Below are 58,958 nucleotides of genomic sequence, written 5' to 3' on the forward strand. Positions count from 1 at the left end.
GATTTGAAAGCTTCAATCATGGCTGAAGATCTGAATAAACCATTGTTGGATCCTGAAAATTTCAACCGGGAGGGTATCGATTTGGTAGGTTATGCATTTCTTACACTACAACAACCACCACATTTTGGAATCATTTCTTGCAATAGCATTTTATGACACTTCCAATATAACAGGAACGCTTACCATTGGGAGAAGTTTTCGAACAACTGAGGACATCGCCACAAGGTCTTTCAACCGAAGATGCTGAAGTCAGATTGCAGATTTTTGGGTTTAACAAGCTTGAAGAGAAGACGGTAAGCACCGCAGTTCCTAAACATGCTTTCTTTAGATTCATCACTTAAGTTGTTCCTAGCATAATTAAATGCTCTTCTATTAATTTCAATGCAGGAGAACAAATTTTTGAAGTTCCTTAGTTTTATGTGGAACCCCTTGTCATGGGTCATGGAAGCTGCAGCTGTAATGGCACTGGTCCTCGCTAATGGTGGAGTAAGTAGACTCTTAAACTGAGTATTCATTTTCGATTCAGGGCAATGTAAATTCCGATTTATAACCTTGTACTGTAATGAAATGTTATTTCCAGGGTGAGGGTCCTGATTGGCAGGACTTTGTAGGTATTATTATCCTGCTAATCCTCAACTCAACGATTAGTTTCATAGAGGAGAATAATGCAGGGAATGCTGCATCAGCTCTAATGGATCGCTTAGCTCCAAAGACAAGGGTATGCTGGTTTACTTGATGCCTTTGGCTCAGAGAATATCGTCTTCAGGCAGAGGATAGCTTATTAGCTCACGTCTTTTATGCAGGTTCTTAGAGATGGGCGCTGGACAGAGCAAGATGCATCTATTTTAGTACCAGGTGACATAATTAGCATTAAGCTCGGGGACATAATTCCGGCTGATGCTCGTCTGCTTGAAGGAGATCCCCTGAAAGTTGACCAGGCAAGTGCTTGAAAAGCCAGCTTTTGTTGATAAATGGATATCTGATTGATATGCTTGTAATTTTTTGATATAAATTTATTATGAATCCGTAAATGAAGTAGTATTTTTGAATTTGTTTCTGGCAGTCAGCTCTTACAGGAGAGTCTCTAGCTGTCACCAAGAAGACAGGTGATGAAGTATTTTCTGGTTCAACGTGTAAGCATGGAGAGATTGAAGCTGTTGTGATCGCGACTGGAGTTAACTCCTTTTTCGGAAGGGCAGCACATTTGGTGGACTCCACTGAAGTTGTTGGACATTTCCAGCAGGTAATTAAATAGCCTAACATGCACCTCATGATGGTTCAAAAGTTGAAGTCGTGATGTTACACCAGTAACGTGATTTTTCTGCAGGTACTTACTGCCATTGGGAATTTCTGCATTTGCTCTATTGCTGTGGGAATGATTCTTGAAATCATTGTCATGTTCCCAGTACAGCACCGCTCTTACAGGGATGGAATCAACAACCTTCTTGTTCTCTTAATTGGAGGAATTCCAATCGCTATGCCAACGGTGTTATCTGTCACTCTTGCCATTGGTTCCCATCGACTTTCTCAACAGGTGCATCTCTTAATAGCTTCAAGTCCATGATATTGTGGAACCTTCAAGAAATTTTATGCTTCTAAAGAAATCTATCAACTTATATAGCATAATCTGAAATCTTCACACTGACATTGTTTGCATACCTTTTGTCTTTTATTTTGCAACTTAGGGTGCCATTACGAAAAGGATGACAGCAATTGAAGAGATGGCAGGAATGGATGTCCTCTGCAGTGACAAAACCGGAACTCTCACTCTGAATCGCCTCACTGTTGATAGAAACCTAGTCGAGGTATGAAAGCTGACTCCGTGATAATTACTTAATTCTAACCATGGAGGCAAATTTTAATATTAAGTGTCCTTGATATGGCATGTTTGGTATAGATACATAAAAAACATATTATTTGCAGGTTTTCAACAAAGATCTAGATAAAGACGCGGTTATCATGTTTGCAGCCAGAGCAGCTAGACTGGAGAACCAGGACGCTATTGATGCAGCCATCGTCAATATGCTTGCTGATCCAAAGGAGGTAGGGATATAGGATTACACTTGAACCCCGGTGTTTTGTTTGTTTTCTGTTCTATGCTGCTGGTTACTTATGCATAAAATTACCCCTTCATCTATAGGCACGAGCAGGCATTACCGAAGTGCATTTTCTGCCCTTCAATCCGGTGGACAAGCGTACTGCTATTACATACATTGATATGGAAGGTAAATGGTATCGGGCTAGCAAAGGAGCTCCGGAACAGGTACTGATGTGTTCAGAGAACAAGAACCCTAAACTTAACTTGTTTCTCAAGTATTCTGCCCTTTAATATATAGACTTCTAATGTTGTAGTTAGGAAAGTACTGAAAACACAATTAGGTTTACAATTTATAAGTTATAGCTGTAGCAGTGCAGAAAAAGTGAATTCTATGTTTTTTGTTTTAATTGTCATCCTCAAATCAGATTCTAGATCTATGCCCGGAGAAAGACAAGATTGCTGGAAGGATGCATTCGATTATTGACAAATTCGCTGAAAGGGGATTGCGGTCTCTTGGAGTTGCTTATCAGGTATGCCAGACAACCTATGTTCTAAATTTGGGTAACAACAGTTTTTTCAAGCACCGGTTGAAATTTCTGACATTTTACAACTCCCAAATTGTGCTACTGCCAGGAAGTTCCCGAAAAAACTAAGGATAGCCCTGGAGGTCCATGGATATTTGCTGGGTTGTTGCCCTTGTTTGATCCTCCAAGGCATGACAGTGCTGAGACCATCCGTAGAGCGCTTAACCTCGGAGTCTGTGTGAAGATGATTACAGGTACATTTTTATGCATCATCTTGGCCTCACATACAATTGTGATTGTCGTCTTTTTGATTGAAATCGAAAACCCTTGAGCATAAATGTCAAAGATAGATACTGATTCTTGAGTTGTTCTCACATTAGGTGATCAGTTGGCAATTGCAAAGGAAACAGGGCGGCGACTTGGTATGGGAACAAACATGTACCCCTCCTCTTCGTTATTAGGCCGTCATGTAGAAGAACATGAAGCTCTTCCGGTGGAAGATTTGATTGAGAAGGCTGATGGCTTTGCTGGTGTCTTCCCTGGTAATTAACTGAACTCCTATCTCACGAATTAAGTACATTCTCTCTGAATCACTCAATTAGCTTATCCTTGCTGTGCAACTTTCAGAACACAAGTACGAAATTGTAAAGATTTTACAAGAAAAGAAGCACGTCGTTGGGATGACTGGAGACGGAGTAAACGATGCTCCTGCTTTAAAGAAAGCAGACATTGGTATAGCAGTGGCAGATTCCACAGATGCTGCAAGAAGTGCTTCTGATATAGTCTTAACTGAGCCTGGATTGAGTGTGATAGTCAGTGCTGTCCTCACCAGTCGCGCTATATTCCAAAGAATGAAGAATTACACGGTTGAGTAGCAATCTTTTTCTTCTTTGTTTGTTTGCCCTTGTTCTTTGTTTCTGCATTATTTCGATAGTAAACTGATTAGTTTGTGTGAATACGCAGATATATGCTGTCTCCATAACCATTAGGATTGTGGTATGTTTTCTATTTATGTCTCAATCTTCAATTAATTTTTTAGACTTGAAGCTAAGTCTTTCAAGATTGGTTACGTTTCAACTTTCCATAATGTTTTCAACTTCATCCTTCTGCAGCTTGGTTTCGTGCTTCTTGCATTGATCTGGGAATATGACTTCCCACCTTTCATGGTTCTGATAATAGCCATACTGAATGACGGTAATATATTGAACTGTGTTAGCGTTAATATTGATTCCTTTTATTCCCATAGGATCAAGCAACATTCACAGACAATTATGGAAAATGAGTACTAGACAGTGTATTTAAATTTTAAATGCAGGAACCATCATGACAATTTCGCAGGATCGCGTAAAGCCCTCCCCAAAGCCTGATAGTTGGAAGCTGAAAGAGATATTTGCTACTGGCATTGTCATTGGCACATACCTTGCTCTAGTTACGGTATTATTCTACTGGGTTGTTATTGACACTGACTTCTTTGAGGTATGAAACACAGAAATGCTGCTTCCTGACTTTGTTTTCTAAGATCCTCTGAAAAAATAAACAGCAGAAGATACATTAACTCGGTTTACCTCTACGATGCTTACTGATTTTATATCGCTTACAGAGCACCTTCAATCTAAGAGATTTATCGAGCAGTAGCGAGGAAGTTTCATCTGCTGTATATCTGCAAGTCAGTATCATCAGCCAGGCTCTCATATTTGTGACAAGAAGCCAGGGGTGGTCATTTCTTGAGAGGCCCGGAACTATGTTGATGTGCGCTTTTGTGTTGGCTCAACTGGTATGCCTATTTCAATTGCCTATAAGAAAATTTCCGCACAATATGAGTTACATTTCAGGAATTGAAAATTTGTTTCTATCAAATATCAGGTGGCAACTCTGATTGCTGTATATGCAAAAATCAGCTTTGCATATATCAGCGGCATTGGATGGGGATGGGCCGGTGTCATCTGGTTGTACAGTCTGATTTTCTACATTCCTTTGGACATCATTAAATTCATAATTCGCTATGCATTGACCGGAGATGCCTGGAATCTGTTATTCGAAAGAAAGGTTTGTGCAATGTTCTAAGTTGCATTGAAATTTTCTAGCATTCGGCTTTAAATGCTAACTTCTGATTTCTATGTTGCTTTTGATCTTCAACAGACAGCTTTTACTAGTAAGAAAGACTATGGGAAGGAAGATCGGGCAGCTAAATGGATACTTTCTCAGAAAAGCTTACAAGGGTTGCAAGACTTTGAGATCAACAGGTCCGGCAAGCGTTCTTCTTTGATTGCAGAACAGGCCAGGCGGCGTGCTGAAATTGCCAGGCTCGGGGAGATACACACTCTGAAAGGACATGTAGAATCTGTACTGAGGCTCAAGAATTTGGACCTGAGTGTCATGCAATCAGCCCATACAGTCTGAAGAAAATACACGGATATCTGCAAAACGTATCAATGCGTCATCGATACACAGAAGGCAAATTCAGCAGCATTTGCTCACATGATTGATGCTGGGTATTTGCAAAAGAGATCGACATTTGGGTTTTTGGTGATGGTCAATTATATGGGTGCCAAAAGGCCAGAAAATCCATTAGCTTTTGTAGCAATTTTTATGTGTAATAAAATTAGGAAACTGCATACTAATAAACCACCTGACATGCAGGGGAATTTTCTGTTTACTGGATCTGCTGTATTATTACGTATGGTTTGTTCTTTGTATAAGAGTAATATACACATCGAATTTTTGTAGTTATTCAAAAGAAGATTGTTGCTACTGTGCCAAAGATTGAACTTGACGATGAATTGGAATATGAATGGCATATTTGAGGTGATATTTTAGGCAAGAAGAGGTTCTAGTTTAATCGATTTTTCTCTGGATAGGATGTCCGTTCTTTTACTAAAAGACGGACTGTCAATATGATGTTGATAAGCCATTGATAACATTAGTAATTAACATGTCGGTAGCAAAATGTATCAACATGTTATTGATACATTTTTTACAATATTATAGCCCATTGCTAAGCTTCTTATGAGCTCCCAAACAGCGTTCAGATATTCTGGTATTAGGTATCTCATTCCAAAGTAATTGTTGCTTGGCTCATCCTCCAATCTCTTCAAAAATGCATGTCAAAGAAGAAAATAACTAAGTACTAGAAGATAAGAAATTTAAATTATATACGAGAGGAGGATGCAGAATGACTATTTTGAAGTGCTAATAATAATTTCTTAAACAGAATGTAAAATCAAAGGCTTGAATAGTGAAGACTTACATGTTCAATGTAACAACTGTCGTAGTGAAGGCACACCCCGAAATGCTTAAACATGAAGTTTTCGTAATCATAAGGCAACCGGGGCAGAAGATCATTACAGTAGAGTTTTCCCATAGATATAAATTGCCTTCCAATTGTCTACCACAACTTTTCTAATGACTTGGTCATTCTTATATGCTAACTTGGAAGCCATAATGCAAAGGTCCATAAGAGTCGGATTCCCGATTTCACGCTTGTTTCTTCAGAAATGGGAGCAGCTATGTCTTTTGCTAAGTTTTCACCCTTGCAGAGGTCTACCCTCCCATCTAAGTGACCAAATATACTTATGAAAGTCTCTGTGTCCCTTTGTGGCGCCATCGCTTTTCCTGTTTCCCCAATCACCATTAAAGCATATGTGTAGGTGGGCACAAATTATGAATAGAAAGATATGTACAAAAATTCCAAGAGCATTAATTCTGCATATATGACTATACTTTTCTCCCTTGCATACAAAAATTTCCAGTCGCCATGAAGTGAATCCCAAAGCGTCCTGTCAACGCGTTGAGATAATCTAAATTCTACGACATTTTCTTTAACTTCAATCCCTTTTATCGACATGGTTGATTGTTATAAAGTGCGAATCAATCATTTAGAACTAAGACTTTAAACCTAAAATTGAAGCTCTAAAGGATTGTATGCCCTAACTAAATAACCAATCATGTTAATAAATAAGGGGACATTGAAGAAAACGGAAAAGAAATGAGGTTTTCTCAACAAGTTACGTATTTATGAAAGATAGAGCAAGTGTAGCCATTGGGCTGCCCAACACGTGAATAGTCAGATAACATGTTAAAATGTGAACATTCAACCTCAACCTCAAGTTATTGCTCTGTTCTAAACTTGGCATTTGGTTTAGTTCCGAAATTGCCATTATTTTTATTTTTATTTCTAATGTAAATATGGCCTGCAGTGTGGGTTTGAACCCTACATGGGCTTTGGTGTGGATTTGCACGTTTGGCCTTGTGGTGTTGTAAAAATGTCTTTACTTGTTTAGACAATACTAGACTTGACACAATTAGTTATAGCTCATTTACACGGGCTGATTTCTCTTTGGGGTTAACAGTTTTATTAGTGAGGCAAGTCATTTTCATCAAATATATATAGTGGGTTGAATGCCAAAATATGCAAGTACACTTAGTTGTATTGTTGTTGAAAATAAATGTATTCATTTTTTAATATTGCTTTATTCATTTTAAAAAGAGAATAAACAAGATCTCTTTATTCATCTTGTAATGTGTGTTTGTAACTAATCACAAGTACGAGAATTGTAATGTTGGACACGTAAAGAGAGAGATCAATGAGGTTGTTCATATATTTGATACTTTTTGGAAAGAAAATAAAAAGATGACAAAAGGATGGCAAAGGCTCTTACGTGTCAAGCTGCAGTGTGCACAATCGCATACAGCAGTAAGGTGCACGATGCAGTCACCAAAAGTGCTGTGCTGTGCTTCTTTGTACGTGTGTATTTTGCAGGTAGGGTTTAATCATGGTGTCACATTTCTTCTAGATATTAGAGCAGAAATTTCCCTAAATCCCCCAATTACCCTTTCATAGAGAAACGAGAACTATACGTGTCCGCACAAACGAATATTCAAACTCTAACACATTTTCCAACGTTCGCAAAGTATATGCCACCAGAAAGTAAGGGAGGCAGATTCTCTGCCTCTTCCGCTTTTCATACTCTTCTTTGTTTTTCTGTTTATGTGGTCACGATTAAATCATATCAATATTTTATATTACTATTATTTTTGTTTTATTATTTTTATAAAAAAAAATATAAAATGCTGACGTGACTTACTGTGATCACATAAAACAAAAAAGTTCAAAAAAGGACGGAAAGTGATAGGGAAGATAATCTGCCTACGAAAGTAAGAGAGGCATGGATGGGTTCCAGTCGGAAAAGAGCAAATTATTTCAAGTTGCAAAAGACCCAAAACCTTATTCCCTAAGGATAAAGCCAAGAATGATGGGTCCATGGTCTGGCAACATCGACATTTATTCTTCCGTGCATGAATCATCATTACTTATCTTTTATCAGTTGATTCCAAACCAACACCGTTCTCACAAAAGTTGGTTTTTACAAGTCCAGCCGGTTGGTTTTAAGAACTAAAATTCTCTTAATTTACGTCTTTAAAGTTAACAAATGTCCATCATTGGCCCTTCTTACCTTCCGTCAAAAAAACTTGTTCGTTTGAGAGTGTGGGGGTCTCACATCTCCAGTTAGCTTCCCCACCGGAGCAAGCTCCATCGGCAGCAAAGAAAAGTGAGACAAAAACAGACTTCTGTTACTTGTGTCCTTATTTTCGTTTGATTTGTTCAGTTACATGGCCAAAAATAAAGAAGGGCGCATACTGTATCGGGAGAGAAAACGAGGGACTAAATTGAATTTGAGTATACAGATGGATATAAGCATGCGTACAAGTTGTGTCTTTTTTATTCCATCAATCTACCTATATTCAAATTTGGTTCGCGGACAACGATGGAGAATTTGACAGCATGATCCAACTGGATTTTGTGCCAAGGAATTTGACTACGCAAAACAGCATGAAAATGCACATTATTTGTACACTTAAGAAAGCCATATCCTTTTCCATCTTATCATATGACCAGAATCCATACTATCATTTGCAAGATAAAGTGAACTTGCTTGGCACGCGATTGTACCGAACCCACTGTGCCCATCTCACGTGAGAAGAGAGAATGGCACAATGGGTAACCCTGTGTCAAGTAAGTTTTTTCTGCTTAAAAAGAGGACATCTGAATAACGCGGTTCTTTCCGAGCCTCACGGAATTGATGTAATTTGTGGGGGAATGTGCAGAGAGACCAGGAGCCACAAGTCCTATGATCCTTAGCAAAATGGAGAACCAACCCTCTCTGTACTCGGGTCCACATGTGTAGCCCATTGTAAAGCCTCTTATTAGCTCCCAAACAGCATTGAGATATACTGGTATCAGATATCTCATTCCAAAGTAGTTACGGTTTGGCTCCTCCTCCACTCTCTTCAAATATGCACACATCAAAGACGAAGAAAATCATTCAGTAAAAGAAAAGGATGAAACATAAAACTACGTCCCCAATGAATCGAGTTTAGAGTTTGAAAGATTGAGAAAATTAATTAACCAAACAGAAACTTGCTATTGTGCCGATTTTAATAAGCATGCCGCAATGTGTAAACAAGGAACTGCAGGGCAAAATGCTTTATATTGCCTATGTATGATTCGGCCTGCTAGTTTACTGGACGTTAAGTTAACAGGAACGAATTCAAGGACAATTAACAGTAATGCAAAAACCAAAACAGAAAAAGTGTACGCGAAGGATTGAGTACATACTTGTTCATTGTATAGGCTGTCATAGTAAAGGCACACCCCAAAGTGCTTAAACAAGAAAGTTTTGTCATCGTAAGGCAACCGGGGCACAAGATCGTTGCAGTAGACAACCCTGAAGTACTTTGGCACCGGATTATTTAAATGGGCTTCCATGTACCTCCCCAGTTTCCTATTACCAACCCTGGGCTGCCCAAATGTGTACACACCAAGCAACCTCTGCATCACCTCCATCTCCTCATGCAACACCAGCACTGATGGGAACAGTATGGCAAGCGCACCGCCTAGGCTATGTCCGGTAACCACGAATTTTGCATTTTTGTGCTCCTTTAGTAAGCTTTTGAGCTTTCTTCTTACAGCATAGTATGCAGACTTCTTCACCATGTCCGGTGGAACTACCTTGTCATACGGATCACGTCCACCTTGTTCCATGATGTCTGAGGGCAATGCTTGGGTACCTTGGGAAGATCTTTTGCTACCATCAACACCATTTTCAGGAGTGAATTTGTTGGGTATCGCTATAAGTTGATTGTAGAAGGTTGCAGCATTCGTTCTATCGCCCAAGCCTAAGGCTTCTAAGAATCCCATGTGCACTTTCCCCAACTTGGGAATTTCATACCAAGAGTAGTCAAAATCGGTACTCCAATCATCAGCATCAAAAGGTTCTGTGCCTCTGAAGCTGATCAATATCAAGTTTGCATCTTTAGGCTTGTCACAAAGTATGAACACTTGGGTGGACATCTGCTTTTGGAAATCTATCATTCATCATCCGATAAAGGAGAAGAAATATTAAATTGACCTATTAAACTTATAACTTACAAATACGAAAGTATTGATGACCAAATCCAAAAGTCATTCAAGAATCAAAATATACTCCTTACCATTCCAGCAATTGTAGAAATCCACAAAATGCATCTGCTTTCGTTGTCAAAATTAAACTAGTTAGTATATATTACGATTAACTAGCCACGATTGTACCAAAGACAGAGCTGGACTGGACAAGAATAGCTTGCCTTCCAATGATCAACCACGATATATCTAACGACTTGGGCATTCTCGTACGCTAACTTGGCAGCCATCATACAGAGATCCATGAGACCCCGGTTCTCCGGTTCAGCTTTTATACCGCTTCCTTCAGAAAGAGAAGCAACTACATTTTCTGCTAAATTTTCACCACTGTAGAGGTCTATCCTCCCATCTAAATGTCCAGTTGTGCTTATGAAAGTCTCTGTGCCCCTCTGTGGCACCACCACCGTTCCTGCTTCCCCAATCACGAATAATAATAGTTACTAATTACACATCGAGGATTAATATGGAGAAACAATCTGCAGTACATTCTTCCAATTAAGAAGACGAAAAATGGAAAAATTGTAAACTTCCGTTTACCATGAAGACAATGCTAGCAAGTTAAAACAAACACATCTATTAGTGAAAATGGCCTCGAATGTTTTCACCAAGTAATTTTGCAAAAACGTAAAGAGATATTGGCACGCCTAAATAATCATCGCGAATTCCACTCTTTTGAAGAAAAACATATAAAGGAGGACCGTGTGATGTATAGTTTAGGAAAGAAACTTCACAAGAGCTAGGACACCTCTCACATGTAAGGGAACCAACAGAGTTCAGGTGGGACCAAAATACACAAGGATATCATTCAAATCACGTAATTAGAGTGTCTCTACCCAAAATTTTCTCCTAATTTAGAGTGCAAATAACAATTCGTCAGAAATCCAAACATCATTAAAACACACACAATTGACATATAATACTAACAAATGGGTTACGAATATTTAATATAAAGGACACAGTGTTTTTACCACGAAGCGGTGCAGTGAGCAAGCCAAAGACGCCGCCATTGAGAGACAAGAGGTTGAGGATGAAGTCCACAACGTAGCCAGTCCACTCCATCGGCTTCCCAAAAAACCCAATTATTTTCCGAGCAATTATCGACACCACAATGACCCATCTGTGAACCTCTGCAACTCCACCCACCGCCTCTTCGTCTGAGCTTTCCAGAAACCGGGCCCCACTATCCACGTCCGCCAACACCGAGTACCTGAACAAGTCCCTCACCCCTCCCTTCTCCGGCCGTACGATCAGGTACCTGAACTCATCATCACCGCCGTCGTGATCATCAACTCCGAAACGGCTCCGGTTATTCTCTTGGTACTTGGCTTTTTCCATTCGAATTTGGAATTAAAGTGCTTTTTTTTTTTTTTATGGAAAAGATTGAAACTTTTAAGATGGGTTGGATTGGAAGAGGGAAATAATAAATGGGATATTTATAATTTTAACATATCTGGATTTGGGAAAGAGAAAGCAAGAGAAAGATCGGAATAAGGATAGATGTTTACGTGTGCATAGCATAGCAAGTAGCTGCAGAATCGTCCAAGTGTTTTTGGTTTGGAATTGGCAGCTTTTTGTTTGCTTCTCCCAAAGTGTATACATGTATATATATTATATACGTACACTTTTTATCTTCTTCTTCCTCCTTTTGTCGTTAAACTGGAAATAGGGTCGTATTATTCATCGTCATTGTGTCTCTGGTGTTCTGGAAAGAGCTCCAAGTTGCCTACATCTATTCAATAATAAAATGAAATAACGTTACCTACATCCATTCAATAAATTAAAAAAAAAAAAAAAAAAAAAAGAGGTTACCTACATCTACATGCCCTAAATACAAAAGCAAAAAGAAATTGTATTTGATCCCACATTTATTTCTTTACATTTAAACTTAAAATTGCAATGTAAATTTACTGCACTATGATACAATTACTGTTAAGTACATTATTTTTTAACAAACGATATTATTAACACTAAAGAATAAGAAAGTAGGCTAAGCCTCACAATTAGCTAGCAATAATATAGTTCAAATTCACATTTGGTGAGAAGCGAGAATACTACTAGATCATAGTACTAAGTGGTAAAGTTTATAAACAGACCCAACACCATCATTAACCAAAAATTAGATTACAATCAAATTTTAATGCAATTATTTTGGTTGATTTTCATGATGGTCTAATTTCTCCAGAAGTTTAGTGGATTCAATCTGGGTTTATTTTGAGAGAGATTGTGTGTTGAATTGGGTTTTTCTTGTTGTTGGTGGTGCATTGAAAGCCTATGCAATGGCCAATAGGGGGAGCTGGCGGTTCTTCTCCCCATCATCTCTCTACATAAAATTCACTGTGTTTTTGTTATATTTCTCTTGTTCGACCGAGAGCTTGTTTGTGTGGCAGGGAGGGTCGACGGATCTTGTGAGGTTTCATTTAGAATTTTGTTTCTATTAATTATATTAATCGATTGGTTTATTGGGTGTAAAGAGAATTTTAGATAGTAAGAGTATTTACAAGTGAGGAATTTCAGGTGTGTCCTAAACGTCACCACATGATGTTATTATTCTAATCAAATTATAATATGTATATTTACTTTTTATTAGTATATTTAAAAGTGAGACATATAAACCCTATAGTTCAATCATATTATATACCATGTGAAATGATAATACCACGTGTGAATTTTCTCAGTACACTCACAAACTTCTCCAAATATTTCATTTCGTTTACATACTATCTTTTTCCGGCCAACACCAAATATATATTTTCTTAAAGAATGGGAATAACCTAGGCTTCAATGCAAAAAGAATCTACTATTTGATGTTCATGATTAAGTGCATCAACATAGAAAAACTAGGACAATGAGTGTCCGAACACATCATCTCCAGGATATTTCTCACCAAAATACCAGATTTTTTTTCAATTTTGATTCCACACAACCTCTCAAACTCATTCAGTGTGAGAGCTGTTATCTACTGAAAGTTACACGTTATATTTTCTCTTTCAGATCCTACACTTATTTGTTCAAATCCTACACATGCGATACACACAAGACAATTGGTTGGGGCTCGATTATATGGCCATCAGACCCCCTCCCTTTTCTGACTTTTAAACCGAAAAAACAACCGGTATGGAAGAGGTATAACCGTATGAGGGGATGATGTGTAAGTAAGTAGAAGTAGCTTTTCTTCTTGTTGTTGTTGGATAAGGTATGGCATGTTCCCTTTTTGTTAATTGTTGTCTCTACGTAACCTTCTTAACCGGAAAAAGGAACACTATCGTTTCTTTGGGAAAAAAAAAAAGGGCAAATGGAAAAAGAGAGAGAAACACTTTATATTCCCAACAACTGACCATGTGAGTTTTGCTTCCAAGCAAAAGTGATGTGCAGGCATTTGGATTGTGACTGTACCCAATTCTGATCGATTTAATTTCATGCCAGATGGGAAAAAGACTAGGGTTTTGAGAATCTGTGATATCTTTTCGGAAAGAGAATTATGCTACGGGTCAAGTTTATTGCTTTGTTATGATATGCGATGGATTTTGGCCATCGAGAGCTTTTTAAACTTCCGAAATAGTATTTAAAACTTCGTAATAAAAATTGAACATTTCGATTTTTGTTCGATTAACATTTAATTAGTGTTGTTTTAATTATTAAAAGTCCTTTGAGTTGTTTCAAGCGGTTGTAATATTTATTTAAGTCATCATTATGCATGAAATATTGTATACATTCAATCATTAACCAATTCAACCCTTTAAGATTTCTTTTAATTTGCTGGTGGATTGCAAACTCGTTCTTCAGGGAATTACGTTGATAACCTTTTTGATTACTTCATGCCAAAGTCATGGGTTAAAAACTTTACAGGTGTCATGTGTTGCTCTTGTTGATCAGGCCATCGGGTTATAATTTTGTCTCCCACACGGTACATTGTCGGGTGTTGTGCAACATCGACCTTTGCTCTTTCTTCCCAAATCTCTTCATAAAGTTGATTCCAAAACTACACCTTGTTGAAAGAAAAAGAAGAGATGCAAATTATTTGACTTTACAAAAGGGTATTCTTACAAAACTAGCCGTTGGGTTGGGCCAAGCCCACTTTCTCAATCATCCAAATTGGGTCAATCAAAATAAGTAGGAGTGGGGAAAATGCCACTTGTATTTTTTTTTTCTTTATAACAAACGATATTATGTACATTAGGAAGATGGGGTAGGTTTAGGGGGGTGTATTCAATTGGGAATTTGAGAGATTTTAATGAATTTATAAATTCATGGATTTTTATGTAGTTTAGCTGATTTGTAGAGATTCTATGTAAAATTTTGATTCAATTCCCTCGAAATCTCATGGGAATATGTGAGATTTGTAGATTCTTAAAATACACTGCAAAATCTCTCCAAATGCCTCTAATTCCTTCAATTTTTCAAATTCTTTAAATTCTAATTCTAATTGAATACACCTGAAATATTATGAATTTCTTTAAAAATCTAATTGAATACACTCGGATTTCTAAGGATTTTAATAAAACATCTTAAAATCCTGATTGAATACCTCTAAATTCATTAAAAGAGTTAAAATTCTTCAAAATCCCGATTGAATACATCCCCCTTAGCCTCATAAAGGGCAAACATTAATGTGGTTCAATTCTTCTTTGATGAAAATCGAACATAAAACCTCTCACTTACAAGTGAATATGAATACTACTAGACGTAGTATTGTTTAAACCGTCTTAATCAAATCCAAACATTGTTTCTCAATGAGAGATTCATTCAACAAATTTCGAAGGACAACGTAGATATAACTAGCATACAGACATGGCGACACTTATGCAAATATAACATGAGTAATTAATAATTTTTACTTCCAACAATAACACGCAAATACAGAAAAAGGATCTCAATAGTCTATGATTAATAGTTTATACTTCGACTTACATTCAAAGTAAAATCGATCCAAACTAGATCGGTGTTAATAGTTAATTTGGTTCAATTTTGGTTTGAGTTGATAGTATGAGTATATATATATGAAGCGGGAAACCAGATTCCGACCGCGCAATGAAGAACTTTCAAGATTTCGAATAGTCATCCCGAGTTCAAGTTGATATGTTTCGCCTTTTCCTCGGAGAAAGACAATCGAACAATTCTCAATTTAGGAGGCTTGGGTCAAACTAAAGCCCAATAAACATCAACCCAAAGGAGAAAAAAGAACCCTAAAGCCCAAGAAACCCTCAGCATGGTTCCAAAATCCAAAGTAGAGAGCTGCTGAGTCAAGAAAAATGCCACCGACAACCGACACGACTAAAAGATGAAAGAAAAACCAGAAGAGAAGAGGGGGCCAACAACATCGACGTCGACGTCCATGTGGATGTGGGTCTCCAAGCGAACATGGTGTTTTCTCATTTTCCACGGCACAAAGCCGTGTCCTCCACCCATTAGCCAGCTGCTGCCGATCGATGGTGATTAAACATTACTTATAAGATGATCCACCACTTTCAACTTTCAACTTCCAATAAAAAAATCAAAACCCTAGCTAGGGTTTCTTTTTCTCCTTTCTTTAAAAATTCCATCTTTTTCGTAGGCATTTTGAAAATTAATTTGTATTATGTCGTATATTAGCAGTAATCGGTGGAATTAGATTAGAACTAGTATTCTCTTCCCTTCTCTTTTCATCTCCTCTCATCCCATCATCTCACATTTTCTATTTTGTCTTTTTCTTTTCTATAAAAATTAATATAAGATGTTGATATGGTTTAATGTGACTGTTCAAATAGTAGAGGAGGGAAGAGGAGGAAAGAAAAAAAAAAAAAAAGGAGTTTTAACGAAAAACCCACGGTACTGTTCACTTTAACGAAAAATCATATTTTTACACTAAAAAGTCAAACCTGATACTATTCACTTTACCCCTTATTTTATCCTTATCATTAAAACTCAAAGTTTTCAAATAATTTTCATTAGTTTTTCTTAAAATAAAAAAAAAAAAAAAAAAAAAAAAAGAAGATAATCTACTGCATTAGATTAATGGTATGCTTGTCATTCAACAGAAATGCAAAGAATTGACAAATGCCCCACCTGTGTAAACACTTGTCAGCCATTTTCATTCTTTATTGTTGTCCATATTTCCACTAATTTATGTCCAAAATACTGTTTGCACTTTGCCACGATCATGATTAGTGGAATTAATTAAAAACTAGGGATTTGGATCCTCTCTTGAGCCCAAAGAGAGGATCTTCTTGACTAAGAATTGTGAGTCGTTTAATGAAAATTCACCGGCTACAAACATGAGAATCCCTTTAAAGTTATAATAATTATAGTTGTTGAATGCATATCCAATGGCTCATACTTCTTGATCAGGAGGATTCTCTTCTTGGGCTCAGGAGAGGATCCAAATCCAAAAACTATATGTTATTCCATGTTTGGTAATGATGTTTGGCTGGGAAAAAAGATAAAGAAAATTAGAGAGTATTAGTGTACGAAATTTTCCAATTAGAATTTTGGTCTTTGAACTAAAAAATACGAATATTAATTCTTGGATTTGTTAAAAAATGAAGACATAGTCTTTTTGGGTAATACTGTTAGAATATTCATCAGAAATAAATAAAGAGTTTAAGGAGAAAAATAAGGGACATTCTAGCATCGGTTATCCAAGATAATCATTGTTCCACATAATGTCAAGTTCAGGGACCATATTTAGGAATTTTCAGTACAAGGACAAAAGTTTCAATTCAATTAAAGTTCATATACCAATGCTCATTTTCTCGTTGGGGATGAAATGAAATGAAACAAAAATCAACTAAGTTATGGTGTTCCTAATTGAAATCAAGTTTTTGAGCACATGTCAAGTGTTCGATGCTCAAAAAGTTGAGAATGAGTTTCAAGTCAATTTTTGGTGCACAAATTTTGCGCTTGGACTATTAGGTAACATGTCACAAGTTTTATATTCGAGTTCAATGTTTGCGAGGAATAAGAATGAAAATCACTGAAAAATAATTTTAGGGCAACGTCCATTTCTTTTTTAGACTTATTCCAATCAACCAACCAAACACCAACTTAGTCCAACTAACATGGTATTAATTTCTTTTACTCACAAATTACAAATTAATATTCACAAGTTCAATTAATATGGCAAATAATTTTCATTGAATAATAGAGACATAAAACCGAGTATGATAAATATGGTTTATGTTGATTTCACACTCCAAAAACGACATTGACCCTATATGTTTTTAATAGAAGAAAGAAAATTATATTGCAACAAACCAACCTAAAAGTTGCATTTGTTTAAAGGGAACGTCATCATTTATGCGTTATCCACATGCGTATGTTAGGCTGGATTTCGTTCATACATTAACATATATGCTGTGTAGAGTGTGTATGGTTTGCCTTACCAAAACATATATATATATATTTAGAAATCAAGTTGTTCAAAGATGTCACGATGTTCTAGCCAATTGATTATGTAATAAGACTTGAGTAATGCTACACTTACTATCTATTTATATCATCATTTGTCTTAACTTTCTATAGATATAGGATTTGCTAACACATGTGTGTCTTATCTCTATTAAATGGTAGTACAAATAAACGGTAAAGATAACATATCTGTTTTCTCTCTCATATATTTTAAATATATTTAGCTATCATGATTTGCATCATTAAAGTAAAGAAAAAATAAGAAATGAAAGATTCGTTGAGATTTGACTTATTGTGTTTATTCATTTTACCTACCACCCAAATCCAAAATAGTGATTAAAAGAAAATCTAAAACTTAAGAACAGTAAATGTTTGGAAATAAAAAAGTTGGAACAAAATATTTTCATGATGGATGATATGATACTATATTTCATAGTTCATTTGATGTTACAAGCTGCTGGCAATAATCATTTTTGGATTCCCTTGTTTTGGTATGCCGAGAATTTCTTTCAAGATCTTAGCAATACAAACTTCGATACATCTACAAAGAAAAAAATTTAGAACGAATCGTGAGGATCGACTATTAAGATGTTCAAGTCTAGATTTATTTGGGCTCTTACTTTTAGGCCCCTTTTTTTAACCAAAATAAATAAATGATATTAATAAATACAATCCAATATTAACAAATGAAATGAGTTGAGAACCTGAGATATGCCATTGCAACTTTTATATTCATTTTTGTTAGGGCATACACGTTCTCGTTCGGTTCGTTTTCCTCCTAAAACAAGTGTGGATGGACGTTGGGAGACCGTAAAGGAGATAACGGAGGTTGAAATTGTCTGATCAAGGAATGTGAGACCTTGAGGGAGTAGAGGGTGTCTATGATTAAGGTTGTAAATCTAAAAGAATAATTAGTTATATATGGTTTAAAGATCATATAACTAGCCTGGTTTGGTTCATAAGTGGCAACTGAAATGACTCAATCTTAATACTAGATTTTTTTCATTTTTTGAATTTGGTCCGCTTCTGCTCACCGATTTACATCCACGCTTCTAATATCTACACACATCTTCTCAAGTTTATTTTTGATAATTTAGACTACCAAGTAGTTTGATTTTTAAATATTCTTCACCCTTCATTTTCTGAAGTAATACAGACTACTGAAGAGAAATTGCACCCTCTCATTTTAAAAACTCAACTTAAAATGGATTTTGGTTGATTTGATGGACTGTATTATTTTGGGAACATAATGAAACTACAAGCCAAAATGCAAGAAAGGAAAATTACAAAAGGAAAGTAAAAGTGCAAGTGAAATTACAGAAGTTTATAAGTTGGATTTGGCGAAGTGTCAAGCATATTTTTCCTCATTTAGTATTACTTGGACTCGTATGCCTGCAGGATCATTTACGTGGATTCAAAATACAAGAACAAAAAAAGTGAAGTAAAAACAGAGACTACAGCTGCTTCGTGGTCCAAAATGTCACCATTCAATTCCCACCGTTTCCTCCGTTGCTTTCGCTGCTGACAGCTGATTCGGTCATTTAGATTTAGTCCTCCGATGATTGTGTTGGTTGCCATCTAATCAAATACTAAATCTAATTTTTCACCAACATTGGTAACAACTAACATGGTAAGGTATGCTATTAGAAGTAGGATTCTCTCCATTTTTTCCTTCCTTTCCTTCTCCTTCTATTTGAACAGTCACGGTGAAGTCACTTTAACATCTCATATTAATTTTTTTTATAGAAAGAGAAAGACAAAATAGATAATGTGAGAGAAGGGGATGGAAGATGATGGAAAGAGGAGGGGAGAGAATTCTTATCCATGCTATTATCGTGTCATTCCGTGCTAATAATACAAAAATATATACATGACCTTGTATCAGGTCTGGTGTTGAGATTTTAGAGGCCATGTGCCAGGCTCAAATGAAGATCCTTATTAGTACCGGCGCTTGACAACTCTGCCAAGAAAGCATTGTGATATATATGTTGGAAATTATATATTATAATTAATATTATAATATTTAATTTTTGTATGAATGAAAACTAAGAGTCATGTGTTATAGTTGAATTCAAATTCATGAGTTATATCTATTTGCTGGAACTTTAGGTAATAGTCATAATGTTTCAAAAATGGTGGCTTGAGTTCTAAATAAAGTCAAGCATCCCACATGTCTAACAAAACTAAAAGAGAACAATTTTCTCCAATGTCTTAGTAAATATTCGAGTCGTATTTTGAGAGTACATAATAAATAAAATTCGCTGGAGTCTGAAGATTGAAGTGCTTTGACTTCGGATTGTTGAATCTTGGAAGACGGATGCCTACCGAACTACAAGCACAAGAGTAGGGGTGAAATTCTGTCTTTAGGACATTACATTTATGCAATCTCCAAGTTTGTCAGTTTTTTCTAACTTTCTCTCTAATTGTTTATATTAATGTCATAATTGATGTTGTGAATTTCTTTATGATTATTATTAATGGAATTCTTGTATTATTTTCATATTTTCTAATATTACTTCAACAATTATGTATACATGTATATGCATATATATAAAGGTTTTTAGAATTTGGGAGCCCCAAAAAATCGGGGGCCCTATGCGGTCACACACTTTGCACCCCTCAAGGCCAGCCCTGCCTTGTATCATTGACATAAAATGTTATTGTATTAGTATAACCGTACTAAATAAGTTGCTCTTGTATCATAGACGAGCAAAATTAGGGGTGCACATTTTATTGGGTATACCGACCAACGAACAAGCCAACTGATATAAATTGGGTCGAATTGGATTGGGTTGGGTTGGGTTGGGTTCTAAACATTAAAACTTGTTTTCGAGTAAAAACATGACTCACTGGAATCACTATAATTTTTAAACTTACTAGTATATTGAATAGAGATATTCACAAAATTTAGTAACTTTTAAATGCACTTGTATATTACTACTTGCTTTGACTAGTGAAATTTATTATTAACATACAATGATTCTAAACACTGAATTCACATGATTTGGGCCTAATTGACGTAATTGTTGATTATTTGTCATTCAAACTCATATTAGAGCATCTCCAATCATGCTAAAAAGACTATAAGGTTATTATAGAAGTTCTCTAAAAAAATACTCCAATCATACTCTCTAGTTTAGGGAATCATTTTTTATTGTTTAAGATTTAGGAGCTCCTAGGACAATTCAGAATTCCTATCTTTGGATAGCGAGTGTAATTGAAGATAAACTTTTTTTTCAAATCCTCTCTGAAATTTAGCTACAAGCTTATTTAGGAAGCTCTTTAGAGATGCTCTTATGCATAAGAAAGAAACCAATTAAGCTCAACCAGCGAAACACATCAAACCCAAAACCGCCAAACAATGGCTTGCCCATTTTATCATGTAGCAACGAGTTTGAAGAATTCCAATCCGAACCTATTGAGTTGGCGGATGGGTTGAAGTTCAACCCGACCAATCCAACTGTTAACCATCCCTTAGGAGAATTTCAAAAGATACAAACAGAAACAAAAAAAAGAAAAAAAGAAAAAGAAATGGTTTCCCTTACGAGAATCTCGTGACTCTTCATTGAAAAATGGAAAGGTGACAATCTCAGTAAAAACTTGAAACTTGAAAGTAAATCCAGCATGGGTTGTACTTTTTTTTAATGGGTTTTTGTTTTGGTCACGTTTTTGAAGTATTGGGTGGCCACGCAGTCTTGAAATGAAGGCCACTACTGATGAAACCGTGTGATGCTTGCTGGTGAATGCTCTGACTTTAAAACCTGATTTGGTAAATAAATTAGGAGAGAGAAAGAGAGAGTGTGTGCGAAGATGATAGAGCATAATTATACAGAAGAGACGGAGCTACATACACACCAACCAAGAGTGTATTGAATATTTTTCCCCTCACACCTAAAAACTAAAAAGAAAGGAAAAGACTGAAAATTTGCAATAAAACCAAGAGGGGAGAGAGAGAGAGAGAGAGAGAGTAAAATTAAAAGGGTTTTCTTTTCTGTGGCTTTGGATTCTTCTGGCAAATCGTGCCTGCCAGCTTTGCTTGGGCAAACGCCTACTTGAATAAAATATTTTACAAATCTGCTGTTTGGGAAAACAAAATCAATTCAATTCACCCCAAAAGGGGCATGCTTTGATTACCATTGTGTTTGAGAAGGAGGAGGCATTGAGTGTTGAGCGAGAGAGAGAGAGAGAGAGAGAGAGAGAGAGAGAGAGAGAGATGGTGGAGACTTGGAGGTGGGTTTTGCTGGTTTTCTGCATCTGCATTCTGGGGTGGAGTCCAAGCTCCATCAATGCTGCCACAGATCCAACAGATGGTCAGTTGCCTCACCCGACTCTTATTCTCTGTAATTTTCTGCTGTTTATTTGAATTAGTATCGGTTTATCTGGGCTCCCATGATTTAATTTTTGCTAAATCTGCATAAAAAGTTAGAAACTTTAGATTTTCTCGTTTGTGTTAAATACTAAACCCACTGAATGTATTTTGGATTTGACTTTCTTTAGTATTTCAGAAGTGGTTCTTGAACTGCTTATTGGGAGTCAGATTTGTGCCTATCTTGTTAATTTTCATTTTTTTTATTTAATTATATTTTTGGTGTGAAGATTTGTTTCTATAGACAAAATTAAAGGACCATCGGAGGAACTGTTACTTTGCCTTACTAATTAAAAAGCAATTCTGGGGTTTGATGTGATTGCTGTTTGCCATTCATGTAATTTGTGCTTCCGAAAAGAGAATAAATTGAGTCTTTTTCTTTATCAAAGTGATAATTAGATGTCGCTTTATGACCATCATTGCCACTTTGAGAGTTTTATAAGTGTTTAATTCCCACTTTGAGTGATGATGAAATTGCAATTGCTACTTTTCTGTCATTAACAATTCGCACTTTGCGTCTAGGAGAGGTAATTACGGAGTTGGAAGTACCAGCGGATTTCAAAAGGATGCGATTTAAAAAATTTGATTCGAAGTTACAGGATTTAAGTGTCAGTTTGGCTAACCTATTCAGTTGCATTCTTATTTCCCTTAGGTGCATCAATTTGTGAATGAGGAATTGAAGTATAGTTTTGATGTTTTGGAAATTTCATCATCTAAAACACATCAACTATATTTAAATACTATTTCATCATCGAACAAAACGCATATATAAAACGTTCAACGTGAGAGTAGTTCATCGACTTGATTGACTCAAACGAATGGTTATCTTGCTCCTCTAGATCTAGCTTGGTTTAGGAAATCTCTGAATGACACACCATCCCGAACTTCCGAGCATCTTTTAGACTAAATCAGTTGGTTTGCTTCCTTGTACCATTACTGTTTGCGAGTTTAATCTTGTCTTAATATCGGTTGTAGATGCTCTCCTTCAGACTTAGGAATATTTTACTTCTCTTCCTGTTTCATTGTTCTGCAAGAAAGTAGAGTGTTGAAACTACATAAAATTAATTTTCATGGTCCATATCTTGCTTTTCTTATATTGAATTTTCTTTTGGCATGTTAAATGCACAGTTAGTGCTCTGAAGGTCTTGTATGGTAGCTTAAATTCCCCACCTCAGCTAACCCAATGGAGTCAAAATGGCGATGATCCATGTGGCCAGTCGTGGAAAGGTGTTAAGTGCTCGGGCTCACGAGTAACAGAAATGTGATTCCCTGCTTCCGCATTCATTTGCCCAGATATTATCACATTTATGCAAATTTCTGATAGCTATGCTGTCATTACTTCTTTTTTATCAGTGATTTATCAGGTCTTCAACTTTCTGGGACGCTAGGGTATCAGCTTCAGAGTTTGACAGCACTAACCAACCTGTAAGATCAATGGTCACGTGTGTCAAGTTGATTGATCTATTTTATTTTACTGATTAGTTTGATCTCATGATTTGAGTATTTGACAAATTTTGCAGAGACATGAGCAATAATAATCTTGCAGGCAGTATACCTTATTCACTTCCTCCGAACATGACACGATTGTATGATTCATAACCACATTTATCTACTGTTCTGTTGTGTATTGTTCCACTTCTATAACATTAGCCATCTCTTCTATGCAGAAACCTTGGTCATAATAACTTCAATCAAGAGATCCCCTATTCCATCTCTATGCTAACGACTCTTAAATACCTGTAAGTAAATCTTAATAACTTTTGTCACAATACTCACAACTTATCGAAAATGTTTGAAATAAACCAGTTTCATTCTTTTGGGGACCGCAGGAACATAAGTCACAATCAGCTTCAGAACCAGTTGAATGACATTTTTGGAAAGCTTTCTTCTCTATCCATCTTGTGAGTTCTTCCATCTGTGTTGTACATAAGAAGTAGCTTGAAATGTTGTCCATTTTGGCACGAGTGCCTAGTTTGCAACTCAGCCACTCCCTTCTCAAAAAGAAGAAAAAAAGTATTGTTACTAGCAATAACATTGTACCATATTGCATAATCAGTCAATGACTCAATATGTACAATCTTCAGAAAGAATTATGCTTTCGTTCTGCTATGAAATTCTGCAAGTGTCAATCATCTCCTTTGAAAGTTGCTAAAGAATTTATGTTGGTTTTACTAAAGGATGAAATGACGATAATTCTTTTCTTCGTTTCAGGGATCTATCTTTCAATTCTCTGTCAGGCAACCTTCCTGAGAGTTTTAGCTCCCTCTCAAGTATGAAAACAATGTAAGTATTGAGAATTTCATTATTATGGTACGTTTTTCTAGTTTGTAGTCTTGACCCTTCCCTGGAATTTGTCTTCTTTCAGGTTCTTGCAGAATAACCAGTTAACAGGGACTATTGACGTCCTTGCCAATCTCCCCCTTGATAATCTGTGAGATATCCATACAACTTAGCGGGATGCTCATTAGCACTCCCCACTCTCCTGGCTTTCAGGCTTTCAACCCACTAAAGTACTTTTGTTTGTGTTTCTTAGGAATATTGAAAATAACCGTTTCACCGGCTGGATTCCAGAGCAGTTGAAAAACATTAATCTGGAGTAAGCATTCTATAATGAGCTACTGTTGTTTCCAATCTGGGGAGAATATGTTTACAATATGGTTCTAAGAAATCTCTTTACAGGAAGGATGGAAACACGTGGAACTCAGGTCCTGCACCCCCACCCCCACCTGGTACACCTCCAGCCAAGCACAACGGAAATCACAAGTCTGGCGGCGACAACTCATCATCAAATGGTGGGTCAGGTGGCAAGAAATCAGGAATAGGGGGTGGTGCCATAGCAGGAATAGTGATATCTCTTCTTGTAGTTACAGCGATTGTAGCATTCTTTCTCATAAAGAAAAGGTCAAAGAAGTCATCTTCAGATGTGGAAAAGTTTGAAAGTCGGCCCTTTGCTCCCCTTGCAAGTGAAGTGCAAGGTACCGACAATTTGTATACATTTTACATTCAGTTGAGCATTATCTGAAATTACCTTGTCATTTCCATTGGTTTACTTTTCATGCTATTCGGTTTGACTTCCCTAGACTGAATATGACTATATTTTCTGCAATATTCCTGCCAGTTTTTTGTGTGATACTGGTTTCTTTGTTTATCAGTTGTATTGAGTTTATTAGTTCATTTCACAAATCATTGAATTGAAATTAAAAGATCAAGATCTATAGCGTTATAAAATAAAAAGTATTCTAAATGGCGAGGAATTGCTCAAATTTGCAGTTTACTGAATAAATGTCTCTTGATGTCTGTAGATTTGGTTTATTCACTATTTTTTTTTTCTTTCTGTTTCTCAAATTTATTTTAGAAAATTATGTTCCTTGCCTGAGGCCAACTGATGCCATTTTGAAATTAGTTATGCAAATAGGATACATAAACATTTCAATTATGTTTGTTCAGATTCTAAAAGTTTTTTGTTGAACCAATGTTAACTGCTTTGTCTCCGGCACTCCAATGCAGAAATGAAGTCTGTACAAACCCCCGCCCCGTTGGACTTCAAGACCTTTGATACTCCTGCCACAATAAATCTTAGACCCCCACCAGTTGATCGCAATAAATCATTTGATGACGATGAATTCACTAAGAAACCCATTGTTGTCAAGAAAACCATCACAGCTCCTTTAAATGTGACCTCATATTCAATAGCAGACCTGCAGATGGCTACTGGCAGCTTTAGCATTGACAACCTTCTTGGTGAGGGGTCTTTTGGACGTGTTTATCGGGCTCAATTTGATGATGGGAAGGTATACTGTTTACCTAATAAATCTATATGCCATGCCATTGATGTTGGAAAGGTTAAATCTCTTTAAATCCAGTGACATGTCCCTTTTCATTGATGTCAAAGGATTAGTGCTTTTTCTTCTTCATATCCTGCCTGAAGATGACTGTCTTGCTTGTTTACTTTCATATTAATTCGATCATTTAATTGATTTTTCAGTTGAAATCTTCTGTTCTCTCTCTCTCTCTCTCTCTCTCTCTCTCTCTCTCTCTCTCTCATGCACGGGCGTATGGACACCCTTGCACACACACACACACACACACAGAGTGAATACTCTGGAGAACCAGTATGAAACCCTGCATGCATGTATGGTTGGTTAAGCATTTGTTAGTTTTTAATTTGTTATTGTTATATTTATTTATCAAATGTTTCAATTCCATTGTTCCAAAGACTGAAGACAGTATAATAATTTGTTACTTACTTTTAACAATGTTAATAGGTTCTTGCTGTGAAGAAATTAGATTCATCTGTCCTTCCTAGTGAGTTGTCCGAAGAATTCACCGAGATTGTTTCAAGTATCTCCCAGTTGCATCACCCAAATGTAACAGAGCTGGTGGGTTATTGTTCAGAGCATGGACAGCACCTGCTAGTCTATGAATTCCATAAAAATGGTTCGCTGCATGACTTCCTGCACCTATCAGATGAATACAACAAGCCATTGACATGGAACTCTCGTGTCAAGATTGCTTTGGGGACTGCACGTGCATTAGAGTAAGTTTCTTAGTGGACGTCCATCCTTTGGCTTACAAATTTGAGCTTGCAATCATTTTGATACCTCGACGACTGGACAAATGTGCCGCGGGTACTCACAATGCTTTCTTTTAGGTACTTGCATGAAGTTTGTTCACCATCTATTATTCACAAAAATATAAAGTCAACCAACATATTATTGGATGTGGAGCTCAACCCTCATCTTTCGGACGCTGGCCTTGCAAGCTCTATCCCCAATGCTGATCAGGTTAAATTTGGGATATCATACTTTGAACTTTTATATCTTTTTCATATCCATACAACATGAACTGATAACTCCATTATCTGAAATTGTGTCCTAGCTGAATAGCTGTATTTATACGTGGATGATTATAATTACCAGGATTTACGAAAACCCAGAACTCATATGCACCAGTCTCAGAATCAGACATACTGAGTTGGAATAGACTATCGTACTCAAATTTCTATTGTCTTATGATTGTAAACGATAGTAAGGTTCTATACGTTTTAACATTTACATAAATGGACCTAGAGAAATAAGGTAGGAGCAGACTTTAGAACGCTTACAAGGGTACTTCCTGTTCAGATCTCCTGTAATCGTGGAACACATTCCATGACCCAAGAGCATCTGTACTTGTTAAGAAGAAAAAATTCATGTGTGAAACCCCTTGGTTAAACGACCATTTCATGCCCCCAAAAGTGCTGAGACTTCATTGACTCAAGTGTTACCCATTTATGATTGTCGGAAAATTATACGACTGGCTGGGTGTTCTTGTTTAAGTGGTAGCAGAACGCGTGCATACTTGTTGCATCAGTCAAATTGATCATTATTTTTCTGGGAAATTGCTGATGGTTTAAGTTTCACATGTGCAGGCATTGGACCATAATGCAGGATCTGGGTACAGCGCACCAGAGGTTGCCATGTCTGGCCAATATACTCTAAAGAGTGACGTCTATGGTTTTGGAGTGGTTATGTTGGAGCTTCTTAGTGGGAGGAAAGCATTTGATAAGTAAATAATTACATAAATTAGTCTGACTATTATATTCATGTTATTACCATTTAAAAAGATTGGTGAAATTAATTGTTGTATGAAAATTCCTTGACAGCTCGAAGCCTAGGTCTGAACAATCTCTGGTTCGATGGGCAACACCCCAGCTCCATGATATCGACGCCCTTTCGAAAATGGTAGATCCAGAACTCAAGGGGCTCTATCCAGTTAAATCTCTGTCACGGTTTGCTGATGTGATAGCGCTCTGTGTCCAGGTAATAAACAAGAAATTTAAGTTCACACTAAACTGAACTACTCGTTAGGGGATGAAAGACGACTGTTACCTAGTTTCTAGTTGAAATATAGGATGTGGGGTTCATGTTTTGCAATTCCATAAGAGTGCACTGAGGTGAAAATCTGACCCTTGAGCTCCACATTTTGGTGCAGCCGGAGCCTGAGTTTCGACCTCCCATGTCAGAAGTCGTTCAGGCATTGGTTCGGTTAGTGCAGCGAGCCAACATGAGCAGGAGAACAGTTGGAAATGATCAAGGATCGTCCCATGGAGGTGGTAATGCCGATGCACAGGACGACCTGTCTTGAGTAAAGCTTGAGGTGACAATGCTGACACACACGGGGACACACCTCAAGAAAACCGCGTACATTTTGAGTACATTTGCCCTGGCTACACCACATGCTACCGAGCGGTAGTATACGCCTGTTAATATTTTTACGTAGTTGAGGTAGTTCTTTCGTTGCTGAATACTTTTCCAAATTGAACTGCGTGAATTTGGAGCTTGTTTCAAATGAGTTATTTAAATCACTTTATGTATACATTAAAAAGCAGTGCATGTACGGTGCAGCTATCAGTGATCGGTTTGCAGTGCAGAAACTATGGACCTCTTCACGCACTTGATTTCTCTTGTAGCTCTACAATATTTAAGTAAATAAATTAAAACTTAAATTCATTTTTTCTTTCGGTCACGTTTGGTGGCCACGAAATTCAAGGTACGTTGAAGGAATAAATAGACGTCAAGTTTTGCAATTTTGTTGAAGTTGAATGTAGAAGATAGATTGGTTGTAAAGATTGATTGGAAGGGAAAAATATATTTCTGGCTAATTCATCGAATTTCTTCAATTTGAACAAATTTAAAAGTTTTTTTCATTGCTTTAAACGTTGTTGAATGTAGGTTAATATGTTAATGTCGTTTATAATACATTGTCGAAGTGGTGGATTTGCCGGTGAATAGAGTTTTGCTTTTCAACCTATTGTGTTTCGGGTTCAAATTTTTCTTCCTTCCTATTAGTTTAGTTTATAGTAATAATTGCTTACAAATAAATAAAAGAACCATTCACATAATTTTCGAAGAAAAAGAGTAAGTCAAGTCAGCTCCTGCATTTTGTGCCAAATTCGGCGAAGCAAGTAAGAAAATGATGAACAGTTAATTGCTGTTGGTATTTGGTGAGTCCCTTCTCGTTCCCAACAAGTTGGGCATTTGCGAATGATCCTATTCTTCTGTTTCAAGTTCTGCATTTGCTCTAAACGATTGCAATTTCTGCTCAGGATTTGTGTCGATTCAGTCCCTTCTCCGAAAACTCGCTCTCTCCGTGTCGAAGGGGGTGCAGTTTGACACCCGAGGAGTGCCAGGCTTGCTCCCAGCACCTCACTTCTGAGAGCTCTTCAACTTCCACAACGTGCAATATCTATTATCTAAGATCCCTCACTAAAGGGGCAATACAGACTTCAAATTAAAAAGGGAAAATTATATTAAGATCCCTAACTCCGAACGCTAAACCCTAGACCCTTGTCCCGGCCATTGAAGCACGTGTTTTGCCCGGGGCATAAGGGACGCGGTGGCTTCACGCCATCCTCACCTTCCTCCGGCATACCATCAGCATTCTGCCGAGAGTTCCCAAACTCAACTGATGTAGCCCGCAAGGATTCTATTGCAGTTACCAAATATACCTCAAAAACAAACCAAACTGGGTCATTATAATTAGCATAAGCTGCTTCAACACAATAAATGTGAACATCCACCATCACCACTACTTGGAATAACTGCAAATGTAGTTGTCTAGCAATTGGAGTGGCAAGAAAAACAAGCGTATAAAGCAATCGGATCGTTTTTCCGATGGAGCAGATCCAAGTTCAGAACCACCAGCTTAGCGAACAATAAATTTTACGAGATTGGTTTACAACACAGGAAAGATACCAAGTTTAAACAACAGACGTGAAAGTCGCCAAGGTGACCCTAAAAAGGAACACCGCATATCCTCCTCCCTCCATTAGAGAATGCATCGCTTCTTGATGGGTTCTGGAAACACGATACACTATCTCCTCTGCTCAATTGTAAACCATGTATTTTGGTGTCGCACTGAACTTCTGATACCCCTTTATGACTTTGTTGACTGCGTCGAGGAAGTCCTTCTCTGTTGCCGTCTTCCTTCGAGCTCTTATGGCATACATCCCGGCTTCCGTGCACACACTCCTAATATCAGCTCCTGTGAAAGAGAGAACCATGTCACAAAATTGAAGTCCAGTAATACAAAGTCATGATAAGAGGCATGTAGCAGGTCAGATCACAAACAGGAGACCATAGGAGCACAATCAAACATAGCAATGAAGATGCAAATCACAACATTCTCACCTTAGGTTACCGTAATAAAGGTGAGGATGCAAATGATAGCAACATCAGATCAAACTAACAATAAGAATCAGGAGGACGACTAGGTAACAATGGCAATTTGCTTATCAGTGGTACAGAAAGCATCCTTACCCGTTGAATTTGGGCATAGACGAGCCAACAGTTCGAACCGAATGTCCCTTTCACAATTCATCGTTCTTGTATGGATCTTGAAGATCTGCGTCCTACTCTCCAAGTCAGGGAGGCCGAACTCGACCTTCCTATCCAACCGTCCTGGCCGCAGTAGCGCTGGGTCCAGTGTGTCAGGCCTGAAAAAAAGATCCAATAAAGCCCATGAGATGTTAATATAATAAAAAAGAAACCAAATATAGACCGCTTAAACTGCAAAACAAATACACGAACAAACCTGTTTGTCGCCATCAAGACTTTAATGTTCCCACGAGCATCAAAGCCATCCAACTGATTCACAATTTCCAGCATAGTCCGCTGAACTTCATTATCACCACCCACACCATCGTCAAACCTCGCTCCTCCAATCGCATCTACTTCATCAAAAAAGACAATACAGGCCTTCTTTGAGCGTGCCATCTAAAAACAAAACAGACATGGTTAGAAGATAGAGTAACACAAAAACAGTACTCCAAATAAGGCTTTCTAGCCAAAATGGTTCCTAAAATTTGTCTAACTCTTCATTTTGGTCCTTGAGATTTGAAATCAATAGAAGTGGTCCCTGATATTATCCACCATCAATCATTTTGGTGAAAAATTATGTTAAATAAGGATCATCGTGACAAAATTACCCTTAATATAATAAACAATAGGCTAAAACGATTTTGACAAAAATTGAGGGTATTTCTGTTGTTTTATCCTTATTTTATGGAAATTTTTCACAGAATGACCAAAATAATTGATTATGGACAAACTCAGGGACCAATTCTATCGATTTCAAATCTCAGGTACCACAATGAGGAGTTATGCAAATCTCAAGGACCATTTTGGCTAAAAAGTCCTCCAAATAATTCCAAGTTAAATCAATATGGGTAAACCATGCAATTATTTCTAACCTGGAACAGCTCTCTGACCATCCGAGCCCCCTCACCAACGTATTTTTGAACAAGCTCACTCCCAATCACACGAATGAAGCAAGCATCAGTTCTATTCGCAACAGCCCTGGCCAGAAGAGTTTTGCCAGTTCCTGGAGGACCATAACAGAGGACACCCTTAGGCGGATCGATCCCAAGCTTCACAAATTTCTCGGGGTGAAGCATAGGCAGCTCAACAACCTAAGACAGATGATCAAGTATATATGCACACTGTTAAGTTTATCCTAATACCAAAACAGTAGATATTCATACATACCATAGGAGACAAATGAACAGCGTAAAGAGAAATGGTTAAATCTATACGTACTTCTCGCATCTTTTCAATCTGCTCCTTACATCCACCCACATCATTATATGTCACATCTGGCTTCTCTTCCACGGTCATCATGGTCACACTTGGATCAATTTTTGGAGGCAAAGGAATCTGAATTTGATACTTGTTCCTATCAACCCTGCAGTGACAAACAAAAGGTTAACTAGAAAGACACTAAATTGTAAACACACACAAGCCTCCAACAATAATCACTAAAAACTTGCTAAAGACATGAGCACGTGATAAAACACAGCACTAATTGCAATCCTAAGAGACTTAACATATTCATCACTGCAAACCAATGTTTTAAAAGGCTCGCCTCAGGGCACGCCTAGGCGTCCTCTGAGGCTAGGCGTGGGGTTGCCACCTCTGTTTTGAGGGAGTGGGTGGAAGGCTTCGCCAGAGACGCCTAGGCGTGCCTCATGGGTGATTTTGGGTAGGGTTTTAACTGCCTCATACCTCTTCCTTGCACTATCGTCTCTTTGCCTTTTTTTTTCTGATTTTATATAATGGATGTGTGCTGTCTGCGTGCATTGTTATATGTGTGCTCATTGAACTTTTCATCCTCTATTATATATATAATATGTATATATATGTGTGTGTATATATTTATAATACATGTGTGTGCTCAGAATGATTATTGATTAATAATCTTTTTTTTTTAATATAATATATGTGTACGCTCAATGTATATATTAAAAAATTTAGGTCCCGTGAGGCCTTGGACGCCTCGCCCACTCCTCACGCTTTTAATACATTGCTGCAAACACAAATATGGAATACAACAGCGCAACATAATAAAACATGGTGCTGCAAAGAGCTGAGATGCAAGCATGCACAATTGTAAACACACAAATTTGATAATGTTCCTATCAAACTCTGCAGTGGCAAACTAATGGATAACCAGAAAGACACTACAATTGTAAACATACACAAGCCTCCAAAAATACTATAATCTTGCTAAAGACGTGAGCACGTGATTAAACACAGCACTAATTGCAATCCTAAGAGAACTAACATATCCATCACTGCAAACACAAATATGGAATGCTATAGCATAATACAATTAAACAAGGTGATAAGCAAATAGCTGATATGCAATTATGCAATGAAGGTCCAAATCTGCATCACTGTAATAAATTACTATCCCCATTTCTTAAAAACTTCACTACCGCAGAAAATTCTTTTAAGATGTTTTTTGGTGGTGCGTGGCTTACCAACTATTATCAAGCATAACATTACGTACTGCATCCTAAACGAGCAATGCTCATGGAAATAATCCAATAAGAGTTAACAAAAATGGAAATCTATCAGAGTTCAAAAAATAGGAGGGCCTACCCCACACGCATGCCTTCTTCTATATCCGTTGGGGAAACCTTGTCACCCAGACCCACAACAAACTGCAATGAAATTATCCAAAGCATTAAGAATGGAACAAGAAAATCAACAGATCAAAGATTGAAAAACGGAGCAAAAGTAAAAACAAATAGCTATGAAAAAAATTGATGAAAAAAGAGGCTAGACCTTTGCAATTTGTTTGACATTAATGACATATTTAGCATCCTCGGAATTGGGATTGATAATCTTCGTACATCTAGCCACCTGGTTTCAAGAAATCAATCAAAACCTATCACATTATAACACAAATCAATGAGTGTATAGTTGCGCGTGTAACCAAACCGAACCGAACCTGAAGAGGCTGTTCCTCCTGCATCATCTGCTTGTCCGAAACGAGATCATACTGACTGGGTGCAGCTAACCCAGTATCGGATTCCTTAATACCTGTAAAAGCAATCAAATTTAACCCAACCCATCCACAAAGCTAACAACCCACAACAACAAATTTCGAAATTGGGGTCACACATCGAGCAAAGAAGCTACATACCGCGCAAATCATTGACCTTTTTAGCCAGATCCTTTACTTCTTTCTCTGCTTGTTTAATATGCTTTGAATACGGTCCTAACCCCTGCATATTCCATTATATCCCCACAACCATTATTCACTAAATCAATAAAAAAAATTAGGGTTTTGGGTGAATCTGAAATCGGTGGTGGGATTTAGGGTTTGTGGAAAAAGAATTCAGTTGAAGAACTCACATAGGTCTTCATGATGACGATGTCATCCTCGTCGAGGGGTCTAGGGTTCTTCTCATCCTTGATGTCTTCTGGTTCTGGCGCCATCGGGGAGTTTAGACAGAGAAAGTAGAGAGAGGAGTAGAAGTTGGGATTTGGGACTGTGCTCTGGTAAAATACATATAGAGGCTGGTCTATGTATAAAGCCAGAATTTGTACATTGCTCTTCCGTCTTCATTTTTCTATTTCTTTTTTTTTTTTTTTAATTTATTTTGTTTTCCAGTACAGTTTTTTTGTTAAGTTATCATTTTTTACCTGTTTGTCTTTGTTTTTTGTAATATTTTGGATTTTGATTGTGAAGAAAATAAAAAGGCATTTTCGACCTTTTAGAAAACTTCATTTATTTAGGCTTATCATTTTATTTACTTAGGTATCAACCCTTTATATAAAAGAATCTTCATTTTTCGAAAAAATAACAATTAGGTATCGGGTTCACTCAACATCGAATTTCAAAGATATAAACAAAGCATTTTGTAAGTCTTGATTAAGTTATGATCTTTTACCGTCCATTCAACACTGTTACGATGAAAATGCCCCGTTTGGATCGCATACTCCACCATCTTCTCGAACTCTCTCTCGCAGCTCCTCCGTTGTTCCCCGTTTGGCTGGCTTTCAGAAACTAAAGCACCGCTGCCATTCTTCTTGCTCAAAAACAAGAGATCACAATTCCATATTTCTTTCCGCCAGCATTCGAGCTTTGCATGCACGAAATCCGTTTCGGAGTGCCCCATTCCTAAGTATTGTTTTAAACTCCCACAATACAATAACAACAACAAAGTCTTATTGCGCTAAGGAGGATCGACGGTTTAAACTCACAATAAGTAAACAAAAGCCTCTTATTTCGGATTTCAAATTTTATACCAGAAAAAATGATTGACATTATATAAGACCAGTAAATCAATCATAGCCAAGATTTCCATCCTCAAAATTCAAAATTTACTCGGACTTGGGCCAAATGTTCAACAAATGATGAAAGAAAACGATGAAACTACTTTCTCCAATAGAATGTCAGTTGCATTTCATATGGAAAACAAAAGCAACAACGTAACTACGTCGAGCCCCTGTACTTTAAAACATCGTTCGTGTTCAAATCGAAGGTTTTGCAGATATCTAATATCGCACATTCTTTGAGACCCTCACGCTCGCCTCCATAACGAAGAAGTTCCTCAAGCGCTTTCGATGGCTGCAAAACCTATTTACATTGAGGAACCAAACAAGAAATTAGTAAAATGGCAGAAAACTGAATACCAGTATGTTTGACAGGGATCAGTGTGTGTGATATTATATGCCTTTGCAAAAATGGTGTGTTTGTGTATGTACAAGCAAAGCTTGCATCTGCCTCTGGGACCGGGAGAGTCTGAACATGCGTATCCTCACATTTGACATACCAAGTGTCAATCAGATCTCGTACGGACAGGGTAACCAAAACTTACAAGTAATGGTTTGACAGCATTTTGTGATTAAACAACCAGTAAAACTTACTAGACTCGTACAAGTAATCAAAAACCAGAAGATAGCTCAAGTTGTCATCCACAACAAAAGTAGGTTACAGAAGACGAAACCCTAAAAAGTCTCAATTGTGCAAATGTGATAAACGCTTTTGGAAATTAGGTTTATCTAACACAAACAACTACTTACTTAAACGGATGCAATAAAACAAAAAAAATTGCAATAATATATTCCAGTACGGAATTATTTTAGGACTGCTGTCACAGACCATTCAAAATCAATCCCGTTGTCTTTAATTGCAGAACATCATAAAATAACTTACGTAAGGAGAATCAAATATCTCTTTGCTTCCATGCTGAGAGTCAATATGCTCAATTTCATTTCCATCAGTAGTGTGACTTGGTGTCACAGAGCTATCTGAGACTAGCTGAAGGAGCTTCTCGCTTCCCTAAAACAGCAACATAAACAAAAACAATAAAGAACATTAATATATCGCAGATTGAAATATTAGCAAATACATAATGGAACAACCAAGACGTAAGTGGTAGATACAAATTTCTTCTGCTGAGTGTTAACTCGCTTGCTAATTTATTTTACATAAGAAATCAGACTACAAATAGTTTCATCTTTGAAAACACTGTATGGAACGAACCTTGAGGGCTCGCCAATGAGAATAAGTACGGAATAAACACCAGAAGAAGGGAATATTAGGCAAAGGCAAAACCTGCATAGATTTCAAATAAATCAAGAATGTGAATTTTGTTGATCTGGCAAAAGGAAATGTATATTGAGAAGTGCAAAAGAATTAAAGGATCAACATATTGAACAAATTCAGAGTAAAATCAGAGTTGAAAACTAGAGTTAACATATACATACAGTAAATGCAGATGTCAGAGGAAGCAACGTAACTGAACCATATAAATACTTTTTGTGTATGACAGATCCCCTGATAATCAGATAAAACTTCATATCAGTAAAGTTTGATCTCATAACAAGAACCAAATGTACCACAACATAAAGGAGCTTTAGGTGACTATGTTCCCTAAGGTTTATCATTCAACACAAATTTCATATTACTCGCTCAACGTTACATCATGCAAAGAAACACAAACTTCTGTTTCTTCAAAATCTAGGCAAGAGAATACCTCATGGCAATATGCCGGAGCCTCCTACGCACAAGTCGTGCATTTAAGCTGCAAAACCCTAACATATGATCAGCACACCAAAACTTAAAACACAAAAAGAATATCACAGAAAGAAAAGTATAAATAAAACTAGAAGATCAAACGTTTATTCTTGTTCACACTTCCACATCCACCGAGAACAATGACATGTTTCAATTGAACATTACTTGGTGTGCATTGTCCAGACTCTCCAGGGTTGTGATTGGGAATAGGTTCTAAGTTGAAATGCTAAGTATTTATTCCCGTGAGCCTATCTAATAGAGAAAGCACCACATAACTTCTGTTAAGTCCTCTCTATCAACTTTACTTGAAACAAAATTTCAGACCATCATGGGCTGTAGCATTTGCCGTTAAAATTGAATTGTTATCTTTCCAAATCGCAATGAATGAACAAACTGAGCTATTCTATATATTTGACTATCGGTTTTGTTTTCTGTACAAATTCAACAGAAGTGGAGGAAGAAGTTAAAAACGACAGCCATTTTAAAAAGCAGGTTTGCAAGTGAAAGCAACAGAAAGAAACCTGGACGGGTATTTAACTTCAACACCTGTGACCTCAGTAGAGATCGATTTCAGGAAAATCTCAGACGGCTTAACACGAGCCAACAACTTCAATCCCAATCTACACCATTAAAAAATTGCTCAGGTTAAAAACACAGGAACAACTTCGAGTGGTGATATGAAATGAAACCGCCAAAATGTGTTGAGTGAGTTTGTAGTTTCATTTACCCATGAAGCTTGTTCTTAAAACTTCCCTGAGGCGACTTCTCCAGACCGATCCAAGCTCTGTTCATCTACTTGCAGAAAATAAAAAACCATTATTTCCAAACAGATACAAGACAACCCAAGTCAAAATAAAGCAGCAAGATTAACAATAGGAAAACGGGTTTTGCTATGGACCTTGGTAGAGACGAAATCGATGAGGAGCTCAGCGTTGGCAGCTAAAGGATTGGCAATGGCCTTGTCATTGGCATTGGACTTGTACTTTTTCCAGAGGTCTTTGAGAGATGAAGGAGTTTGAGAGGCAGAGGCAGATGCAGAGTCTGAAACCAGAGGCTCAATGGATCTGCTGAAGCACCAGTTCCTCCCTTTAACTGGAAAAACTATCACTCTCGCTCTCATCCTTCCCAATTCCCACAAAGAATATGAACCCTAATTTTTATACAGATTTTGTTTTGGTGATCATTCAGCACACAAAAATTACCAAAAAGAGGTTTTTTTTTTTTTTTTTTTTCCTTAATTAACAATAAAAAAATTGAATCTTTGATTTGGGTTTTTGTTTTTGATTCAAATAAATCAATGGAATTGGTATATTCCAAGAAGGAGACGAAGAATCATTGAATCTTCATTTTCCTAAGGGTTTTAAACTAAAATTAACCAAAATTTTGTTTCAATCACGGACTAAATCAACGGAGTGGAGGAACAGAAATACAAATATTTCAAATGAGATCGACAAATTAAATAAATATATTTGATGACGATGACACAATTCTGCAATGTAAGAGTTTTAGGATTGAAGGTTTTGAGAAAAAAACGAAAGGAAAAGCTAAACAACTAACCAGCTGGGAAGTGACGAACACCAAATACTGAGTCACGAGTTACGAGTCACGAGTCACGAGTCACGGAGAGTGAAGGAAAGAGTACGGACGGTACAGGGAAGAGGAGAAGAGGTGCCATGGCTGCGTGTGTGTTCGTGAAGTTTGTAGATTTTGTGATTGTGAGGGAAAAGCAAATTGGAATTGAAGGTGACTCAGCTCTACTCCTCCTCGTCTTTCCACGTGCGCTATAGACTGTGAAATCTCTGGTTGAAATTAACTTTTGAACTTCGTTAAAAAAATAAAAAAAAATTGTTATTAACACTTCAAAAATCTAATTTCACGTTCTAAACTTTCTATATTAGAAAACAAAAATATACTTGAGAGAAGTATATAATGAAATTTTTGAAAGGTTAATAACACTTCCCAAAAAAGAAAAACCTTACTTTTGAATTATTTTTCAGATTAACTTTTTAACCAAAATAGTTCTTAAGATTAGTATAACTCCTCACTTTAGTCCCTAAAATTTTAAATCAATAGAATTGGTTTCTGAGTTTGTCCACAATCAATCGTTTTGGTCATTTTATGAAAAATCTCCATAAAATAATAGTAAATGCTAATCATAGCCATATTCTTCATTGATTTATAACTTTTCTCATCCTAAGTAAATATACATGTCATACTTTTGTTTGCTTACCAAAGGTTGGAGCGGTGAGTGACGGATTTGGCTGGTGACTAAATTACCACCTCACTCCAATATCCCTGCTTTTATTTTCTTTTCCAATTTGGCAGCTGTTTGGATTCCAATTCCAATTCCAAATTCCAATTCGAGTGTTCCAATTTTGTTTAATCTCAAATTGATCTGGCATCCATGATTTTGATACGAAACTGCTGCTATGTCATAATTAATCACATCTTTTTTGCTGTCACAAGTTTCTTTTAAGCCAAGTTAATGACGAAAATTCGACAAATTGGTCATTGCAGTGTGTCTGTTATACTCTGGAGAAATATCAACACTAGCACATAAATAAAGTGGGTGTGTTTGATAACCCCCCACAGTTTCAAGCGTTTTTCGACTTCGCATCAATGGACGGTTAGATCTAGATGAAACCATCGTATATGACGGTCCAAAGGATTCTACAGCACAATGTATGCAAATACAATGATGCATCGTAGAATTTTCGCAGTTTCAACACTTTATACGCAAGCACCGTGTGCATACATCTACTCATTTATCATTGAGCAAAAAGAGAAAGAAAATGAGGTAGGCAAAACAAATCTCATTTTCTAAATGCAGATGCCGATATCATACACTAATATACATGTCAATTAATTTCAGGGTAAACCTACAACTAATCAGAAAGCATACGACGTACGCAGGTTTAACCACAAAGAATAACAACAATCATCAAACAATGAATATACTATTTCTTCATTCGTTCTCTGCTATAAAGTTCGGATCTTCACCTTGGCAGAGGTATTCATCACACAATGATGCTGATCCCCAATCCTTCCGGAGCCTCAAGATATCCTCCGTGAAGGTGGATCCAGATGCTCCAATGAAAACACTTGACATTGCACATATTGTCTTATCCAGCATAGCTTCTACCTACAAAACATGATAAAAGGCATATAAGCTACATGGATCTTAAGCAGTGGCGATACACTGTATACTAATAGAATGCACCCTAATTCAACCATAGAATGTTAAAATGATAGCATAATCTACCTGAGCATCCCCCTCGATACCGTGTCTGTATAATAAAGCATCCCATTTTTCAGCTGAATTTCGTGCAGGCCGTTTAACAAGTGGTACAGTCTTTCCATTCACCACAACTAGTGACTGCAACAAACCAGTTTCAATTTCAGCCGCGTCTGTCGAAAGATATATGACTGCTGCATTTGCCCTTTGTGCCACCCGAGTGATGCAATCCGCAGCTTGGGGAATGGGGTAAAAGCAACTTGGCTGTTTATTATTGCTGGAAAATAAGGAAGGAATTTAGAGGCAATAAACAAATACATCCCAACAAAAAATTCTACTAGTGTGCACCCAATCTTTTAATACCACAACTCACAAGACACAGATTATGAAAAGCACACCGTAATTGGACTATATACTGATGCATTGATATCACACTCTGAATTAACAAGTGACAACCAAAGCCCTCACATCGATCTCCCCAAAAAGACCAACTGTTTCAAAGGCCTCGTTTGTTAGAGAGGATTGGCTTGAGTAGGACTATTCACTATATTAAAGGTATTTTAAAGACACAAATTCCTTATTTTGTCCAAGTTGAAAGTTAGTCGTGAAGAATAGTTGTCCCTCTTAATCCTACCACTGGACACATAAGGAAGTTATCATCTATTTCTTCCTTTAAAATGCTTCCAATATGGTGAATAGTCCTACCAAAGCCAATCCTCTCTATCAAACGAGGCCTAAGTTTCTACTCTATCTACATTTTATGGTTGAAAAACAATCCGGTGCAAGAGAATGTACCAGAACTTCAAAAACCCATGTCGCCGAAAATGAAGCGCTACAAAGTTCTTCCCAAGGAATGTCTGAATAAAACGCTGGGCAGTAAGCATTATTAGCCTACTCGGTTCGATAAGAGTCTTGCATTTGTGAGCAAGAGGACCTCCAGGCTGCATCACCCACTCCTGCTCCAAATCAGCAAAGAAAACATCCCCAATTGCAATAACATCATCATTGCTCGAAAATTTCGACTGTACATCTTGCACAGTCCTCTTGGTTGGCTTCTTCACGTCTTCAACCCAAGCCGACTCGAGCTTATTCATCGAGACCCCAGCTCCCTTCAGCTTCTTCACATGGTCATTGTCGACATAGCAAGGAGTCGGATGCGCAAAATAGCAAATAAACTTATCAATGTGGATGTGATTCTTCTTCTTCTCAGCCAATTCTTCAAATGTAACCACAACCGTTCTGCCCAAGCATTTGTTAATGTGCTCAATGTCCAGCACCCTGCTGAACTGGTAATCCACTTTGTGGCTGGGAATCACCAGGACCCGGTTCAGCAATGCGGCGAAGAACATGTGCTTCTCCAAGCAGATCAAATGGTTCGACATTTGGCCGGAAACGCAAATGGCGAAAAGATACTTGTTGGAATTGGGTTTCCATTCAATCGTTCTTCTCTGGGAGAATTGTTGGTCCACAACTCGACAGCGATCGCCGAGACTCGGGTTTTCAAAATCTTCGAAATCCCGGAAATCCGGCTCTGTGGAGTTTCCGGTGCGGTGGGGAGATAGGAGGACTTGCTGGATGTCTCTGTTGATTGAAATCTGACGGAGGACGGCGGATTTGAGATCGTCGAGGAGCGGGATTTGGGCGGAATCGGAGTGATTGGAAGTGGAATTAGTAGAATTAGTGGGATTGGGGAGTGTTTGTTTCCAGAGATTGAAGAGGCTTACCTGCTGCTGCTTAAGCAAGTAGAGGGCGCGGAGCTCAGACTCCCGGAGCTTACCGGAGGCGGAGTCGTAGGGGGAGGAGGAGAAGTTTCCGGCGGTGAAGAGGAGGGCTTTTATGTCGGTAACGAAGAAGAGGATGATGACGAAGGTAGGGACGAAGATGGCGAGGACGACGAAGGATCGCTTGTTGAAGAGGTCGCCGAGCTTGAGGGACGTGAAGCGGCGTCGTAATTGGTGGTGGTTGTAGCTGCGATTGTTGCTGTTGCTGTCGATGTCGTCGTAGTCGTCGGCGATGTGGAAAGCGGCGGCGGCGGCGGTTGATCGAGGGGTGGGGAGCTTTCTGTCGTTTTGGTCGATTAGGTTTTGGCGATCGTCGTCGTCCTCGGACGACGAGGATAGTCTGTTCATTTTGGGAGGTGCTTTTGGCTTTTCGGGGAAGCGGCAATGTGGAATGTCTGTGGCGGTGTGACAGTTGGACTGGCGGTTGGAAAAAGCGCTTTCTTGTTGGCGTTTTGAGCTCTGTGTGTGAGACTATCGGATGAGGGAGGGACTGGGATGTGGGAGGAAATTGGTGGAGTGAGTGAAACGCGGAGGAGAGGGGGAAGCCGGAGGCCCAGTGGTGGAGGAATGTGGGGTGGAGCTGTCGATGGAGAGTGTCGGTGGACGAAAGTGACAACTTACCGGCCCACTAAGGAGGTTGATGTTGGTTTGTCTAAAGCCCATTCAACCAGCCCACTATTTGTGTGTGATTTGGTGGTAGTTTGGTAGGGGAATGTTTATTTGCAAAAAGAAATTGGTAGGAGAATATGTGAAATTACTTTTAAAAGAGGTTAAAAAAAAGAAAAAAAAGAGCTAGAGATTTCAATGTAAAACTAATGCGTAATATGAGGAGTAACTGAAGCATGTGCATGTCCAAGAAAGATAGTAATTGGGTCGCAAACTAAAGATAATAATTTGTTATGTCATGTCCAAAGAAGGTAACCCAATTCCTAAATTAAAGAATTAACAACGATTTTGTAAATATACAAGGTAAGTTGCTACTTTTTTAAATTAACAAATTGAGTTTTGCAATAGATATCTTATTTGCTAGCAATATATATATATATATATATATATATATATATATATATATATAAATATATTTATTCGAAAGTATTGTTTAGTAAAGAGTTTAAAAATAAAATTTAGGCTTCAAAAGATAAGATGAAGTTAAGATATTAATAATATTTAAGCAAGTGACCATTTATCATAGTTGTGGAAAAATGTTGAGTTCTTGCATAACAGCTTGGGTTCAAACTGAGTTGGTGACTAATCTAACATCTAATATAACAAAATCTATCGTTTGACAAAAAAAAAAAAAAAAAAAGATGTTGATATTTTAAAGTGAAAGAGTTAGTTGAAGAGTGGATTGGAGTGACCCCATTTTAAAGTAGCATAAAAGTGTCAAATGAGTTAGCATAGGACACGTTTAAAAACAAAGTTTTGGTAACTTTTTTGGAGATGCTCTAACCTCTAAAAGCATATGTAAGGTCTATTCTCTCATCAATGTGATATTTGTTCTCAACATGCTCCCTCTTATGTGACAAATTTTCAAGCATAACATGTGGACAACATAAACGGAGTGTCATAGAGCACACGTGTCTATTGGGCTTCACACGTGAGGCAACTTGCTCTGAAGAAGTTGAGATTCCATCATAAAATCAATTGACAATATGAAGAGTAACTCAACTTATATAAGTATGTGCAAAATTTCTTCCTCATCAATATGAAATAAATTCTCAATAAAAACGCATTTTAATAGGGAAACGTTTAAGGAACACATATCAGGTAATTCTTCAAAAAATACTTTCAATTGCCTCTCTAAAAATCACTTGAATTCTAAATTTCTAATAAAAGAAATTCATGCGTTTATAATAAAGGAGTGTTTCATACGCATGCAATTCCAACTATCCCCACACTTTTTTGAATGCAATTTACAACAATAATTATTATTGATCATCTTAAAAAGTAGGGAAGTACCCCAAAATGAGACAATTTCTTAATCTTGTGACAGAAATAGAACATTTCAAATATGCAGACAGCATATGCACACGGCATTCACAAAAATTAGACAGAAATAGGATTTTTCCTACACCTTGAAATGATCAAATTGTCCTCCCATATAAATGAGTTATCCAAAAATTTCATACTTCATTTCTCATTTTGTAGAGAGAGAAACATAGATGAGAGAGCTCTCTCGCCCAATTCCAATTCGAAGAACCCTAACTCACCCATCTTCTTCATCCAAGCTCTCTCTCTCTCTCTTCTCGCTCTACATTTCGAATATGCACAAGAGCTCTCTCTATCCCACCCATCTTCTTTGATTTTTACCTTTTCATTTGTTGGTTTTGTGAACTGGGTTTGCTTAATTTTGCTTTTTGATTGATGGATTTTTGGAGTTGAAGTGATTGGTTTGGTGTTTCTTGGAGGAGACCTAAATACTTCAATTTTGATATATATATATTTTTTTTTTATCTTTTCTCTGATTTATATGTGGGTTTTCATTTCTTCTGTCTTCTCCCTCCCTCCGTTCCCTCTCTTGATCCAAATTTACAAGCACTAAAATAAGGTTTGGCTTTTGCTGCAATTAAATGAAAAAACATATTAAAGGTTAGTTGCCTTTTGGAGGAGAGATAAATTTGAGGGAAAAGAGAGAAATTAGAGTGGAAAAAAGGAAGAGCGAAGGATATGGACGAAATTGTTTCACATACTCGTTCGCTCTCTTCGTATTAAGCTTGCTTATACACTATATGTACATGACATGTACACGACATGCACATGACATGCATATGTTTGCTCATAGATATGAACTAAGCAAAAAATAATTTGTGAAATTTGTGAAATTTTTTCCGTAATGTGCATGTGGTGTGCATATGATGTGCATGGCTACATCTTAAATGAGAAGCAGGAATGCTCACTAGTTATGATGCATGTATGTTGTGCCCTGAAATTTAGCAAGCATGACCACAACCTAGTTGGCCTCGGCGAAAAAATAAATTAAGAAAAAGCTTAGAGGACGTTAAGGATCATGTGTGTCCATGAAATAATGACAACGAGTATCATGTTTTCTATGTGCACGGTAAAGTGGTAGCAAGCATGACCACAACCTTGATGTACGTAACAAGACTTTTCAAACTACCATTGTAACCTTATATACATAACAATTGTGTTTTAATTGTATCCATTATACCAATAGGTTGTCGTTAAAGTTTCTTATTAATGCGAAAAACAGCTCGTTACTTGATTTCCAGTTTTGTGCATATCATGTGCATGTATTGTACATATCATGAGCAAGTGGTGCGCATATAATGTATATGGTGGTGACATCACAGGTGTTGATGTCATTTTTCTGATTTTGAAAAGAGAGCAATGAGATTTGGATTATTGGCTTGGCTTATATTTGTGAGCATATTATGTGAATGTCAAGTACAAACAGTGAGCAAATCCTAAAAAATTCATCCAACAAAACACCAACATTTAATGACTAGGCTTTGTTCCCACCATCGATGCGAGTCCAGTGGTGGTGGTCTCGAGCCTCGGTTGTTTGCAGTTTTGCCGAAAAATGGCCGGAAAACTCGCGACCTACTTGAGTTTCGATCCCAAAGATCGAGGATGAGATTCGTGACAAGGCTAGGTGTTTTGGACTCACGAGGACGAGATGAAATTGGTGGTGGCTTTGATTTGGATGGTGTTGGTCGGGCTGACAATACACCATGTCTGCACAGTAAGAAGGGGAGAGATATTGCGTGAGGGAGAAAGTGAGAGAAGAGAGAGAGGAAGGGAAAGGGAGAGTAGAGAGAAAATTCAGAAAATGAGATAAAATAATTCATTTATATATAGATATTTTAGTAATTTTAATTTTATGTATGGCTGATTTATCTTATTTATTTTAATATTAAAAAATTATCTCATTTTGAGATATTTCCTTAAAATATCCTCCAACACTTTTGTATTGACGTAAAAGAAATTCTGGATAGCAGGAAATAGCGAGTTCCAGCATTTGCTCCGCGTTTCAATAATTTCAAACAGTGTGACACGTTTCACTAGAGGAAATGTGGCGGCCAAGGTGAATGACATGTGTCAAATGCTCCCATTTGTTCATGACTCATGGTTTCTTAGATTTCCAGTTTCTACCAGAAGAATGAATAGTTGAGAAAAAGGAAGGAAGACCACCTAGCATTAGCAAAGCAAAGGATTTTTGTAGAAAACAATGAAGCAGCACCAGGGAAGGCTAGTGTTTGGATGGTGGTCAAGAGCCGGAGGCATTACTAGCACTACCGCAAAAGGTTGGCCAAACACGGCGGAGCTGCTGCCGTTGCGTTTTATGACAGCCAAAGCGCCCAACCGCGCCGCCGTTCATGGACATAGGCTGCCCATCCCTCGTGTTGTTGATGTACGTTATGCTACGTTTCTTGTTCCTAATCTAACGGGCAACCGTTTTTTAATGCACATGATTGTTCTTTAGTAATGAGCCGACTTCCTGCACATAATTTCTTTTTCATTGTTTGTTTTCTTGACCGCTTGAGGGCTTGCTATATGTACCTTGCCCTTGGCAAATTTAGCCCATATTTAATTTAGATTCTTTTTGGACCTTGGTTGGAGATAAATTTGGCACAAATTCGGGCTAAATATGGCCTATAGTCCTTTGTTGGAGATGACCTTATAAGTCCTTAAGGTTAACTTTTAATGCGGACAAGCCTTCATATTTTCACACTTATTATTGTGTTGGTAATTTTAAGGTTAATACGTCAACAAATTGAGTGACGTGAAGTTCGTAGTTGGCCTTCACATATAGGTTAGTCAACTCTTAGAGAAAGTTCAGAAAGTTGGAGTTTTCATCTGAAAAATTGAAGTTTAGAAAGTTTGAGTTTTCATCTCAAAAACAAGTGAAGTTTGGAAAGTTGTAAGTTCCATCCCAAAATCAATTAGCAGTGCGACAATACGTAGCTCGACTCCTTATAATCACATCCAAGATTCTTTTGACTCTCAAATCTTTCAACAATCTTTCAACAATCCTTCATATCCTCATATGTTTACAGGTATTTTATAGCATGAGCCATGACATGAAGGTTTTGATGGTCATAACAGCATATGTATGCACCTCTATCATAGCTGAGAAGGTGAAAAGCTTCAAATGTTTTGAGAATCCCCAGTCTTTGATGTTTGATGTCTGATGGGGGTCTCTGTTTGTGATTGTGTAGGAGGAAGAAGTAGAGAAGGTGATAGAGAAAGGGAAAGAGGAGAAAGAAGAAAAGAGGCAGGAGGTGGAGAAGGCCGTCGACTCCAAAATCAACCGCAGCCGCTCCGAAGGTGACACCTGCCCTCCTGAGACTACTGCTTCTAGTTAGTTAATCTTCCATCACAATCATAAACCATTTGTGTTTTTTGTTGTAATTTACTTGTGCTTTTATTTGTGTGTTTGCACAATTTATGATCCAACATAATGCGCCAAAGAAAAGAGCTTGCTGTCTATGATTATGTTTGGCGACTCGGATTGGATTAAGACGTATGATGAGGAATTGGATAGGATTAGGAATTTAGGAGGTAGGATTAGAATGATTGGATGATGATCACTTGGATTGGAGAGGCTAGCGTTAACCTAGCCTTTCCAATCCAATTGTATTTCGTGCTCACAATCTGAGTGTTGAAAAATTGGGGCCATTCACTATTTGGTAAAACTAATTTACTTTCAGTATATTGGTACTGAGAATTGAGAGAGAAGCCCCCTAGAAACTCTAATACAGTACTTCTTTCAGTATCATATATAACAATCATCGTCGACGAGTAAGTATTAGCTCTATGTGAGAACAGCGGTAGCCAGATTTGACGACTCGACAGATGAACACAGCAACTGCTGTTTGGTGGAAGCCGATATGACCAAAGACTTCATCTCAATACTTGAGAATCTTGAGGGAGAACAGCTGCAGTATAGTTTGTTCTGTTTCCTTTCTTAGCATTAAGCTTCTTCTCCTACTTCAACAAGCCTCCCGCGAATCCACTTTTTAGTAGCGCCAGTCACTGGTTTGCAAGGCGTTTCCTCTTCTTTGCATTGAACTTCCGTCCCATTTAGTTGAAGGTTCTTGCTGCACACACCGTCCCCATTTGGTTCTAACTGGTTGGGTTCATTTCTCACATCCGATTGCTTTATTGGCTCCTCAAAACCGAAAAGAGACAAACCATAGCCACTGGTGCTCAGTCGGGGAAGGTCCTCTTCACTATTGAGCATATCCTCCAACGGGGCAGGGTCCTCGAGAACGTTAAGCATATCCTGCAATGGGGAAAGGTCCTCTTCGGCATCTACCATATACTCCGATGTGAAGTTGCCAAAGCTGGAGTCCTCGTTTGTACTCGATAAGGTTTTCGTGCCATTTGTCTTTACATTACCCGCTTCAGTCTGACCTGCAACCGTGGTCCATGGTTCTTCCTCACCCTCAGTAATCATTTCATATGATGCAAATATGGGGTCTTCATTCTCATGGGAGGACAAAGCTCGGATGCCATTTGCCCTTCCACTGTCTACTTCTGTCAGTTCCTCAACCCCAGTATGTGCTTCCTTTTCGTCCTGAGTAATCGCTTCATTTGATGCAACTGAAGGGTCTTCATTCTCGAACGAAGAAATCTTTGCCGTCTCAACAGATTCAATGAACTGAATTGCCTCAGCTATAAGCTGTCGGGTTTCAACGAGGGAAGCTCGAGCAACAGCGCTCTTTGTTGCAGCAACCTCAAGGGCCATAGCTGCCTTCTCAGCTTCCGCAATCAATAACCTGCAAAGTACCACCACAACTGATGAAACCGCAACCAAACAAGGGGAGATATGATTTTGCAGGCTAGTGAATTCCATGCAAGGAGTGCATAGAGTTTTCAAACCAATCAGTACACAAAATAAGCTTACCTAGCTCTTTCTACGGCTTCAGTTTTTTCGGTTTCAGCAGCTGCTCTTTGTGCTCTGATATTCTTTATCATCTCCATCTTAGAACTCGCGAGAGGATCCTTGTACATGGGTGCGTTACTTCTCAACCTCAGTCGTTGCTTTTGGATTTTAATCTCGCCACTAGAGAAACTGTTTTTCTCACTAACCTTTTTCTTTGCAGGTACCCTTCTCGCGGACTCTGTACTACCACTTGGCTTCTTCGTTGGCTTTCTTTCGGGTCCATATGATGCATCATAATATTTGGCCAAGGCAGAGCAAACACGGTCGCGATAATTCTGATGCACGAATTACATGAGGAAAATACAGCTTAAAGAAAACAAGGCTCAGGTTCATACTACTCTTACTAAACATGTAATAACATAGGTCATTTAGGCACTTATGTACACCATTGAACACAATTTATATAGCGATGAAAACTCTATCGGAACCAAAGCCGATGATTTGATTAATAACGATAAGACCTCTCCAAGATTACCATATTTGCACTTACAGGGTCGTTCCATTTTGCAGAGATTGCTTGTGAAATCTTCCTTCTTTGCTCAAGAGACTTGGGTGCTCTCTTGCTTCCTTTTGGCCTACGCATAATTTTCCTTTGCTCAACCCTCTCTATATACTCCTCTGTAAGCTTTTCATCTAAGATCTTGTAGATATCCCATTGCAGTTCCTCTTCACCGTCGTATCCTTGTCTAGAGGCTTCAGCAATTAAGTTCTGCCAGTCATAGCAGCAATTTTCCTGCAATGATAGTTTCTCACGCCGTTTTTGCCACCCGATTCGCACTCCAAGCCCGATTTTAACTCTTGTCTCTTCACTACATGGTCAATGAAAAGAAAATATGTAACTGAAACTTATAATCTCAGGCTTCTGGTTTAGTATGTAGAACGCTGAAAACCAAGTAGAAAAAAGGCTATCCGGAAACAGTACTTAAGTCCTTATAAACAGAACAATGCAATACCCACCTTTGAGCATGTCCAAGGTTCACCAACTTCATTTTGACCTGCATAGCCAAATATTGTTACCTCCATCTCATAAAAACACAAAACCTGTGCATCCTCATAAACCAAACATTGTTGGCAATACGCCAATGACTTACCCTTTCGATTGGATACAAATTTACGAGTATATGCTTTAAATTAGGTACCCGGTCAAGCATTAGCAAGGTGATCCTTCAGTTAACAAGACAATTAGTTTGGACACAGACCAGCTAACCTGCCCATTTGAAAGCAGAAGAGCTGCAAGATATTTATGTACTTGGGGAAGAGTTATCAGATTCAACTACTTAGCACTATTATTTCCATTACAACGAAAAACTAAGATCAGCGGTAAATAGATCCGAATTAGGAAGAAGCTCAAGAGATGCATCTTCGTCATTTCATAATGAACTGACTGAAGACAATGCCGAAGTTTCGAATGTAGCTCTAGCTGCTCTAATGTAAATGTTATTCTACAGGCATTAAGATCATTCTATGAGAACATGCAAATTCTTCTTACATGACATCACCTTAGGATTCTGCATTGCAAGCCTTGTTCTCTCTTTGATCAGCTGAAGGGTTTCTGCAATATTTGTACTAATATTTAGTGTACGGTAAGCAAAATGGATACAGATAGGTAAAGCAAAAGGCAGACTGGATAGGCATATCAGTACCAGGACTGTGCTTTCGGCCTTTGTTCCATGGCGTGCTCCCTTTATTAGCATTAGAAATCCTCAATCGCCTTAACTTCTCCCTATCATCCAGTTCTTCGGAATCATCACTGGAAGGCTCGAGCTGACCTGCGCAGCGACTGGACTCCCTGCCCAGCTCTGAACCATCGTAACCCATGTTTGCATTCTCATTCTGAACCAAACTTCTGGATTCAAGAGTAGCAACTGCCATGATCCGGAGACTACCCTTTGGGACGTTAATGCGCCCCAAGTTGAAGTTCAATTTTATAGATATATGAGAGAGTGTCCAAGCAGATGACAGTTTCTTGTCATTTCCAAAGGTGAATGGACTTGAAATTACATTACCATAAACAGGGGTTTGAGCCCTGAGTGTACCGAGATGATTTTGGAAGGCAGGCTGTGCAGCAGCAATCTCTGCTGAAAGGTACAGGCATATATGAGATATCCTCAAAGCTTCAACAACAATTATCACCAAGAGGATCATTCCTTCAACAATTCGACATTTTTTATACACACACATAAGTCCAAATTCTTTAATGAAAGCCTTGTTTGGTGTCCAGGATTGGATGATAGACATATGTTGAAGGAAGAAAAGATGTCAAGTTCCAAACTTTTTCGAAGTAGAAGGTAAAAGATGGATTGGATTAGACGTGGAGGAAACTTGTCGCTCCTTATCCAACCATTCATCTGGGCATTGGAAGGGATTAGATTCCTTCATTACTACTCCATCTTCTACCATTTCTGACAGAAAATAAAGTATCTTCTACCTTCTACTTGGACAAAATTTGAAAATTGTCATCCATTTCTTCATTCGACATACACTCAATCCAGTGAGCAATCGAATCAAATCCAATCACTGACACCAAACGAGGCCAAAGGGTTGTTGGGCAACTCATGAAACTAAAGTCCACATATTACCAAGTCTATGCATGAAGTTCAGTCCTTTGACAATTGAACACCCAACACACACACATATTGAAAAAGTTGTATGGAGGTCCTTGAATTTAAAACAATGGGTTTTCTAAAACTACTTAAAACATACTAAAAAAAAAAAGAAAAAAAGAAAAAAAGAAAAAACACAAAAAGAAAAAAGAGATTAAATTTGATTACCAAGTGAAGGCATGGAAGCTCATCCAGCCAATTCCAAACTCAGCAGCAACAGTTCAGCAGAGACGGACAGCACAGCCAGCATTTCAGGAAGAACCTACCGAACCAGAAAAGCAGAAATCCCGAAAATCATAAAATCAGAAGCAGAAAAGTGAGGTGGGGTTTTGGGAAGGAGAAACAGACTCTGCCACTGCGAGAGCCACACAGAGACGCACGCAAAGATACCACTCTGATAACGGTGGCAACAGAGATGGATAACGATTGGGTTTCAAACTTAAATGCAGCCCACTTTGATATTTTTTGATATGGAGATTTCCCTGAGGCCTCTAGGCTTCTGGGTTCCGATATTTTTATGTGGGGTTTGTAATTTTATACGAAAGTGGGCTTTTATGTTCATTGACAATGTTTGAGGATTTGTTAATTTCTCCCGAACTTGTAAGGAATTGCAAATTTCCTTCTTGAATTTTTATTTTAGTCAATTATCTATTTGAATTTTTACAATTAGTCAATTTTCCGATGACTTTAAATTTTAGAATTTTCCACCCTATTTTCTATTCATTTTGGTCAAATGGCAAATGTTTGAGGGCATTAAATTATTATTACTAATGTGGATAGCAGGTTGCTTTTTCTTCTTCCTCTTCTGCTAGTTTACTCTGTACATTGTCTATTTGAATTAGCTATGAGAGTCCAATTAGTAGCTGCAAAGTATTGGCTTTACGCCCAATTTACCTAAAATAAAAATACCTTTTTGTCCTCATACAGTTGCCATGGATGGAAATCTTTAAAATCTAACAATAAGGGGCCATTTACATAAGTTTAAGAGGTAATAAGCTAAAATTAAAGTTTAGATGGAAAATTGACAGCTCTATACAAGATCAGAAAGTAAATCGACAAAAATGTCATAATGTTATCACCTCATAGAATTGCCAAATTTTCAATTTAGGCCTCCTAAAGTGATAAGTTTTGCTCAATTATTAGTTTGAACCAAAGAGGATTCTGGATTGGCTGAATTGTTAGAATAGTATCCCAAATATGGTTAGCATGGAATTACGTTGCTTCCCACTTTATTTGTAATAGTTGAACTACTGAAAAAATTAACGTACGTAACTGTAACACCACGTGACATGTCGATTTTGTGTTACCAACTCACCTAAGTTATACTTCATGGGGTGTAATTTAGAATTATTATTAATGAATGAACGTACGTAATTATTGGCAATGCCGCATTAGGGCCAATGTATGCAGTTGCCCCCACCCTTTTATTGATACACACAAAATTGCCCAGTTTTTTTTAGAGTAGTGTTATCCACACACATAATTTTACTACCATTCTTTTAATGTTGGTAACTTTAATGAAAAGCTTCCGGTACTGTTCATTTTAACGAAAAACCACATTTTTACACTAAAAAGTCAATTCTGTTACTATTCATTTTACCTTTTATTTTATCCTTATCATTAAAACTCAAAGTTTTCAAGCATTTTCCATTAGTTTTCTTTTTAATGTTCTCCTTGAGTATGGGTACCCCTGTACCCTATATACGATAAAACACTCTAAAGAGGCAAGGGCAAGGTAAGAAGCAAAAGGCAAACAGTCAAAATGACGTATGTGGTTCATCTTGCCCATGGGAAGAGAAAATAATCACAAATTCGCCATAGCATATTATCATTTGCTTAAATTAGTAATATTTTTGTCCAAGCAAATAATAAGATGCGATGTCGAATTCATGAATACAATCTTAAACCAAAGAAAGCAACATCTTGCATTGTAGTTGTTAAACTAGTCTTTAGAAATGAATTTTTGACTTTTGACTTGAGATTGTTGTAGTTGTTGTATTTGATATTGACCTCCCACCAATATTCTTTTCAACTTGTCTAGCTTTTCTATCACATGAATGTTTTAGGCAACAAATCTCCCATTTTTAAAGGAAAACTAACGAAAAGTTAAAAAAAAACTTCAGTTTTAATGAAAAAGAATAAATAATGGTGTAGTGAATGACATCAGGGTAAGGTAAAAATGTGGTTTTTCATTAAAGGTGAATAGTACCGGAAATGTTTCGTTAAAATTTCATTTTTTTTAATGGAATACATTAATACAAGCATACCACTTTTTTTTGTCTTAAAAAAAAAAAAGACTAACTGGTGGGTTAGCCATAACAGTTCATTCTTCTAGAGACTAGGAAAACTCACAGAGAGATTTCAACCTCTTCCTAATCATGATCGTGTGATTCACAAGTACATCACTTAATTAGAAATGTATTGTATTGCATCGTATCGTATTGTATTGTATTATAAACGTGACTCAAATATATATGTTTGACTTGGTCGGTTTGCTTAGCCGCCTTCATGGGTTCTTCATTTTATTTTGATTACACGCATGCATTCTATATTCTTCCAACAAATTGAAGCTTCACGCATTCATTATTTTGATTAATTTAAGTTATAACTTTGAATCATTGACCATCTGATTAGTTTCCCAAGCCGCAGCCCCTCCTGGAATCTTCAAGCCTCCTCCTTCCAATTCCCAGAAGTCAAAACCCTAACAGGTCCTCCTTGTTGCTTAATCTGCTTACTAGTCAACTTCAACATTCCTGAGCACAAATGCTGTTCCAAATTAAACTTCCTCTCTCAAAGCCATCAACGATAAAGAAAGCTTGATGATCATAGATAGTGCGTTCTTTATCCATATGCACTCCGAACTGATTATTTTCTAATTTTTTATGCACTCGCGTACGAATAACAGCAGGGAGCTTAAAAAGTGTTAATTAAATTCACTAGCCAAGTTTAACCATGGCGTGTATGGTTTCTTACAAACTATTTGTGAACTCTGAGATTATGCAGACATTCCAAAGCATATGTTTTACATAGGGGTAAATCTATTTCTTCACATTTCCTGCTGGTGAAAAAGTTCCTAAGACATTACTCGGTACACCCCAATTAAAATTTACACAACTCTTTCTCTAACAAGACAGACACATAAGTCAACAAGGAGATCTGGTTGCTGCATGGGGAAAAAATATGATATCCCTATCTTTAAAGTGTAGGGAGCGGTAAAGTTGGAGCGTCCGTTTGATAGCTATTTTGTTTTTTGTTTTTAGTTTTAAAGGCGGAAAGAACGTATATGAAACAAAAACTTAAAAGTGAAAACAAGAACATGTATGAAACAAAAACTTAAAAGTGAAAACATAAAAGTGAAAACAAGAACGTATATGAAACAAAAACTTGAAAGTGAAAACAACTGAAATTTGTTATCTTACATTTTATGAATCATTCAATATACATCTAAACTAGGGGTAAAGTTTGATCTCTACCAAACAACGTTAAATCAAACTTGTTTTAAAGTGCATTGATCTCAACCCTTGTTCACTTCATCGCCCCTCCTTTTTCTTTTATATTTATCAAATGATCCCCATTTTCCTTTTATCCTTTTCAGTAATATGTAAAGCTATGGCCCTCAAGCTATCAAATAAAGCCTTGCGGCCCGGTGTCAAACTGGCACGGCCTCTTTCGTACCTGCAACTTTCTTCAGTAATCTTTAACTTTTTAACCAAAATAGTTTCTGATATTAATATAACTCTTCATTTTGTTCTTTGATAATGAAGATCAGTAGGAGTGTTACCTAAGTTTGTCCATTGTAAATTATTGTGGTCATGTCTTGAAAAATCTGTCAATATCCTCATTAAGTAGAGAAGTTGGTTTGACGAAAATACCCTTAAAATGTGGTTACGTAGTTGTTCGCGTGACAATTGATAAAAAGATATTGACAGACTTTTCACGAAAGACCAAAATGATTTACGGTGGACAAATTCAAGAACCACTTTTATTAATTTTCATTATCAAGGATTAGTAAAGCGATGAGTTATGTCAAGTTTTAAGGATCATTTTAGCTAAAAGGCCGGAAACCTTTTAGATAAGTTATAAATTTGTAAACAAAGTTATAAAATTTGGTACTCATTTCTGTGTGTGTTTCTGCTTTTACCAATGGATGACATGAATGGCTATAACTACTGAGCAACAAAAATCATTTCAATTCAATTATTATGTCCATCCCATTTATTTCTTGCTCAAGTGTTCATCATTATTATATTCTAAATGTTAAATTAAAGCCCAAAATCATGGAAAATTGCAGGACCTAAATTGGAGGAGAGCTCATAAAATATAATATTGCTTCCTCTGTTGAGTTTTTGATACCAAGATTATAGCTCTAAGTAGTTAAAAATTACATCAAAGAAAGATACAGATCTCAATGTAATCGTAAAAACAACAACCTATAATAGTAAAAGGTAGCCGATTTTCGCACCTCTTATGTAGTCTTACACATGCCTTTCTTATTTCTAGTCATTAGATTGAATAAATCAGATGAGAATAAACAGACATGATTAAATAAAATGTGTAAAAGGAGAAAAAAAAGAGTTTTTTTTATCATATCCAGTACTAAAATCTAGCATAACTCGTATTCGAGCTCACATAGCCGAAAACAATCAAAACCCTAAATCATAACTACCACCAAGAATCAAGGCCGCTCGGCCATATGATTCATACTGCATCTAGTAAAAAAAAAAATCTGTTAGAACTAATGAGAGGAATTTTATATAGAAAAACTTAACTGTACCCAAAATTTTTTGTTGACGGTTCAGATCAGTGCAGGGATTCCATCTGGGAGTTCACATCACTTTGTTACATGCACGAGTGCATAATGTACTGACAAACTTTTATAAACAAATGGAGCACATATTATACCAGTCATGACAAGCTCAACTGCATCCTGCAACTTACCCAAGAACAATGCGAGTCTGCTCTTTTATCTCGTACTTAAACACCACTTAGGACGACAAATTAGTTATTTAATTTAACGGTATTTTTCTTTTTAATGTTAGAAGAGATCATCGCTCACTACTCATCTTAAACAAAAGCATAACCTACAACGAAAGAGGAAAAAGAGGGTACAAAGTAGAAAAATATTTGATTCCGACATCAAAAGCAGCTGGGAATCAGCTAACTTTCCGGATTAGAGATTAGGGTTTAGGTGTAATTAGTTGCTTTGAGATTTGCTTTAAGACCTAGAACAGTGCTTGAAAACAGAACATAACACAAATCGTGTGGAGAAGACCCCACACCTGTATTTTTCCCGATAATGTAATAATTCAAAAAATAGACACGTGTTGACATTTGAATCGAAAATGTACTGGTGTAGTGTATACTTTATGTATACTTTAAGCGCGTTATAATATCGTCTCGAAGATTAACATTTTTATTTGGCGATCTATAATTGTTCGGGATACTGACACGCTGAACTCGTTTTGTATTGTATTTTCTTCTCTCTTGCTAGTTGCTATTAAATAATGTCATATCAAGTTCTTCATTCCAATAAGGTGGTGTTGAACTAACAAACGTAAACCACCAAAGTTGAACATTGCGGTTCAAATGCTGCTTTGGACGTTAAATTTACACTAACCACCAACTTAGCCACTTTTGTAGCATTGGCCTATTTTACTTCTCAAATGTTCTTCATCAAATTCAAATCTACAAGCACAAGCTTAAGTGGTCAAGTTAATTATAACTGCTACTTACTCATGAGATAAAAACTTAAACTTCAATGTCATGGATGTCGTCTTAGTGTATAATCTAAAAAGTCAATACTCGTCGTGAATGCAAAGAAAGTGCTCAACTACAAATCTGACATCATGTTAATTCATTACTGCTAAAAAACTCGAGGAGTGTGATATTAGAACCAAGTTTTCTAATAGTAATTAAAGAAGAAACTTATGTAACATTGAAATGTCATTGTGACGATATTCCTGTTGTATGAAAATTCTATCTTATTAAAAAGGACTGTAACAGGTAAAATTCCTGTTATATGAAAATCCTATCTTGATAAAAAGGACTGTAACAGGTAAAAATGACTTTGAAAATGAGTACAAGGAAATCAGGAATTATATATTTTAACCTGAAAGTGAAAAAATGAAGTCTCAAAAGTGATAAAATGCCAGAATTGGGGTCAAAGAGGTGGAAAGCACTGAGAAATGGACATTGAGTTGAGAGGTGGGGTTTGAACTTTGAACTCGAAGTCCTTTGTTTATAATTCTACCTTCTGCCCGCGTATTTGGACCCAATTAGTAGATTGCCGTCTTCTTCCACCATATTTTGATTTTCTCTCCCTCCACCACAAAAATGTCGTGTCTTTTGACTCCTCCTATAACCTAAAAAGTAGAGGTGCAAATTACAAATACAACTCTCTCTCTCTATCTCTCTCTCTCTCTGTGCACTTACGTCCCTTTCTCTTTCTCAAGCTTCAGGACAAAGATTTTTCTCCCTTCCTAGTCCTCCCAAAGAACAAATCCAACTTTCTTCCTACTTCACCTGCCTCTCTCTCTCTCTCTCTCTCTCTCTCTCTTTCTCTCTCTCTCTCCACATATATATTTATGCCTCTAATTCATCCAGAAAAATTGATTTCCAAGCAAAACACAAGCATTTCTCATTTGGGTTCTCCTAATTTCCTCAAAATCTCAATACCCTTCTTCCATTTTTTGGATTTTTCAGGTAAAGCTCTCACCTTTACTTCGAACAACAGCAACAATGGGAGACTCCTCCACTTTCCGTCGAACACTCGACGACTCGAGCGCCGTACAACTCACCGGAAAAATCATGATGATCGCCGTGCTCGTCCTCTTCCTGGTAGTCGTCTTCGTCCTCTGCCTCCACCTCTACGCCAAATATTACTTGTGGCGGGCAAACGATGACCTCACCTCCTCGGTTCCCGGTCAGTCACGGCGGCGGCGGCGGCGATTCGTTTTCGCTCCCGGGCAGGACTCAGTTGCCACGATGCGACGAGGGCTCGACCCTTTAGTCCTCAGATCCTTGCCAGTAGTAGTGTTTCCTTCCGATGACTTAAAAGACGGTCTCGAATGCGCGGTTTGTCTCTCTGAGCTCGTCAATGGCGAGAAAGCAAGGCTGCTTCCGAAATGCAGCCATGGATTCCATGTTGATTGTATCGATATGTGGTTTCAGTCTCACTCCACATGTCCGCTCTGTAGAAACCCTGTTGCTCCTGGGAGCTCTGCTGATTCCAGTACTTCTGCATTGGAAGAGAATGTAAGTGATCAGATAATATCACCAGCTGAGAACTTGGTATCTGAGATTTCGGTTGAGACTCCGAATTTCCCAACAAATGTGTTGTTTTGGGGGAACCAAACCCAGGTGAGCTCCGGACCCGGTTCGGGTTTGGAGGAAGAAGGCCCTTCATCACAACCCGTTTGCCCACCTTCTTCATCTTTGTCATCTGCAAGTAATAGGCGCGATGGGATGTTGGTCATTGATATACCAAGCGAGACTCCATTTGTTTCGGCTTCGCCTTCGCCTTCGCCTTCCAGTAACAGGTTCGCCGGAGAGGACTTGAAGTCTCCGGTGCCGACACGGTTGAGGTCACTGAAGAGGTTGTTGAGCAGGGATAGGAGGATTAGTATCTGCAGTCCTGGTTCTGTGGATGTTGAACAAGGAGAGAGAGGAGGAGGACAGAGTTAGAAAAAAAGCTAGAATGTTTGCACATAATTTGGTAAGGGAAGATTAATTTTGGTGATGAAAAATTGTTGTTTGAGGAGGATCTGATAGATGTGCAATGTTTTGCATCCCTGAGAATTTTGGATTAGGGTTCTTATGGAGATGACAATATAAGCATTGTCTATGGGGATTTTAATTTGGTAAATTGTTCTTTTATTCTTGAAGAGATGGATCTTGAGATGTCAAGAAAGTTGTAATATATTTATGTATCTCTTTACTTTGAAACAAAATTCAAACAAATTGTTTGAAATGAATGTATATTTTGTAAGCTAAATGTAGGCTCAGTTTTCTTAATTATGGGTTTGATGCCTTAAACCCTTTTTTTTGGTTAACCTATGATTCTATGAAGAAGAAAGGAAATGAAATGGTAATTGAAGTTTTTTAACTTTTTCTTGTTTGGTTATTCCCAAGGGAAAGGACTTACCTACAATTGGTGCCACCGAGAATAATGTCATGTGTTTTGACTTTCTCCCGCGTTGTTTTGAAGGTGTGAAAGTCTCTCATTTGTGAAGAGGAAATTTCTCTGTTGACTCCATAAATGTTGTTCCAGATTAGTGAGCATCCAATATGCGCAATCATCTCTCTTGT

The 58,958-nt window shown here is 37.5% G+C and overlaps 9 protein-coding genes and 1 long non-coding RNA gene across 16 annotated transcripts in view; 4 read left to right on the forward strand and 6 right to left on the reverse strand.

The window, feature by feature from the left end:
* LOC137739089 (ATPase 10, plasma membrane-type) overlaps window positions 1–5,323 on the forward strand; it is a 6,208-nt gene extending 885 nt beyond the window's left edge. The window contains exons 2-22 of one of the 4 annotated variants that reach the window (XR_015966283.1): window positions 1–84; window positions 174–293; window positions 388–486; window positions 581–718; window positions 804–938; window positions 1,064–1,243; window positions 1,328–1,534; window positions 1,686–1,805; window positions 1,924–2,043; window positions 2,141–2,263; window positions 2,464–2,568; window positions 2,672–2,816; window positions 2,943–3,104; window positions 3,190–3,428; window positions 3,526–3,558; window positions 3,675–3,756; window positions 3,878–4,038; window positions 4,163–4,336; window positions 4,426–4,608; window positions 4,702–5,117; window positions 5,203–5,323. Coding sequence is in view for 2 of the 4 variants with exons in the window: in XM_088699584.1 (XP_088555710.1) it covers window positions 19–84; window positions 174–293; window positions 388–486; window positions 581–718; window positions 804–938; window positions 1,064–1,243; window positions 1,328–1,534; window positions 1,686–1,805; window positions 1,924–2,043; window positions 2,141–2,263; window positions 2,464–2,568; window positions 2,672–2,816; window positions 2,943–3,104; window positions 3,190–3,428; window positions 3,526–3,558; window positions 3,675–3,756; window positions 3,878–4,038; window positions 4,163–4,336; window positions 4,426–4,608; window positions 4,702–4,962 (2,853 nt within the window). In the remaining 2 variants the exon portion in view is untranslated. Of the gene's footprint in view, window positions 85–173; window positions 294–387; window positions 487–580; window positions 719–803; window positions 943–1,063; window positions 1,244–1,327; window positions 1,535–1,685; window positions 1,806–1,923; window positions 2,044–2,140; window positions 2,264–2,463; window positions 2,569–2,671; window positions 2,817–2,942; window positions 3,105–3,189; window positions 3,429–3,525; window positions 3,559–3,674; window positions 3,757–3,877; window positions 4,039–4,162; window positions 4,337–4,425; window positions 4,609–4,701 lie in introns of all 4 variants that reach the window. The other 3 variants (XR_015966282.1, XM_088699584.1, XM_068478577.2) reach the window with 3 other exon arrangements.
* Window positions 5,324–5,457: 134 nt separating this feature from the next.
* On the reverse strand, window positions 5,458–5,949 carry LOC148694240 (uncharacterized). Its single transcript, XR_015966284.1, has 2 exons — window positions 5,810–5,949; window positions 5,458–5,651 (listed from the first exon to the last, which is right to left on the reverse strand). It is a non-coding gene; the product is annotated as an uncharacterized LOC148694240 (long non-coding RNA).
* Window positions 5,950–8,260: 2,311 nt separating this feature from the next.
* Window positions 8,261–11,750, reverse strand: LOC137740916 (alpha/beta-Hydrolases superfamily protein). Its single transcript, XM_068480721.2, has 5 exons — window positions 10,990–11,750; window positions 10,186–10,430; window positions 10,054–10,087; window positions 9,179–9,927; window positions 8,261–8,848 (listed from the first exon to the last, which is right to left on the reverse strand). Exons 1-5 carry the CDS (start codon window positions 11,354–11,356, stop codon window positions 8,591–8,593), a joined length of 1,653 nt encoding a protein of 550 aa, XP_068336822.2. The 5' UTR covers window positions 11,357–11,750; the 3' UTR covers window positions 8,261–8,590.
* Window positions 11,751–21,028: 9,278 nt separating this feature from the next.
* Window positions 21,029–28,261, forward strand: LOC137739155 (protein STRUBBELIG-RECEPTOR FAMILY 6). The gene is made up of 16 exons (XM_068478664.2): window positions 21,029–21,714; window positions 22,899–23,031; window positions 23,124–23,195; window positions 23,291–23,356; window positions 23,438–23,509; window positions 23,600–23,671; window positions 23,982–24,053; window positions 24,136–24,201; window positions 24,304–24,366; window positions 24,450–24,745; window positions 25,278–25,561; window positions 26,036–26,307; window positions 26,422–26,554; window positions 27,181–27,317; window positions 27,415–27,571; window positions 27,744–28,261. The coding sequence occupies exons 1-16, from the start codon at window positions 21,618–21,620 to the stop codon at window positions 27,894–27,896; spliced, it is 2,145 nt and encodes a 714-aa protein (XP_068334765.2). The 5' UTR covers window positions 21,029–21,617; the 3' UTR covers window positions 27,897–28,261.
* Window positions 28,262–29,256: 995 nt separating this feature from the next.
* On the reverse strand, window positions 29,257–33,670 carry LOC137739345 (26S proteasome regulatory subunit 7). The gene is made up of 10 exons (XM_068478904.2): window positions 33,452–33,670; window positions 33,240–33,321; window positions 33,045–33,136; window positions 32,879–32,956; window positions 32,693–32,754; window positions 31,349–31,493; window positions 31,003–31,221; window positions 30,345–30,526; window positions 30,071–30,246; window positions 29,257–29,795 (listed from the first exon to the last, which is right to left on the reverse strand). The coding sequence occupies exons 1-10, from the start codon at window positions 33,533–33,535 to the stop codon at window positions 29,638–29,640; spliced, it is 1,278 nt and encodes a 425-aa protein (XP_068335005.1). The 5' UTR covers window positions 33,536–33,670; the 3' UTR covers window positions 29,257–29,637.
* A 730-nt stretch (window positions 33,671–34,400) lies between these two features.
* On the reverse strand, window positions 34,401–37,878 carry LOC137740329 (uncharacterized). The gene is made up of 9 exons (XM_068480189.2): window positions 37,680–37,878; window positions 37,021–37,272; window positions 36,850–36,914; window positions 36,644–36,742; window positions 36,082–36,129; window positions 35,813–35,882; window positions 35,589–35,660; window positions 35,259–35,384; window positions 34,401–34,679 (listed from the first exon to the last, which is right to left on the reverse strand). The coding sequence occupies exons 2-9, from the start codon at window positions 37,240–37,242 to the stop codon at window positions 34,536–34,538; spliced, it is 846 nt and encodes a 281-aa protein (XP_068336290.2). The 5' UTR covers window positions 37,243–37,272; window positions 37,680–37,878; the 3' UTR covers window positions 34,401–34,535.
* A 1,037-nt stretch (window positions 37,879–38,915) lies between these two features.
* On the reverse strand, window positions 38,916–41,825 carry LOC137739962 (O-fucosyltransferase 36). Its single transcript, XM_068479720.2, has 3 exons — window positions 40,153–41,825; window positions 39,385–39,634; window positions 38,916–39,264 (listed from the first exon to the last, which is right to left on the reverse strand). Exons 1-3 carry the CDS (start codon window positions 41,484–41,486, stop codon window positions 39,088–39,090), a joined length of 1,761 nt encoding a protein of 586 aa, XP_068335821.2. The 5' UTR covers window positions 41,487–41,825; the 3' UTR covers window positions 38,916–39,087.
* A 3,379-nt stretch (window positions 41,826–45,204) lies between these two features.
* On the forward strand, window positions 45,205–48,497 carry LOC148694241 (uncharacterized). 3 transcript variants are annotated; one of them, XM_088700257.1, is made up of 3 exons: window positions 45,205–45,510; window positions 46,157–46,237; window positions 46,319–46,589. In XM_088700257.1, the coding sequence occupies exons 1-3, from the start codon at window positions 45,328–45,330 to the stop codon at window positions 46,463–46,465; spliced, it is 411 nt and encodes a 136-aa protein (XP_088556383.1). In that variant the 5' UTR covers window positions 45,205–45,327; the 3' UTR covers window positions 46,466–46,589. The 3 variants fall into 3 exon arrangements, 2 of the variants coding, with proteins under 2 accessions (XP_088556383.1, XP_088556384.1); XM_088700258.1 differs by having other exon boundaries at window positions 46,157–46,210; XR_015966747.1 differs by lacking the exon at window positions 46,157–46,237 and adding an exon at window positions 48,209–48,497 and having other exon boundaries at window positions 45,212–45,510; window positions 46,319–48,118.
* LOC137739910 (uncharacterized) lies at window positions 46,762–51,135 on the reverse strand. Of its 2 annotated transcripts, none has more exons than XM_068479656.2 (7): window positions 50,820–51,135; window positions 49,692–50,126; window positions 49,548–49,600; window positions 49,006–49,043; window positions 48,539–48,857; window positions 48,010–48,323; window positions 46,762–47,881 (listed from the first exon to the last, which is right to left on the reverse strand). In XM_068479656.2, exons 1-7 carry the CDS (start codon window positions 50,830–50,832, stop codon window positions 47,074–47,076), a joined length of 1,980 nt encoding a protein of 659 aa, XP_068335757.2. In that variant the 5' UTR covers window positions 50,833–51,135; the 3' UTR covers window positions 46,762–47,073. The 2 variants fall into 2 exon arrangements, with proteins under 2 accessions (XP_068335757.2, XP_068335758.2); XM_068479657.2 differs by having other exon boundaries at window positions 49,692–50,123; window positions 50,820–51,068.
* A 5,793-nt stretch (window positions 51,136–56,928) lies between these two features.
* On the forward strand, window positions 56,929–58,755 carry ATL3 (RING/U-box superfamily protein). The gene has a single exon (XM_068480688.2). The coding sequence runs from the start codon at window positions 57,390–57,392 to the stop codon at window positions 58,332–58,334; it is 945 nt and encodes a 314-aa protein (XP_068336789.2). The 5' UTR covers window positions 56,929–57,389; the 3' UTR covers window positions 58,335–58,755.
* Window positions 58,756–58,958: the final 203 nt, after the last annotated feature.

This window comes from Pyrus communis, chromosome 9 (assembly GCF_041283825.1).
Source record: "Pyrus communis isolate YQ-2024b chromosome 9, ASM4128382v1, whole genome shotgun sequence".
NCBI lineage: Eukaryota > Viridiplantae > Streptophyta > Magnoliopsida > Rosales > Rosaceae > Pyrus > Pyrus communis.

Excerpts from the sequence above, each read along its gene's own strand:
- LOC137740916 (XM_068480721.2), bottom strand. The coding sequence starts at position 11,356 with ATGGAAAAAGCCAAGTACCAAGAGAATAACCGGAGCCGTTTCGGAGTT. Across the intron at positions 10,088-10,185 it reads TCGTGGTTGATCATTGGAAG|ATGCATTTTGTGGATTTCTA; the intron begins GCAAGCTATTCT and ends CAACGAAAGCAG. Across the intron at positions 8,849-9,178 it reads ACAGCCTATACAATGAACAA|AGAGTGGAGGAGGAGCCAAA; the intron begins GTATGTACTCAA and ends GCATATTTGAAG.
- LOC137740329 (XM_068480189.2), bottom strand. The coding sequence starts at position 37,242 with ATGAGAGCGAGAGTGATAGTTTTTCCAGTTAAAGGGAGGAACTGGTGC. Across the intron at positions 36,915-37,020 it reads TCGATTTCGTCTCTACCAAG|ATGAACAGAGCTTGGATCGG; the intron begins GTCCATAGCAAA and ends TTCTGCAAGTAG. Across the intron at positions 34,680-35,258 it reads AGATATTTGATTCTCCTTAC|GTTTTGCAGCCATCGAAAGC; the intron begins GTAAGTTATTTT and ends CAATGTAAATAG.
- LOC137739910 (XM_068479656.2), bottom strand. Across the intron at positions 49,601-49,691 it reads AGGCCGAAAGCACAGTCCTG|AAACCCTTCAGCTGATCAAA; the intron begins GTACTGATATGC and ends CAAATATTGCAG. Across the intron at positions 47,882-48,009 it reads GAAGCCGTAGAAAGAGCTAG|GTTATTGATTGCGGAAGCTG; the intron begins GTAAGCTTATTT and ends GGTACTTTGCAG.
- LOC137739155 (XM_068478664.2), top strand. The coding sequence starts at position 21,618 with ATGGTGGAGACTTGGAGGTGGGTTTTGCTGGTTTTCTGCATCTGCATT. Across the intron at positions 23,357-23,437 it reads CCTCCGAACATGACACGATT|AAACCTTGGTCATAATAACT; the intron begins GTATGATTCATA and ends TCTTCTATGCAG. Across the intron at positions 27,318-27,414 it reads GGGAGGAAAGCATTTGATAA|CTCGAAGCCTAGGTCTGAAC; the intron begins GTAAATAATTAC and ends ATTCCTTGACAG.
- LOC148694241 (XM_088700257.1), top strand. The coding sequence starts at position 45,328 with ATGAAGCAGCACCAGGGAAGGCTAGTGTTTGGATGGTGGTCAAGAGCC. Across the intron at positions 45,511-46,156 it reads CCATCCCTCGTGTTGTTGAT|GTATTTTATAGCATGAGCCA; the intron begins GTACGTTATGCT and ends ATATGTTTACAG. Across the intron at positions 46,238-46,318 it reads CCTCTATCATAGCTGAGAAG|GAGGAAGAAGTAGAGAAGGT; the intron begins GTGAAAAGCTTC and ends GTGATTGTGTAG.
- LOC137739345 (XM_068478904.2), bottom strand. The coding sequence starts at position 33,535 with ATGGCGCCAGAACCAGAAGACATCAAGGATGAGAAGAACCCTAGACCC. Across the intron at positions 33,322-33,451 it reads TCGTCATCATGAAGACCTAT|GGGTTAGGACCGTATTCAAA; the intron begins GTGAGTTCTTCA and ends TGGAATATGCAG. Across the intron at positions 31,222-31,348 it reads AGATTGAAAAGATGCGAGAA|GTTGTTGAGCTGCCTATGCT; the intron begins GTACGTATAGAT and ends CATCTGTCTTAG.
- LOC137739962 (XM_068479720.2), bottom strand. The coding sequence starts at position 41,486 with ATGAACAGACTATCCTCGTCGTCCGAGGACGACGACGATCGCCAAAAC. Across the intron at positions 39,635-40,152 it reads CATGGGTTTTTGAAGTTCTG|CAATAATAAACAGCCAAGTT; the intron begins GTACATTCTCTT and ends CTTATTTTCCAG. Across the intron at positions 39,265-39,384 it reads GTATCGAGGGGGATGCTCAG|GTAGAAGCTATGCTGGATAA; the intron begins GTAGATTATGCT and ends CATGTTTTGTAG.
- ATL3 (XM_068480688.2), top strand. The coding sequence starts at position 57,390 with ATGGGAGACTCCTCCACTTTCCGTCGAACACTCGACGACTCGAGCGCC.